We start from the raw sequence: 72,089 nt of genomic DNA, 5'->3' as shown, positions 1-72,089 counted from the left end.
TTTGGTCATTCCAACAATCTAAACTAAATGACAAGGTTGTAGCTTAGGTATATATATAAACTAGTGAAATAAATTGTCATATAATAATAAGCATTATATATGTACCAAATTACCTAACGCAGCTTAGGTCAGGGGATTTTGATTGAATTTGAAATTATACTTTTAAATTATGAAAATTGTTCATTTTTAAATATTTTTTATTAAGTAAGAAGTGCTGTATTTTGTTAATTAAACAAATTTTAGTTCTTCATCTATTATATTTTATATCAATAGCTCAAATTTAGTATTTAGGATTTATGTTTTAGAATTTATAGTTTAAGATTTAGATATTTATGATGTTATATTTTGTTTTTTTTTTATTTGCAATAGCAGGTTAATTTTCAGGAAACGATATACTCTCAATTTTTTTTTTGGAGCGTATTATATTAGTATTGGATTTTGAAAAGTAAATAAAAAAAGCGTTATATATACCAAATTATTATTTTAACATAAAAGAAAAGGGGAAAAAAACAATGACCAGCTCATGTTTGAACAACTCTCTCAGACAAATTATATGCTTTAATATGCTTTGTTGCTTTACTTATTCAGAAAAATTGTGTTGGCAAAGTAACTTATCCCAAAAGAAGTAAAAGTGCAAAAAAGCAATTGAGGTTGACATAATAGATAATGGGCACAAATAATTATAAAGCAGAATCCAATTTCAGTCTTGAAAGCTAAATTTTCCATTATTTGAGTGTTGCTAATGATAAAAGTTGCTTAACAATCTTATTAATCTAATGCAAATGTGTCAAGTCACTTCTATTATTTTACATGCATTTTCATGTTTTCCCTCAAGTTAAAGATTCTCTGTCCTTCCTACCTTTTACTTTTGAGTTAAAAAATTATTGACATAAAATTTTGTTCACTTAGGTAGCGTTTGTTTTGAGGTACTGAGACAGAGACTGAGAGATTGAGACTCAGTATTGTGTTTGTTAGTTCAGAGACTGGTACTAAAATTTCTGTCTCTGTCTCTAAAATTTCAGTATTTCAGTACCTCAAAAAAGTAGGGACATAGGGGACTGAAATTTTTAGAGATGAAGACTGAAACTTTAATAACATTTTATACCTAAAATACTTTCATTTCAATTAATTAATTCCAATTTTACCCTTTGTGAAAATTAAATTAGAGTTTCATTCTTGTTTCAATTCCTGTCTCCCATTTTGCACCAAATAGAATACTGAGATTTATTTCAATCCCTGTCTCTTAGTCTCCGTCTCTCAGTCTCAGTCTTTCCGTCTCTGTCTCTCCACCAAACGCTACCTTAGGTTTTTCCCCGAATGGCCAAGAGGTTGTGGTTGAGGACTTGAGGTTGAAGTTGATGTATACTTCACATTGGGAATTCGATTGCATTTATACTTTCAAAATTAGGGTAATGTTAGGTAGCCAATAAATAATGTATAATATAGATATAATACAGAATAAATGTCAATCTCATGATAAGCGAGTGAAGTATACTTAGTTATCAATAATATACTTATCACTCTACCTTTTTCTTCCTAATTAATTTCATTTCCAAAATTAATTTCAGTTTTCTCTCAATCAAATTTCTAAGATTAAGACTTTTCTCCCCATTTCATTCCATCCATACCCCTGAGAAAAACCAAAAGACGCAGGGAGGAGAAACCCAACAGCTTCGTCATCGGAGCATCCCATAGCCTTGTTTTCGACTCCTATTGGTATGTTATTTAGTTTCATGTTTCGATTAATTGGCGTATTGGGGCTCTATTATCTATTGTTGCATGTGGCTGGAGTCGATATTATTCATGAAAGTTTTGGTCTTTATCTCACGTTAATGTGTTTGGAAAAAGGAAAAGGGGAAAAAACTTGAAAAAGATGATATTTTGGGGTTGGAGATGAAGGGAAGGCATCCGAAAAAGACTCTTTTTTTTTTCGTTTTCATAAGTAGCCATGATTCTTCTGGTGTTACGGTTCCCTAATTTTTTAGCTGTTCAATCGTGGTTTGAATTTCTATTTTGCGTGCTTAGTGTTGTGCTTTCTTTTAAGTAGTTAATAATGTGATAAATATGAAACAGCCATTTCGTTAAGTTGCCTCCATATTTCGAAAGTTTTCACTGGAAAAGTCGAGCATCGCACCTTGTCTCCGAATCCTATAAGTATGTTATATAGTTTTATGTTTCGATTAATTGGCATATTGGGCTCCATTATCAGTTGTTGCATGCAGTTGGAGTCGATGTTAACGATGAAAATTTTGGTCTTTATCTAACATTGATGGGTTTGAAAAATGGAAAAAACTTGCAAATATGACATTTTGAACTGGAGATGAAGAGAATGCATCAAAAAAGGTTTTTTTTTATTTTGATAAGCATCCATGATTTTTCTAGAGTGTGACGGTTTCACTAATTTTTTATCTATTCAACCGTGGATTGATTTGCTATTTTGCGTGCTTGGTGTTTTGCTTTCTTTCAAGTTATTAATTGTGTGGCTAATGTAAAGTAGCCATTTCGTTCAAGTTACCTCCATACTTTGAAGGTCTCCACGAAAAAGCTGCAATTGTATCGCTAGATGATAAAGTTGAGACGAAGGAGTAGAGCAAAGACGAAATCGCTTTCATTCTAGCTGCTTCAGGTGCCTTTCATTTTTTTTTTCTCTTTGTCAATTCTACCATGAGACAGAAAAAAATATGAATAAAGTATTTTTGTCATGTCTATGACATAGATTATATATTTTTTAATAGTTGACTGATTATGGTAGTTAACTATAGTGAGAGTACATTAGAAGTACTTAAAGTTAGTGGCAAATTATTTTTTTTTTCAGATTTCTGTTTTTATTCATGTAAAAAAAAAAATCTTTCTAGATACAGATGCAATAGAGATGTTATGCCTTGATATTTTTGTAGTGTGAATTGCTTTATCTTTTTAATAGTATTATATTATAAAATTTTATCATGTATAGAGTAATTAACTATTTATCTAATTTTAGAAGTATGATATTGATGCTGTAACTAGTAAATCTATCTTTTAAAAACTGTTGGAGCTACTTATCTTGAACATGGCAATAGGTCTTACACATGTAAATACATCTTTTGTATTTTAGCATTCATTTCATAACATAATAAATTTAGTTACTTTAAATAGTATTTAAAATAACTAATTTTTGTCTTATTAGTTTAGATGTTATGTATATCTGACGCCTGATGCTATCCGTGTGGCCTTGTGGATGTTAACTTATTGGAATTAAGGATGCTATTGTTCATTCTGTATTATAATCGGCACGAAGCAGCCTTGGGTAAAATTTCGAATTAAACTCATTTATATATTTAGTGTACTAGATTTACTTGGTCGGATTAAATTTGTGCTAGGTGACCTTTTTTATTATCACTTATAGTTGTTCATCCTCTAATTTATTTAAACAGAAAATGTAGTCAAGATTCATAAAACGGATGCATTGGGAGGATAAAGTGTGTACGAACAAGACATGTACAAAAACGCGTACAGGGAGGAGACATTGGCCGACACGCCAATGGTAAATGCAACAGATGATAATGTTGATGATGGGTCTTCCAAAAAAAAGACAAGTTACTAAATTTTCAGTTATAGTATGAAATTTTAATGCTCTAACCTACCTCATTTTAATAGTATACTAGTATAATTTTTTTTATTTGGACATTTTGTTGAGTTAAGAAATTAACTAAATTAATTAGTGATGACAAACATTATTTTTGGCAAAATAAATAATTAGAGTTGTTAAATTAATAAGTATACATTGCTAATTATTTATGTTATGTTGCAGGCCATAATTCAATTTTGGCAGCCCAAGTTGAATGAATAAAACAAAGCTAATGGGCTGAATGGAAAGTGTGAATAAAGACAAGCCCAAGTCATTCTTATCAAACAAAGAAGCATAGCAAGGCACCACGGGCCAAAAGAGAAGAACCCGATCCAAGCTTGAAATTGTTTTTAATTTCCCACCATCTTGCTCCAACCAAAGCAACGTTCCTCTCCTATCTAATCAAGTCACATCAGGACTTCAGTAAAGTAAGGAAGAGAAAGAGAAGAAAAGCTTCCTCCATAAGCCAGTAACCAAAGAAGCAAGAAAGAGAAAATCTAAGCTTGAAGCACAGAAGCTAAAGCAGAAAATCTAATACAAATCAAGCTTAAGAAAGGTAATCCATCTCATCTTGCATGCATCAGATCTTCATCCTTTCTTCCCTACTCTCTGTTCTATCCGAAAATGGCATTCAAAGAAAAAGTTGATCTCTGTTCTTCACTGCTACAAATCCACGGTCACAAGAGATTCTTGGGGACCAAGTTGCATCTCTATGGTTCAGATTTGGTTGACCATTGGAAAACTATTTCGGTTACTCCTTCATGGCTTTCGGTCAAGTTGGAAAAGTCAAAAGGAAAGGTTCTACTTTGATGATTGAGAAGAAAAAGTGAGCTTGTGGGTTGGTGAAGCTCAAGGCTCAAGATGTTAACCTTGGAGGAAGAACCAAGGAACATGCAAGGAGATAAAAAGAAGCTTGTTGTTCATTCTGAAGCAAGGAGAGAAAATCAGAGTTTGAAAGTTTTGTTCTGAGAAGAGCTCTTTGAAGAAGTTCAACTAACTGGACAGTGTAACCTAATCAAAGGTGCATTCCGCCAGTATGAAGAACTGAATCAGAGGCTTGCTAATCTGGTTTTTCGCATAGCACAGAGGCTGTTGATGAAGTCAATCTCCTTCATGTTTTTTTGATTGTGATGTACTTTTCTAAGCTTATCTTTCTGTAATTTCTTGAGAGAAAAGGCATTGTGAGAAAGCTTGAGAAAAAGCCAAGAGTTGAAAAAGGCTGAGTGAAACACTTGAGAGAAAAGCCTAGAGTTATTTTCTGATTTCTTTAGGTTGGTTAAGTGTCTTGTATCTTGTACCTGTTTGGTATCCCTTTCTTAGTTGGGTTAGCACTAAGAGTAAATAGTTAGGTGTTAGCATAGCCAATGTCAAGTTAGGTTAGAACTTGAGTGTGAAATTGGTGTATGTAATACTGTTAACTATAGTGAAATTCTTCCATATTTGTGGAGGAGACTGGATGTAGGTTGCATAGCACAAAGCAACCGAACCAGGATATATGCTGGTGTTGGCTTTTTCTTCTCTGTCATGTTTTGTTTTCTGATATTCATGAGACAAAAATAAATTGTCTCATAAATTTCCGCTGCTGAGTTCAAACAGAATCAGATTTGTAACTTTGCTTAAAAAGGGTCAAAACAGCAACTTAAAAGGAAGGCATAGATTCAACCCCCCCTTCTCTAAGCCTACCACAACCTTCAATTGGTATCAGGAGCTAAGGTCTCAAGAATCAAGCTTAACAGCTTGGAGCAAAGATCCAATGGCAAACAACCTGGGCACAACCACAGTTGCCTACACCCTCACTGAAGGCCATTCAAACAACCGGCCACCTTTCTTTAATGGAAAGAACTACTCCTACTGGAAAGAAAGGATAAGGATGTTCATCCAATCCATTGACTACAACCTATGGAAGATCGTTGTGAGTGGTCCCAAGATCCCAACAAAAACAAGTGCTGATGGAGTGGTGACTCCGAAAGAAGAAGCTGAATGGAATGAAGATGACAAGAAAAAGATAGAACTGAACGCTAAAGCAATCAACCTTCTTCACTGTGCTATCAGCTTTGAAGAATACCGGAAGGTGTCTAGATGCAAGACAGCCAAAGAAATCTGGGAAAAACTCCAGGTTACACATGAAGGCACTAAACAAGTCAAAGAAACGAGGATTGATATGCTGCGAAAAGAGTACGAGATGTTTAGCATGAAGGATGGAGAAAGCATTGATGAAGCGTTTGAGAGATTCTCAATCATAATCAACAACCTTGATGCTATGGGTACAAACTATGCAGAACAAACCTTGGTGAGAAAACTCCTTAGAAGCCTCACAAAAGAGTGGAAAAACACTGCCACTGTCCTAACCGAGAGTAACAACATAAGTCCCATAACCTATGATGAGCTGAGAGGAAAACTCCTTGCCTATGAAGCCACACACACAAACACAGACTCAAAGAAAAAGGGAATAGCCCTTAAATCACAAATAGAATCGAAAGAGAGTGAGTCAAGTGATGGTATTTCAGATGACGAGCTTTTGTTTTTTGCTAGGAGATTTAGAAGGATGTTGAAGAGCAAAGGCAAATACAAGGGCTCAAGTTCAAAGGAGCACAAGATAAACTTGAGCAAGGTGACGTGTCATCATTGCAAGGAGGCTGGACACTTCAAGTCAAACTGTCCAAAGCTCAAAAAGGAAGACAAAGGAAAGAAGGAAAGGAAGAGAGTACTCATGGCAGCTTGGGAGGATCTTGAGAATGACTCAAATGAAGAAGAAGAATCAGAAGGAGATAACAAAGACTGCTTCATGGCTGGAAACAACAATCTTGATGAGGTAAATTATTATGATTTGACCATTGAGGACTTGCATGCTATTATTGATGATCTTACCTTAAACACCTCAAAATTGCTTGACAAATACAATGAATGCAGATCTGAAAGAGATGTGCTAAGAGCTGAAAATAATTTTTTAAAAGAAAAAATGAAGGAAACTGAATGTGCTTTGGACATCATTGAAGAAAACAGATTTCTAAAATCTGAACTTGAAAAATTAAAAGGAAAGCACATTGTGGATCCTTCTCATGAGTTGATTGCTGAAAATGAAAGATTAAATGACAAAATTAAAAGGCTGAATGGTGACTTAGCAAAATTTGCTCAAGGTTCTAGTAACTTGGACAAATTACTTGCAAATCAAAGACCATTGTTTGAAAAATCTGGTTTAGGCTACATAGCCAAGGAAGATGCAGTTTCTAATATTTCCACTATAAAGTTTGTGGCTTCTTCATCAAATACCAAAACTATACCAAACAAAGTTGGTGTTGAAAATGCTCCAACATTTGAAGAAAAATTTGATGAAGTATACACAAGTGAAACTGAGCATTCACCAAAAACTGAACCGAGTTCAAACCGGCCAGGTTTGGGTTACATTTCGAAAAATGAGGATGTTTTCAAGAAACCACCATTTTACAACAAAACCTCATTTTCGAAAGGTAAAAATATTCAAAAAAATTCTGGTGAAAATATTTTTACAAAGAGGAATAATTATAACAAAAACCAGGTTGTCAAAAGAAATGCATCTCCTCCAAAAACCAGAAAATTCCAACCATTTAATCATTTCAAGCAATATAACTCACCTCAATTTCAGCGGCACACATCAGAAAATCATTGTGTTAATTGCAAGAAATTTGGTCACTCATATGCACAATGCTTCATTGAAAAGAGAGTTGTAGGAAACAAAGTGTACAATGTTGTTTGTGATTTCAATGCACTTGGGCAACCAAGATGGATTAACTTCAAAGGATCCAAATTAGTTTGGATACCTAAAGCTACTTGAAACTCTTCATGTAGATTTGCCTAGCATCCAAGAACAAACAGGACAAGTGGTACATGGATAGTGGATGTTCAAGGCACATGACAGGAAGGTCAACCTACTTCATCAAACTAAATAAGTATGATGGAGGTTTTGTGACCTTTGGAGATGATGGTAAAGGTAAAATCATTGCTGTTGGAAAAGTAGGTAATGAGCAATCTACTTTCATTGATGATGTGCTTTTGGTATGTGGTTTAAAGCACAATCTTTTGAGCATAAGTCAGTTGTGTGATTTAGGATATTTAGTTGTTTTCAAAAAGCTTGAATGCTGTGTTGTAAATGAAAAGACAAATGAAGTAATTTTTGTTGCCAAGCGTTTCAATAATATGTATGGACTTACTCTTGATGAACTAAAAGATCAAAATGTAGCTTGTCTCCACTCTAAAGATTCTGAAAAGTGGTTATGGCACAAGAGATTGGGCCATGCAAGTATGTTTCAAATAAACAAACTTGTAAAGAAAGAATTAGTAAGAGGTCTTCCTTTGATAAAATTTGACAAAGACATCACTTGTGATGCTTGCCAAATGGGAAAACAAACAAAAAGTTCTTTTAAACCAAAAGAAGACATCTCTACTAAAAGACCACTTGAGTTGCTACACATTGATTTATTTGGTCCAACAAGAACTCAAAGCCTAGGTGGTAAACATTATGGTTTAGTAATTGTGGATGACTATACTAGGTTTGGTTGGGTTTTATTTCTTGCACACAAAAATGAAGTCTTTTCGGCCTTTGAACCTTTTTGCAAGAAAATTCAAAATGAAAAGGATTTGAAAAGCTCTTCTATAAGAAGCGATCATGGAACTGAATTTGAAAATAGTTTGTTTGAATCCTTTTGTGAGGAACTTAGAATATCTCACAACTTCTCTTGTCCAAGGACACCACAACAAAATGGTGTTGTGGAAAGAAGAAATAGAAGCATACAAGAGATGACAAGAGCTATGCTTTGTGAGAGTAATGTTCCAAAATTCCTTTGGGCTGAAGCGGTTAACACGGCTTGCCACATTTTGAATAGAACAATCATAAGAAAATTTTTGAAAAAACCCTTATGAACTTTGGAAAGGCTACCCACCAAACTTAGATTACTTGCACATCTTTGGATGCATATGTTTTGTTTTGAATAACAAAGAAAATTTGGGAAAATTTGATCCAAAGGCTTATGAGTGCTTGTTTGTAGGATATTCCACAACTAGTAAAGCATATAGAGTTTATCATCAAGATGCTAGAATTATTGAAGAATCCATACATGTTACATTTTGTGATACTAACTTGGTGCAAAGCATTTTGGAAGATGGTGATGCAGGAAATCAAGCTCAAAAGGAGGATGAAGCTGCTCAGAATCTTGGAAAAGAAAAATCTGGACAAGCTGAACCAGAAACAGCAAATGCTAAAAATTCAAGAGACAATTCCATTTTGTCTCATGAATCTGAAGGAAATTTTGCAGACAGTAGCACACAGAATCCCTCGGTGACTGAATCTGCCTCCAAGTCCACCAAGCCTCGTGAATGGAGATTCTTGAAGAATTATCTTGAAGAATTTGTAATTGGGGACGTCTCTCATGGAGTGCAAACTAGGTCTTCCACTAGAAAGGCAAATGAAGGTTCAAACATTGCCCTCCTCTCACAAATGGAGCCTCAAAACGTCAAGGAAGCCCTTAGTGACCCCTTGGTGGACGAAATTGTGACTTATACTTTCACACAACTCGAATAATCCCGGTAATGGCTCCAAAAACTTAGTGCACAATACTACGGCTTACATACATTCTTCACAACTCCGTTCAACTAACCAGCAAGTGTACTGGGTCGTCCAAGTAATAAACCTTACGTGAGTAAGGGTCGATCCCACAGAGATTGTTGGTATGAAGCAAGCTATGGTCACCTTGTAAATCTCAGTTAGGCAAATTGAATAGTTTTGGGTTTCAGAAATCAATAATAAAAAGAAAATAAAAGGGATAGAAATACTTATGTAAATGAATAGTGGGAATTTCAGATAGGTGTATGGAGATGCTGTGCTCCTCTTGAATCTCTACTTTCCTATTACATTCATCCAATCCTTCTTACTCCTTTCCATGGCAAGCTGTATGTAGGGCATCACCGTTGTTAGTGGCTACATCCCATCCTCTCAGTGAAAACGTTCCTATGCTCTGTCACAGCACGGCTAATCAGCTGTTGGTTCTCGATCATGTTGGAATAGGATCCATTGATCCTTTTGCGTTTGTCATCACGCCCAGCAATCGCGAGTTTGAAGCTCGTCACAGTCATTCAATCCCAGAATCCTACTCGGAATACCACAGACAAGGTTTAGACTTTCCGGATCCTCATGAATGCCGCCATCTATCTAACTTATACCACGAAGATTCTGTTGGGGAATCTGAGAGATATGCGCCCGGCCTAAGGTAGAACGGAAGTGGTTGTCAATCACGCGCGTTCATAGGTGAGAATGATGATTGTCACGGATCATCACATTCATCAAAGTGTTGTGCAACGTATATCTTGGAATAAGAATAAAAGAGAATTGAATAGAAAGTAATAGTAATTGTATTGAAACTTGAGGTACAGCAGAGCTCCACACCCTTAATCTATGGTGTGCAGAAACTCCATCGTTGAAAATACATAAGTGAAAGGTTCAGGCATGGCCGAATGGCCAGCCCCCAAAACGTGGTCACAGGATTCAAATTACAATCCAGGATCCAGGATGAGATTATGATAGTAAAAAGTTCTATTTATAATAAACTAGCTCCTAGGGTTTACATGAGTAAGTAATTGATGCATAAATCCATTTCCGGGGCCCACTTGGTGTATGTTTGGGCTGAGCTTGATCTATCCACGAGCTGAGACTTTTATTGGAGTTGAACTCCAAGTTATGACGTGTTTTGGGCGTTCAACTCCGGATCATGACGTGTTTCTGGCGTTTAACTCCAGACAGCAGCATGTACTTGGCGTTCAACGCCAGGTTACATCATCAATTTCAGAATAAAGTATGGACTATTATATATTGCTGGAAAGCTCTGGATGTCTACTTTCCAACGCCGTTGAGAGAGCGCCATTTGGAGTTCTGTAGCTCCATAAAATCCATTTTGAGTGCAGGAAGGTCAGATTCTAACAGCATCAGCAGTCCTTTTTGTCAGCCTTTTTCAGAGTTTTGCTCAAGTCCCTCAATTTCAGCCAGAAATTACCTGAAATCACAGAAAAACACACAAACTCATAGTAAAGTCCAGAAATGTGAATTTAACATAAAAACTAATGAAAACATCCCTAAAAGTAGCTTGAACTTACTAAAAACTACCTAAAAACAATACCAAAAAGCGTATAAATTATCCGCTCATTACCCCTCTTGGATTAAGGCTATGGAGGATGAGCTTCTTGAGTTTGAAAAGAACCAAGTGTGGACGTTGGTTCCAAGGCCAAGTGGAAAGAAAGTGACCGGCACCAAGTGGATATTCCGGAACAAGTTGGGAGAAGATGGTAGCATTGCAAGAAACAAGGCAAGGCTAGTGGCACAAGGATATGACCAAGAAGAAGGAATAGACTTTGATGAATTCTTTGCCCTGTTGCCCGAATGGAAGCCATAAGACTTCTCCTAGCCTATGCTGTATTTTGTGGTTTTAAATTATACCAAATGGATGTGAAATGTGCATTTTTAAATGGTGTGATAGATAGAGAAGTATATGTGGAGCAGCCTCCTGGTTTTGAAAATAAAAAGTTTTCCAATCATGTTTTTAAATTGTCTAAAGCTCTCTATGGTTTAAGACAAGCTCCTAGAGCTTGGTATGAGAGACTTAGCTCTTTTCTTTTAAAAAATGGTTTTCAAAGAGGCACCACTGATACAACTCTATTTATCAAAAATTCTAATGATTCTTTTATTTTAGTCCAAGTATATGTTGATGACATTATTTTTGGATCAGCAAATGAATCCCTTTGTACTGAATTTGAAAAGCTCATGACAAGTGAATTTGACATGAGTATGATGGGTGAGCTTAATTTTTTCCTTGGGCTACAAATTAAACAAACTGAAAATGGTATTTTCATTCATCAAGAAAAGTATGCCAAGGAATTAGTTAAGAAATTTGGCCTTGAAAATGCCAAACCCATGGGAACTCCCATGCACCCAAATTCTAAATTAGATAAGGGAGAAAATGAGAAAGATGTTGATGAGACGAGGTATAGAGGAATGATTGGTTCTCTTATGTACTTAACTTCCTCTAGACCCGATATTGTACAAAGTGTTGGATTGTGTTCTAGGTTCCAATTCAAACCAAAAGAGTCACATCTTTCGGCAGTTAAGAGGATCATTAGATATGTTCATGGCACATCCAATTTTGGTCTTTGGTATCCTAAGATTGATGATTTTTCTGCAGTTGGTTATTGTGATGCAGATTTTGCTGGTGATAGAGTTGATAGAAAGAGCACTTCTGGTTTATGCTGCTTCCTTGGAAAGTCCTTAAATGTTTGGTCAAGTAAGAAGCAACCAACAGTGGCCTTATCCACTGCAGAGGCTGAGTATATAGCTGCTTCTTCTTGTTGTTCTCAGCTTTTGTGGTTAAAAACACAGCTTGCTGATTACAAATTAAATGCTGAAAATATTCCCTTAATGTGTGATAATATGAGTGCCATCAATATTTCTAAAAATCCAGTTTTGCACTCTAGGACTAATCATATTGAAGTGAAATTTCACTCATTAAGAGAACATGTCCAAAAGGGGGATATTTGCATTCAATTTGTTAAATCAAAGGAGCAATTAGCAGATATTTTTACAAAACCATTAGCTGAGGATAGATTCTGCATGCTTAGGACGTGTCTAGGAATTTTGAGTTATGATTCCTTATTTGAAAAGTGCTGATGTATTTGCTGGAGCTTTTTGTCTCATGAACAGGTATGAGACAATTCTGGGGAGATGATGAATGCTTCCCTCAAGTCAGCGTGTTCTGGGCTTATTGCTAGCGAAAAATCATTCTGGGCTAACCTCTATTCAGATCTGGGTAGTCCTATGTGATTCATTAATTCAAACCACATCTGGGCCCAATATGAATGTTACATTCTTGCTTTCTTATTTTTGTGTGTTTAAATTTCTTCAATTTTTTGTGGCCCAAAAGTTTTCTTTGGCAAACTTAATTTTTTGACTTTGGTCCAAAAGGAGTTTCAATTTAATGCTGATTGCCTTTCAAAATTTAAAATTAATTTTTTAAAATCAAATAAAATCTTTTCCTTTATGATGTCATGTCTTATCAAGTCTTTTCAAATGGTGATGCAGTTGCATGGTTTTGGAAATTTGCTTTTGGGTACGGTTACCAACACTCCCTCTCTTCCCTCCATAACTTCTCCACACTCTCTTCGGTTTCTTCCCACTTACTTTACTGCTTCTCTTCCCTCAAAAGATTGAATCTAACCAAATGAGGAAGAAATTCATTGCAAAAAGGACTCCTCGTGAGAAGATTTACAAACTACCCACAAAACCTTCCACTCGGTCTCAAGACCAAACCTTTACCCCTTCTCCTTCTCCTCCTACCTCTCCTCCTCGCTGTGACCCCATGGCTCGTACCAAGAACACTCCAAGATATCCTGCCTCTGCCAAACCAACTCCACCATCAAAGGCGACGCCTTCCAAACCTGCCTCTTCAAAACCTGGCTCTTCAAAGGCATCCTCATCCAAAGGGAAGCATCCGGCGACGGAGGAACCTATTCCTGAGCCACAACAACCCAGGGCAAGGTCAGTTCCTGTGCGTTCACAGAGAGGTAACACTCGAGTCCCTCTCAAAAATGTTAAAGAACCAGAAATTGGACCATTTGATCACAAAGCCCATTTTATGACCACTCATTCAAACTATAATCCCTATAGATTCAAATCTGCCATGAATAATGATTTTTATGAGGGAGTCATCCAGTATCGTACCCTATGCTCTTCATTTCTCGCTGATCTGCCATCTTTGAAAAGAAAAGGTTTTCCTTTTGTTGACAACTTAATTTTTCTGGACTGGAATCACCTTTTTGACATCAAAAAACCTGTTTATCCTTTGTTGGTCAAAGAGTTTTATGCAAACATGACTTATCATGAAGGCACCGCTCATTCGTATGTCAAAGGCCGAGATATCATTTTAAACAATGAGACCATCAGTGAAGCTTTGAAGTATACTGATGTTGGGCCTTGTGCATACACGTCAGTTAAGTGGGATGAAGGAGTTGGTGTTTCTTACAATGATGCCCTGGCTAGCATTTGTGAACATGTTTCCTTAATAGATGGCATTACACCCACACACAAAGCCCTAGGATATGAACGTGCTCAGTTGCACCGAATGGTCAACCACATTATACTTCCTCAAAGTGGTTCATATCAAAGGGTTTCATACACTGACACTCTTGTTTTATATGCCATTCTCACCAAAACTGAAATTTCATTTGCATATTTGATGGTTAGATACATGTTTGACTCTGTTAGAAGTGAAAAAGGACAAAGCTCTTCCTTATGGCATGTTTCTAACTTGTATTTTTGAGTATTTTGGTGTTGACTTGACCAATGAGAAATATGAAAATACACATTCATATCTAAAGGGAGGTGGTTCAGTGAAACAGAACAAAGGACCCACTAGATCTGAAAGAGTTGTCCTAGATGATGAAGATGATGATTTTGTACCTGAGGATTCTCCTGCTCCTTCCACTGAGGGAACATCCATCTCCACTGGAAAGAAATTGGCTCTGCTGAATGTGGTTAAGGATGTTGCTCAAGAGTTTGTCTCCCAATCAAATCACTTTATTGCCATGAGCAAGGAGCAAAGAAAACTAACTAGCAAGCATGAGAACTTTCTGAAGAAATCGAGGGATAGGGTGGCTGTGCTCATGACCTTCATTGATAACCTTCAAAATGATGAAGACATTGCCACCAATGGTGAAGAGGAAGCTGCTTTGGAGGGGGATGGTTCTGATGCCTAAGATTTGTCTCATGAAAACTGCTGCTGCTGCTCTCTTTTTGTCTCATGATTTCTGTTTCCTTCGTTACTTTTGCACTGTTTCATTTTGGATGACTGTAATAACTTTTTACTATGCTGCACTTTTGACAGTTTATTTAGTGCTTTGTTATGTGCTCTAACTCTTTTCTGCAGGGTACAAGACTATCTTTTTGTTGGTTTTTTATCATCCGCCCTTGATGACAAAAGGGGGAGTAATAGGAGCAATAGCAATAGTTGATATGCCTTTCTGACTAAAGTTGCATTTGATTGTTTTTTGTGAACTTTGTTTGATATTGTGAACTGTTGTGAATGAGGTTGGAAACTTTCTTTATGATATGTTGCTATCTGACTCTGAGCCTGATGTATTAAAATTTTTTTGGCCATTTAAACTGTCACTGTTTGCTATACTTTTGGTTGGTACATAGCATCTGTTTAGTTCCATAGAAGCATATGTAAACAGGAAAGAAGAGAAGAGCATAAATCCAGGGGGAGCAACATAAAAGCAAATGACAAAAATCAAAGGGAGTTTCAAAACCTTACTCAAACTCATCTCTTCTGCTTATTGCTTAGATCATGTTTGTCATCAAGGGGGAGATTGTTGAGTTAAGAAATTAACTAAATTAATTAGTGATGACAAACATTATTTTTGGCAAAATAAATAATTAGAGTTGTTAAATTAATAAGTATACATTGCTAATTATTTATGTTATGTTGCAGGCCATAATTCAATTTTGGCAGCCCAAGTTGAATGAATAAAACAAAGCTAATGGGCTGAATGGAAAGTGTGAATAAAGACAAGCCCAAGTCATTCTTATCAAACAAAGAAGCATAGCAAGGCACCACGGGCCAAAAGACAAGAACCCGATCCAAGCTTGAAATTGTTTTCAATTTCCCACCATCTTGCTCCAACCAAAGCAATGTTCCTCTCCTATCTAATCAAGTCACATCAGGACTTCAGTAAAGTAAGGAAGAGAAAGAGAAGAAAAGCTTCCTCCATAAGCCAGTAACCAAAGAAGCAAGAAAGAGAAAATCTAAGCTTGAAGCACAGAAGCTAAAGCAGAAAATCTAATACAAATCAAGCTTAAGAAAGGTAATCCATCTCATCTTGCATGCATCAGATCTTCATCCTTTCTTCCCTACTCTCTGTTCTATCCGAAAATGGCATTCAAAGAAAAAGTTGATCTCTGTTCTTCACTGCTACAAATCCACGGTCACAAGAGATTCTTGGGGACCAAGTTGCATCTCTATGGTTCAGATTTGGTTGACCATTGGAAAACTATTTCGGTTACTCCTTCATGGCTTTCGGTCAAGTTGGAAAAGTCAGAAGGAAAGGTTCTACTTTGATGATTGAGAAGAAAAAGTGAGCTTGTGGGTTGGTGAAGCTCAAGGCTCAAGATGTTGACCTTGGAGGAAGAACCAAGGAACATGCAAGGAGATAAAAAGAAGCTTATTGTTCATTCTGAAGCAAGGAGAGAAAACCAGAGTTTGAAAGTTTTGTTCTGAGAAGAGCTCTTTGAAGAAGTTCAAATAACTAGACAGTGTAACCTAATCAAAGGTGCATTCCGCCAGTATGAAGAACTGAATCAGAGGCTTGCTAATCTGGTTTTTCGCATAGCACAGAGGCTGTTGATGAAGTCAATCTCCTTCATGTTTTTCTGATTGTGATGTACTTTTCTAAGCTTATCTTTCTGTAATTTCTTGAGAGAAAAGGCATTGTGAGAAAGCTTGAGAAAAAGCCAAGAGTTGAAAAAGGCTGAGTGAAACACTTGAGAGAAAAGCCTAGAGTTATTTTCTGATTTCTTTAGGTTGGTTAAGTGTCTTGTATCTTGTACCTGTTTGGTATCCCTTTCTTAGTTGGGTTAGCACTAAGAGTAAATAGTTAGGTGTTAGCATAGCCAATGTCAAGTTAGGTTAGAACTTGAGTGTGAAATTGGTGTATGTAATACTGTTAACTATAGTGAAATTCTTCCATATTTGTGGAGGAGACTGGATGTAGGTTGCATAGCACAAAGCAACCGAACCAGGATATATGCTGGTGTTGGCTTTTTCTTCTCTGTCATGTTCTGTTTTCTGATATTCATGAGACAAAAATAAATTGTCTCATAATTTTCCGCTGCTGAGTTCAAACAGAATCAGATTTGTAACTTTGCTTAAAAAGGGTCAAAACAGCAACTTAAAAGGAAGGCATAGATTCAACCCCCCCTTCTCTAAGTCTACCACAACCTTCACATTTGCGTTGACATAATTAATCATTAAATTTGTTTGTATATAAAATTTTATCATCTATAAAGTAATTTTAATATACGTTATCTACGTATAATATTGTGCTTAGTTGAGAAGGATAGCAACATTAGGGATTGTAACTTGTAGATTTATCTTGAATAGGAGTTCGAATAGCTAATATTTTATCATTTAAATTGGAATGTTATGCATGCCTCATACCCAATGTTATCTGTGTGGTATTATAATTGCTAACTAGTTGTCACTGCGAATGTTACTATCCATTCTTTACTTTATTCTGCACGAAGATGTTTTGGGTAAACTTTTGAATTAACATTATTTACGCATTTAAGCGTACTAGATTTACTTGATTAGATCAGATTTGTATCAGGTGTTTTTTGTTATTATCACTTATAACTGCTCAACTTCTAATTTATTTAAACAGAAACTATAGTCAAGAGTCCCAAAATAGGTCCATTAGGAAAAATACTATGAGTATGAGGAAGACATGCTGAAATGCCTAAAGGGGATGAGACAATACCTGACACACCTGTTGGAAACGGAACATATGATAATGTTGATGAAGGACCTTCAAAGAAAAGACAAGTTAGATGAATTTAACAGTAATACGAAGTATTGATAATTATTGTAGGTGTATGACTTTTTATCTCTGACTCTTTCCGGCTTTTGAGATGGAATGTTTAATCAATAGTAGATGTTATCCATATAATCTTATGCCGGTCACACAACTTTTTATATTTTAGTTCGCGTTCAATTAAGAGCGCTTAATTGTTAATGAATGTGCAAGAAATCTGGAGACTTGCAATGGTAGTGTATGTTGCACCAGAGGACCCAGCTCAAGTTGACTTTTCAATTCCGTCATTCTCGCTTGGCATCACTCAGATGCACACACCGAACTCAAGGCCCAGATCTCTAGTAACAAATGAACGAAATGCAACTTCGGAACCTGAAGCACCAGAAAATATAAGAAAAATAAAAGATGTGGTGGACACACTAAAATACGCTACTGTAATTTTAGGTGCTAATTTCGTTTTATTATGTATGTTAACGTGAATGTTAACATCATGTAATTATAGATGTTATTTATATAAATTTATTGATTGCATAAAGCATGAACTTTACACTAATGTTATGCATATAACTAAAGTGTCAAAATTGGCACTTCACTAATAATACAATATAAATATAACTGAGATAATAATTAGTATCATACTTGATATAGCGAACATTGTATGACTGTTGTAAAATCCGGTTAATTAACGGCTAATTAACTCATAAATGAGAATTTATTCTAGAAAGCCCTAAATGTAATTTTTATGGCTAAATGTGATAGAGGAGGTTGAGACGAGAATTTCAGTACCAATTTTATAGAATTCGGACCAAGATTGGACCGAACGGGCCAAACCGGGCCAACCGGACCCAAAGTGGGCCTTTGGCCCAACATAACTAAACCCTAGTTTTCAGCACTCTATCTTCTCACACAATACTCACACACGCTAAAAAAGAGAGGAAATGGGGGAGGAAGAACGCTCTCTCAAGTTCTTTCTCTCACTTGATCTTCAAACCACCATATCTTTTGATCTAGAGCTCCGATTGCCGCACCGTTTACGGTCACGCGTTCACCGCAGAGAGCTCTACAAAACCCATACAATTAATTTTGGGGTAAGCCACGTTTTGCTTTTCGAATTTCCAGCCTTGTTTTCGAGTTTCATGAGCAAAAATGTTGAGATTTTGGGCTCTTTGATATTATAGGACCCAACTCTCTTGAAGAAGAAGGTTAATCTTGTCTTCTTGGACCTTGGGTGTGGTAAGATTCTCAACCCTAGTGTAATTTGTGGTTCTATGATGTTTGGGTTTTGAGATGTTGTGTATGTGTATGATGATTGTGGCTTAGGTTGTGTATATGTGAATATTGGAGCTTGATTGGTGATATTGAAAAGCTTGAAAAGGGTTTGGTGGTGAAAAATCTGTTCTTGGAAATATTGAGGCCTTGAGAGTTTGAGGAAAAAGTGGTTTGGAAGTGCTCCGGTTGAGCTTGGGAAATCGGCTAAGGTATGGTCTCGGTTTCTCGTATCTAATATGTAATGTAGTAGGAAATACTTAGGCTAGAGGCCCTAAGATAGGCATTGAATTGTTGGTGTTGTTGAATGGTTGATATATATGATGTGTTCATATATGTGATGATGATTATTGATGCCTTGATGGTATGATATATGAGAAATATGCATGTTATGATATATGCTTGATGATTGGTTATGGTTGAATTGTGGGTTGAACCATGTTGATGGTGAGTATGATATTGATTGTGTACAATGATGATTTATTGGAATTAGTGTTGTTAAAAATTGGCATGAGGAATAGTATGTGATATGTCAATGTGTTTGGGTTTGAACCACTTGGGTGAAGTGGGTTAAAATGATGGGATATTGATTTTGGTGAATTGTGGTAAAGTGGCAATATGTGAGTTGAGGAGGCTTGATGTTGAATTTGATATATTTTGATTGATTTCAAAGAAAAGGGATGAAGTTGGCATGTTTTGATTGATTTTGAAAAGAGTTGAAAATGGCTTGTTTTGGAAAACGAAGTATTAGTTAGACTGAAGAATCTTTAGTCAGTCGCCACATATGGTTTAGCTTGTTTATAAGCTTTGATATTATCTGGAGGAAGTTCTAGGATTGCCTTCGGCTTTCCTCTATTATTATGTATTATATATGTGGAAGCTGTTACCATGCTGGGGACCTCTGGTTCTCACCCATGCAGATTTTGTGGTTTTCAGATGCAAGACGTGAGGTTTCTCGCTAAGGCCTGCTGGAGACTTCTGGATTAGCGAAGATCCTTTGTTCTCGGGACTATGTTTTGGTTTATATGTTTTGCTTAGATACTTTTATCTCCATTAAATAATACAAACTGTGATGACTCCTCTTATGGGAGATTTTGGAGAATAGGTTTTTTTGTATTTGTGTCCCTTTAGGTTTCCTTTGGGGTTTCCTTATTTTATCATATGTATATATATGCTATGCTCGGACCGGTTATCTTCGCAGCCGGATTTTGAGTCTTGATATTTCTGTTTTTGACACTCCTTGTATATATATAATCTCGCGTTGGTTATCCTTGTTCGTTACGTTATTGATCGGAGTGTTGCGCTTTCGAGTTGCGATTTTTGTTTACCCCTTTTTCTAAAAAGGCTCCTAGTCATAATCGTTCATTCATACTACTATACTTACTAAATTTTTATTTTAGAGGTCGTAATACCTTGCCATCTCTGAATTATGACTTAAGCATAAGACTCTGTATGGTAGGGTGTTACATTATGGTATCAGAGCAATTCGTTCCTGTAGAGGCTGAGGGACGGACTGACTATGCTTCTGTGCATTCTGTGTGTGTGTGTGTTATGTGCTATTAGTATATCTGCTTGATATAATTGGCATAAACATTCATGAGCATGCATTTGGGACTTTGAAGCACTAGACTTCTGATATTGAGACTGATCAACTTAATATCAATTGTTTGGTGTGTATAGGGACCAAATGGCGCCTCGTGGACGCGGTAGAGGCCGTGGTAGAGATCGTACTAATGTTCGTGCACCGGAGAATAACCCTAATGACCCGGTGAACTTTATGACTGCGTTGGAGAACATGGCTGCTGCTATGCAAGCCACTGCTGAGGCTCTTGGTCAACAGATGAACAACCATGGTAATGATGGAGGTGGAGTTCAGGGCCCGATGACACTGACAAACTTTTTGAAGGTTAATCCGCCTAAGTTCAAGGGAACTGCTAGCCCGACTGAGGCTGATACATGGTTTCAGGCTATAGAGTGAGCACTACAAGCACAAGTGGTACCTGAAGGACAGCGTGTCGAGTTTGCTACCTATATGCTCACCGGTGAAGCGTCGCATTGGTGGCAAGGAATTCGACGCCTCCTACAGCAGGGCGATGATTATTGGTGGACGAAATTGTGATCACATCAATGTAGTATTCTTTGTTGTTGTATGGAATCATTATTATGGCACTTATGTGTGGACACAACTCCGTTCAACTAACCAGCAAGTGTACTGGGTCGTCCAAGTAATACCTTACGTGAGTAAGGGTCGATCCCACAGAGATTGTTGGTATGAAGCAAGCTATGGTCATCTTGTAAATCTCAGTTAGGCATATTAAATGGTTATGGGTTTCGAAAATTAATAATAAATAGAAAATAAAAAGGGATAGAAATACTTATGTAAATCAATAGTGGGAATTTCAGATAGGTGTATGGAGATGCTGTGCTCCTCTTGAAACTCTACTTCACTACTCACTCTTTCTTCAATCCTTCTTACTCCTTTCCATGGCAAGCTGTATGTAGGGCATCACTGTTGTCAATGGCTACATCCCATCCTCTCAGTGAAAACGTTCCTATGCTCTGTCACAGCACGGCTAATCATCTGTCGGTTCTCAATCAGGTTGGAATAGAATCCCTTGATTCTTTTGCGTTTGTCATCACGCCCAGCCTTCAGGAGTTTGAAGCTCGTCACAGTCATTCAATCCCAGAATCCTACTCGGAATATCATAGACAAGGTTTAGACTTTCCGGATCCTCATGAATGCCGCCATCTATCTAGCTTATACCACGAAGATTCTGTTGGGGAATCTAAGAGATATGCGCCCGGCCTAGAGTAGAACGGAAGTGGTTGTCAGTCACGCGCGTTCATAGGTGAGAATGATGATGAGTGTCACGGATCATCACATTCATCAAAGTTAAGTGCAACGTATATCTTGGAATAAGAATAAAAGAGAATTGAATAGAAAGTAATAGTAATTGTATTGAAACTTGAGGTACAGCAGAGCTCCACACCCTTAATCTATGGTGTGCAGAAACTCCACTGTTGAAAATACATAAGTGAAAGGTTCAGGCATGGCCGAATGGCCAGCCCCCATGGTCTAAGGACTAGGCGTCCAGAGATGTCTAATACACTAGTAAAAAGTCATATTTATAATAAACTAGCTATTAGGGTTTACATGAGTAAGTAATTGATGCATAAATCCACTTCCGGGGCCCACTTGGTGTATGTTTGGGCTGAGCTTGATCTATCCACGAGTTGAGGCTTTTCTTGGAGATGAACTCCAAGTTATAACGTGTTTTGGGCGTTCAACTCCGGATCATGACGTGTTTCTGGCGTTTAACTCCAGACAACAGTATGTACTTGGCGTTCAACGCCATGTTACGTCGTCAATTTCCGAATAAAGTATGGACTATTATATATTGCTGGAAAGCTCTGGATGTATACTTTCCAACGCCGTTGAGAGCGCGCTATTTGGAGTTCTGTAGCTCCAGAAAATCCATTTCGAGTGCAGGGAGGTCAGATTCCAACAGCATCAGCAGTCCTTTTGTCAGTCTTTTTCAGAGTTTTGCTCAAGTCCCTCAATTTCAGCCAGAAATTACCTGAAATTACAAAAAAATACACAAACTCATAGTAAAGTCCAGAAATGTGAATTTAACATAAAAACTAATAAAACATCCCTAAAAGTAGCTTGAACTTACTAAAAACAATGCCAAAAAGCGTATAAATTATCCGCTCATCACAACACCAAACTTAAATTGTTGCTTGTCCCCAAGCAACTGAAAATCAAAATAGGATAAAAAGAAGAGAATATACTATAAATTCCAGAATATCAATGAATATTAATTATAATTAGATGAGCGGGACTTGTAGCTTTTTCCTTCTGAACAGTTTTGGCATCTCACTTTTTCCTTTGAAGTTTCTGAATGATTGGCTTCTCTAGGAACTTAGAATTTTGGATAGTGTTATTGACTTTCCTAGTTAAGCATGTTGATTCTTGAACACAGCTACTTATGAGTCTTGGCCGTGGCCCTAAGCACTTTGTTTTTCAGTATTACCACCGGATACATAAATGCCACAGACACATGACTGGGTGAACCTTTTCAGATTGTGACTCAGCTTTGCTAGAGTCCCCAGTTAGAGGTGTCCAGAGCTCTTAAGCACACTCTTTTTGCTTTGGATCACGACTTTAACCACTCAGTCTCAAGCTTTTTACTTTGGACCTTCATGACACAAGCACATGGTTAGGGACAGCTTGATTTAGCCGCTTAGGCCTGGATTTTATTTCCTTGGGCCCTCCTATCCATTGATGCTCAAAGCCTTGGATCCTTTCTACCCTTGCCTTTTGGTTTTAAGGGCTATTGGCTTTTGCTGCTTGCTTTTTCTTTTTCTTTCTATTTTTTTCGCCATTTTTTTTTCAAATTTTTTTTCGCAAGCTTTCTTTTTCACTGCTTTTTCTTGCTTCAAGAATCAATTTCATGATTTTTCAGATCCTCAATAACATTTCTCTTTGTTCATCATTCTTTCAAGAGCCAACAATTTTAACATTCATAAACAACAAGATCAAAAATATGCACTGTTTAAGCATTCATTCAGAAAACAAAAAGTATTGTCACCACATCAATATAATTAAACTAAATTCAAGGATAAATTTGAAATTCATGTACTTCTTGTTCTTTTGAATTAAAACATTTTTCTTTTAAGAGAGGTGAAGGATTAATGGAATTTATTCATAACTTTAAGACATAGTTACTACATACTAATGATCATGAAGTAGAGACACAAAACATAAATAGACATATAACATAAAAACCCGAAAAATAGAGAAATAAGAACAAGGAATGAGTCCACCTTAGTGGCGTCTTCTTCTTAAAGGACCAATGATGTTCTTAAGCTTTTCTATGTCCCTTCCTTGCCTTTGTTGCTCCTCCCTCATTGCTTTTTGATCTTTTCTTATTTCATGGAGAATGATGGAGTGCTTTTGTCCTTATTCCTGCTCATATGAAAGAGAAGAAAACAAGAAAAGAAAGAGGAATTCTCTATGTCACAGTATAGAGATTCCTTTATGTTAGTAGAAGAGGAAAGGGAAGGAGAGTGAAGAAGAATAGGTTCGGATATTTAGATGAAGAGAGGTGAAGAGAAGTGTTAGTAAATAATTAAATAAATAGAAGAGGAGAAGGGATAGTGAATTTCGAAAATAATTTAAAAAAAAAAGAAGTTAGTAATTTCGAAAATTGGATAAGAAATAAGATTAAATTTAAATTAAAAATAATTAAATTAATTAAAAAGAATTTTGAAAAAGGATGAGATATTTTCGAAATTGGAGAGGGAGAAGTAGTTAGTTGGTTTTGAAAAAGATAAGAAGCAAACAAAAAGTTAGTTAGTTGATTGAAAAAGTTTTGAAATTTTAATTTTAAAAAGATAAGAAGATAAGAAGATAGATAAGATATTTTTTTGAAATCAAATTTTTGAAAAAGATAAAATTTTGAAAAAGATAAGATAAAAAGATAAGATTTTTAAGAAAAAGATATTTTGAAAAAGATTTAATTTTTAAAATGACTTAACTAACAAGAAACTACAAGATAAGATTCTAGAATTTAAAGATTGAACCTTTCTTATCAAGAAAGTAACAAATTTCTAATTTTTGAACCAATCACATTAATTGTTAGCTAATTTTTGAAAATTAGATATAAAAGATAAGAAAAAGATTTTTGAAAAATAATTTTTAAAATTTTTGAAAATAAATAAAAAAAATAAAAAAGGTATGATTTTTGAAAAATATTTTGAAAAGATAAGATTTTTTTAAAAATTGAGAATTTGACTTGACTTGTAAGAAACAACTAATTTTTTAAAAATTTTTGACTAAGTCAACTCAAATTTTTGAAAATTTGGAGAGAAATAAGGAAAAGATATTTTTTTTATTTTTGAATTTTTAAAGATGAAAGAGAAAAACACAAAAGTGACCCAAAAACATGAAAATTTTGGATCAAAACACAAGATGCATGCAAGAACACTATGAATGTCAAGATGAACACCAAGAACACTTTGAAGATCATGATGAAACATCAAGAACATAATTTTGAAAAATTTTTTTATGCAAAGAGAACATGCAAGACACCAAACTTAGAAATCTTTAATGCATGGACTCTAACAAATGAAAAATGCATATGAAAAACAACAAACAACACAAAACAAGAAAACATCAAGATCAAGCAAGAGCACTTATCAAGAACAACTTGAAGATCATGAAGAACACTATGAATGCATGAAATTTTCGAAAAATGCAAGAAAAATTTTTAAAGCATGCAATTGACACCAAACTTAAAAATTGACTCAAGACTCAAACAAGAAACACAAAATATTTTTTATTTTTATGATTTTCTAATTTTTTTGGATTTTTATTAATTTTTTTTCGAAAATATAGTTTGGAAAAATGAAAATTAAAAGAAAAATTTTAAAAAAGTTTTTGAAAAGAAAATTACCTAATCTGAGCAACAAGATGAACCGTCAGTTGTCCATACTCGAACAATCCCCGGCAACGGCGCCAAAAACTTGGTGGACGAAATTGTGATCACATCAATGTAGTATTCTTTGTTGTTGTATGGAATCATTATTATGGCACTTATGTGTGGACACAACTCCGTTCAACTAACCAGCAAGTGTACTGGGTCGTCCAAGTAATACCTTACGTGAGTAAGGGTCGATCCCACAGAGATTGTTGGTATGAAGCAAGCTATGGTCATCTTGTAAATCTCAGTTAGGCAGATTAAATGGTTATGGGTTTCGAAAATTAATAATAAATAGAAAATAAAAAGGGATAGAAATACTTATGTAAATCAATAGTGGGAATTTCAGATAGGTGTATGGAGATGCTGTGCTCCTCTTGAAACTCTACTTCACTACTCACTCTTTCTTCAATCCTTCTTACTCCTTTCCATGGCAAGCTGTATGTAGGGCATCACCGTTGTCAATGGCTACATCCCATCCTCTCAGTGAAAACGTTCTTATGCTCTGTCACAGCACGGCTAATCATCTGTCGGTTCTCAATCAGGTTGGAATAGAATCCCTTGATTCTTTTGCGTTTGTCATCACGCCCAGCCTTCAGGAGTTTGAAGCTCGTCACAGTCATTCAATCCCAGAATCCTACTCGGAATACCATAGACAAGGTTTAGACTTTCCGGATCCTCATGAATGCCGCCATCTATCTAGCTTATACCACGAAGATTCTGTTGGGGAATCTAAGAGATATGCGCCCGGCCTAGAGTAGAACGGAAGTGGTTGTCAGTTACGCGCGTTCATAGGTGAGAATGATGATGAGTGTCACGGATCATCACATTCATCAAAGTTAAGTGCAACGTATATCTTGGAATAAGAATAAAAGAGAATTGAATAGAAAGTAATAGTAATTGTATTGAAACTTGAGGTACAGCAGAGCTCCACACCCTTAATCTATGGTGTGCAGAAACTCCACTGTTGAAAATACATAAGTGAAAGGTTCAGGCATGGCCGAATGGCCAGCCCCCATGGTCTAAGGACTAGGCGTCCAGAGATGTCTAATACACTAGTAAAAAGTCCTATTTATAATAAACTAGCTACTAGGGTTTACATGAGTAAGTAATTGATGCATAAATCCACTTCCGGGGCCCACTTGGTGTATGTTTGGGCTGAGCTTGATCTATCCACGAGCTGAGGCTTTTCTTGGAGTTGAACTCCAAGTTATAACGTGTTTTGGGCGTTCAACTCCGGATCATGACGTGTTTCTGGCGTTTAACTCCAGACAGCAGTATGTACTTGGCGTTCAACGCCATGTTACATCGTCAATTTCAGAATAAAGTATGGACTATTATATATTTCTTGAAAGCTCTGGATGTCTACTTTCCAACGCCGTTGAGAGCGCGCCATTTGGAGTTCTGTAGCTCCAGAAAATCCATTTCGAGTGCAGAGAGGTCAGATTCCAACAGCATCAGCAGTCCTTTTGTCAGCCTTTTTCAGAGTTTTGCTCAAGTCCCTCAATTTCAGCCAGAAATTACCTGAAATTACAGAAAAATACACAAACTCATAGTAAAGTCCAGAAATGTGAATTTAACATAAAAACTAATAAAAACATCCCTAAAAGTAGCTTGAACTTACTAAAAACAATGCCAAAAAGCGTATAAATTATCCGCTCATCACAACACCAAACTTAAATTGTTGCTTGTCCCCAAGCAACTGAAAATCAAAATAGGATAAAAAGAAGAGAATATACTATAAATTCCAGAATATCAATGAATATTAATTATAATTAGATGAGCGGGACTTGTAGCTTTTTGCTTCTGAACAGTTTTGGCATCTCACTTTTTCCTTTGAAGTTTCTGAATGATTGGCTTCTCTAGGAACTTAGAATTTTGGATAGTGTTATTGACTTTCCTAGTTAAGCATGTTGATTCTTGAACACAGCTACTTATGAGTCTTGGTCGTGGCCCTAAGCACTTTGTTTTCCAGTATTACCATCGGATACATAAATGCCACAGACACATGACTGGGTGAACCTTTTCAGATTGTGACTCAGCTTTGCTAGAGTCCCCAGTTAGAGGTGTCCAGAGCTCTTAAGCACACTCTTTTTGCTTTGGATCACGACTTTAACCACTCAGTCTCAAGCTTTTCACTTTGGACCTTCATGACACAAGCACATGGTTAGGGACAGCTTGATTTAGCCGCTTAGGCCTGGATTTTATTTCCTTGGCCCTACCTAAAAACAATGCTAAAAAGTGTATAAATTATCCGCTCATCAATTATATCACCTGGAATGTCTTCCAAGAGGAGTTCTATAAGAAGTACTTTCCGACTTCTGCTAGGACGGCCAAGGAGCTTGAATTATTACAGCTGAAGCAGGGTACTATGTCTGTATCTGAGTATACTGACAAGTTTGAGGAGCTGTTCAGGTTCTCTCGTATGTGCCAAGGGACTACGGTGGAATATGAGGAATGAAAGTGTGCTAAGTATGAAGGAGGACTCCGGAGCGATATCTTCAACTCAGTGGGACCAATGGAGATTAGGACTTTCTCCGAGTTGGTAAACAAGTATAGGGTTGCTGAAGAGTGTGTGAAAAGGGCAACCGCTGAGAAAGGGAGTCACAAAGGATCATTCCCACAGAACCGAGGGAAGAACTTTGCACCTAGAGGTCTGCCTTTCAAGAGGGGAAGCTCTTTCAGGAGGCCCAACAACAACAACTCCCAAGGAAAGAAGTTTGGGAAGCAGCCTCAGAATGATCAAGCTTGTACTAGATGTGGGAGTCACCATCCGGGAGCACCATGCAAGGCCGGATGAGGTTTGTGCTACAATTGTGGAAAGGCGGGGCATAAAGTCGCAAGTTGTCTAGAGAAGCAGAAACAAGGTGCTGGGAATGCACAACAGACTGGTCGGGTGTTCACCACCTCAGCTATAGGCGCTGAGGGATCTGAGGCACTTATTCGAGGTAACTGTGAAATGGCTGGTCAAACTTTAAATGCTTTATTTGATTCGGGAGCATCGCATTCATTCATTGCATTTGAGAGAGCCCATGAGTTAGGATTGAAGATCGTAACATTAGGTTATGACCTAAGAGTGTATAATGCTACCCATGAAGCCATGGTGACTAGGCTAGGATGCCCGAAAGTTTTGTTTAGGTTCAAGCAGCGTGATTTTGTCCATAATTTAATCTGCTTGCCAATGATCGGTCTTGATCTTATCTTGGGATTGGACTGGTTATCTAAGAACCATGTCCTGCTTGATTGTTCTTCAAAGTCGGTGTACTTTATGCCGGAAGATGCAGAAGGGCCGGTCGTGGTGAATAATTATTACTTGAATTCGATGATGGTGAACTGTTCTGGAATCGAATGTTAGGGTATCCTGTTGTTAACCGCGGGCATTTCGGGTGATCAAAGGTTGGAGCAGATTCTGGTTGTGTGTGAGTTTCCGGAAGTGTTTTCCGATGATATTGATGAGTTTCCACCTAACCGAGAGGTTGAGTTTGCTATTGAATTGGTGCCCGGGGCGGGACCAATCTCAAGTGCTCCTTATAGGATGTCACCGTTAGAGATGACTGAGTTGAAGTCTCAATTGGAGGATTTGTTGGGTAAGAATTTTATTCGACCAAGTGTCTCTCCGTGGGGTACTCCAGTGTTACTGGTAAAGAAGAAAGATGGGAGTATGCGGCTCTGTGTGGATTACAGACAGCTAAACAAGGTCACAATAAAGAATAAGTACCCATTGCCAAGAATTGATGATCTCATGGATCAGTTACAAGGAGCTGGAGTTTTCTCCAAGATCGATTTGTGCTCCGGTTATCACCAGATAAGGGTGAGGGGTGAGGATATCCCTAAGACCGCTTTCAGGACTCATTATGGTCATTACGAGTACAATGTAATGTCCTTTGGGTTGACGAATGCTCCTGCGGTATTTATGGATTACATGAACAGAGTTTTCCGTCCGTTTCTGGACAAATTTGTTGTTGTCTTCATTGACGACATACTGATTTACTCCAAGACTGAAGAAGAGCATGCGGGAACACTTGAGGACCGTGTTGCAGATTCTAAAGGAGAAGAAACTTTATGCAAAACTGTCTAAGTGTGAGTTTTGGAAGAGTGAGGTGAAGTTTTTGGGTCACGTGGTGAGTAAGAAGGGAATAGCCGTAGATCCAACTAAGGTGGAGGCTGTGATGGATTGGAAGCAACCAACCACCGTAACGGAGATAAGGAGTTTTCTGGGCTTAGCTGGCTATTACCGAAGGTTTATCAAGGGCTTTTCACAGATAGCTTTGCCAATGACAAAGTTAACCCGCAAAGACACTCCGTTTGTTTGGACTCCTGAGTGTGAGGGGAGCTTTCAGGCATTGAAGAAAAAGTTGACCACTACACCTGTGTTAGTGTTACCTGAGCCGAACGAGCCATTTGAGGTGTACTGTGATGCCTCATTAAAGGGTTTAGGGTGCGTGCTGATGCAGCATCATAATGTGGTGGCGTATGCCTCACGGAAGTTGAGGCCACATGAAGTTAATTACCCTACGCACGATTTGGAACTCGCTGCGGTTGTGTTTGCCTTTAAGGTGTGGAGGCATTATCTCTATGGGGTTAAGTTCCAAGTTTTCTCTGATCATAAGAGCTTGAAGTACCTCTTTGATCAAAAAGAGCTTAATATGAGGCAGAGGAGGTGGATGGAATTATTAAAGGACTACGACTTTGAGTTGCATTACCATCCGGGAAAGGCGAACGTAGTGGCGGATGCGTTAAGTCGGAAGTCGTTATATGCGGCTTGGATGATGCTCCAAGAGGAGAAGTTGCTCAAGGGATTCGAGAGTCTAAAAATTGGTGCTCGAGAAGTATCCGGAACCTTATGTTTGAGCCGATTAGAAATCTCAAGTGACTTTAAGTCCGAACTCCTAAAGGCTCATCAAAATGATGAAGCGTTATGGAAGGTGTTACCGGCTATTGAGCAAGGAAAACAGTGGAGAGTGTCGGAAGAAAAAGTTGGGTTATGGAGATTCAAGGGTAGGATTATTGTGCCGGATGTTGGCACCTTGAGGCATGATATCTTAAAGGAGGCACACAAAAGCGGATTCTCCATTCACCCGGGAAGTACTAAGATGTACCATGATTTAAAGGCGATGTTTTGGTGGCCGGGTATGAAGAATGATGTGGCAGAGGGATATTCACCAGTGAAGGTGATGGATATAGATCATGATTATGATCAAGTTTATGATGAGTATAACTCGAGTTGGGGATGCGTGACAGATGGATAGTCCAATGGTTAGCTACCAGGACTTGTTGGGTTGGTTCTATAACCGACAGATGATATCATCAGCCACTAGGGACAGGCATTCATCATATGCATACTATATGAATTGTTTGAGATTGCCTATTTGACTGCATATTACTTGCTAATTGTCTAAATGCCTTAATTGTTCCTATTTGTATATTTCTTGTTTGATATAACTGTGTTTGCTACATTATACTCCTGCTGGTGGTTGGGAGGTGTGAAGGAATTGGAAAGGGAAGTATTAGTTAGACTGAAGAATCTTTAGTCAGTCGCCACATATGGTTTAGCTTGTTTATAAGCTTTGATATTATCTGGAGGAAGTTCTAGGATTGCCTTCGGCTTTCCTCTATTATTATGTATTATATATGTGGAAGCTGCTACCATGCTGGGGACCTCTGGTTCTCACCCATGCGGATTTTGTGGTTTTCAGATGCAAGACGTGAGGTTTCTCGCTAAGGCCTACTGGAGACTTCTGGATTAGCGAAGATCCTTTGTTCTCGGGACTATGTTTTGGTTTATATGTTTTGCTTAGATACTTTTATCTCCATTAAATAATACAAACTGTGATGACTCCTCTTATGGGAGATTTTGGAGAATAGGTTTTTTTGTATTTGTGTCCCTTTGGGTTTTCTTTGGGGTTTCCTTATTTTATCATATGTATATATATGCTATGCTCGGACCGGTTATCTTCGCAGCCGAATTTTGAGTCTTGATATTTCTGTTTTTGACACTCCTTGTATATATATAATCTCGCGTTGGTTATCCTTGTTCGTTTCGTTATTGATTGGAGTGTTGCGCTTTCGAGTTGCGATTTTTGTTTACCCATTTTTCTAAAAAGGCTCCTAGTTATAATCGTTCATTCATACTACTATACTTACTAAATTTTTATTTTAGAGGTCGTAATACCTTGCCATCTCTGAATTATGACTTAAGCATAAGACTCTGTATGGTAGGGTGTTACAACTGTATTGGTGCTTAAAATAATAATAACAATAGAAATAATATTTTATATATAGATATAAAAATATGATATGTCTATTTTGATTTTTTTGTCTAATAAAAATTTGTCGATAAATAAAATAAAATGTTCCAATCTTTTAAAAAGACAATATAAAAATTTTATAGTTTTTTTTTATGAATTAATGGGTTGGTCATAATAAAATAATTTTATATATTTATTTATCTTAAATTTTTTAAAAAAATTATTGTTATTAAGCAAATTAAAATAAAAAAATTCATAATTTAATAACTAATTAATCATAAGAAAAAGAAATTAAAAGCATGATTAATTATATAAAAAATAACAAGTATTTATTTAAATAAATATTATTTCCTTCGTCCACATATGTCAAAAAAATATAAACAGCATAAACAAAAAGGCGATAATTGGCAGGATTTTAGACTAATAAGTTATAGTGCTTAGTCTTTTCTTTCTGTTGTCTTATTCGTTTCTTTTTTTTTATATAACCAAAAAAAATTAGTAAGCAAAATCAAAAGATTTAAATATTAAATACCAAAAAAATTTAAATACTAAAAAAATACTTCTTATTTTAGAGATCAATATCATAAAAATATTTTTTAAAATTAAAAAATATAACAAAAATAATAAAAAAATTTATTTTTGCTTACATAAATAGTAAATAAATAATGATCAAGAATATTATGCATATAACTAAAGTGCTAAAAAATACACAAAAATTAATCTGAATTATTACCATACCTCATCAGAGTTAGTGTAGTTTTTCATATTCTCAGAAATTGATTGACTGACAACAATTTTATCGGGTGAGTCCGTCTATTGTTCAAATTTTTCAGCACCTTCTGCCATAAGTACTGTATTAAGGTTGAAATCAATTGCAATATAAATTACAATAATAAAAACTATTTCTTATAAAATTTCTTGACTTATACACTATTGTACTTGCAATGGTATTATTCTTGTGATTTTTTAATGAATATTATTGAATTAATATAAAGTATAAATTAGGATAGGTTTCATGTTTCATATCTCTAATAATTGATGATAAATACCATAATGGACAAAGAATCAATTGCAATTATTTAATGTAATTGATATTATAATTACCGTTCTTAATTATAATTATTATTAATCTTTATTTTATTTTTATATATAAAAATTAAATTATAAAAAAAAATATTAAATATTAAATATTGATTATAAGAATGCCTAATAAAAAAGGATATGATTTTATCATTAATATCATTAATAAGTAGATTTGATAAGAATATAATAAGTAGAATGATAAGAGAGTGGGATAAAAAATAAAACTGTTATTAAGTGATATAAATGAAATAAATTATGAAAAATTTTAACTAATTATGACTGAAAATTTTTTGTTACCAAATTTTTTCTTAAAATTAGGTTTTATTTGTAGGATGCCTAACAGGATTTAAAGAATAAAAAAATGTAATATTATATATAGTAGTTAAAGATTATATTATTTCAAAATTTAAGAAGCATAGAGTGGTGTCAATACAAATTAACGTAACTTAGATCATACTACAAGAACAGTACTAAATATAGATGAAAAAAAAAGCGACAGCCATTGTCGGTGTCCATATTTTTGGACAAATATCGATTATTTTATTAAAAAGATAAAATTAAAATCGATAAATTTAAACGATGCACATCTCTTTCTTAAAAGTGAATGAATCGTTTAGATTTATATAATTTATTTTATAAAAATAGATGCTTTAGGCCAGTAGCAAAACTTTAAAAACATTTTTAAGAGACCAAAACTTTAACATAAAAAATACATAATAATATTTATATAAAAACAAAATTTATAAAAATAAATTTTTTTAGAATTTGTTATTAAGATGATAATAAATGAATAATTTTATAAAAAATATTTTAAAATAATATTCTTCAAATTTTGAATGATTTAAAATATTCAATAATTAAATTAGAGCTAAATTTTTTATAGTTAGAAAGATAGATATTAAAAATTATAATATTTATTGAATATTGAATATATTTTTTTGGAAAAAACTTAATTAAAAAGAACTAACAAAGCATAAAATAATACCCAATTAATTAGATAAAAAAATTATTTAATTTCTTAAAGATGATATGAAAAAATATAATTACTTAAATTTTAATTTAAAAAATTAAAACTTTAAAAGTTATAACTTATAAAAATTCTCTATTAGTCCATATCAATAAAATGACACACTAATACTTAACGAATATTTTAATATTTTTTTGTAAAAATTTAAAATAAAACCAATACGATATAAAATAGTATTTAAAAATAAACTAATTATTATAATTATTATGATTATGAGTTTTATTGTATCAATTACTTTATAAAAGTCTATTTTAATTAGTTTATTAGTTCAATTAATTTTAAAAAAATAATAAAATAATCTATTAATCTACCAATTTAAAAAAAATAGTAAAAATAGAAGAATTTAAGGCTTAAACACAAAACACTTAGTATAATATATAAAATTTTTACCAACCAAACTTTAATTATATTTTATATAATATTATTACTAAAGACTTTATAAAAATTTTTGGAGAGCCATGGTGCCATTATTTACACTAAGCTCTGCCATTAGCTTTAGCTATCGATATATACTCAATTGTCAATTTTATTGTCAAGCTGTCATATTAAAAACTGCTCAAAATTCTATTTCATTTCTCTGACTCCCTTTTCCAAAAAAAAAAAAAGTTTTTATATTAAATTCCACTATAGACACTTTATGATCCAATGTGCATATAAGGAAAGATGCACGATTAAAAAAATTAGATATGCCAAATAAAACATTGTTTCACATGTACAATAATCCTCGAAATTAAATAGAATATTGTTTGGTTGTTTTAATAGATTGCAGAAGTTCCAACAGCAACCATATATTCATAATATAGTATAGCAACTTGTTTTTCTAATTGAAATATCGAAGAAGGCCAATCAATATATATAAAGCCAAATAAAAAGGAGCAACTATAGTCATCATATATGAGAATCATTCACATATGATATATGTAGTCTCAATTATTTAACATCATTTGACAAAGGAGGACAATTATTTATATATGGCTAACTAAATCACAATTTTGGTTGAATAAGCATAGGAACAGTGGCGGAACAGGGGGCTATGGCTTCTTCAAACTTTTTATAAAAAAATTAGTAATATTTTTTTAAAAGATAAAAAATAATTTAATTGTTTTAAATATTTTATTATGATTTAAAGTATCCAATAAATTTAATAAGCAACATTTTTTCTATCTTTAAGTTTAAATATAAAAAATTAGATATTTTTTATTTATTTAATTTAATATTATTTTATATTTTATTATTTATTTAATTTAATTTTTTATATGATAAAAAATAATAGAATATTCAATAAGTATTAATATTATTGTATTTGTATAAATTGATAAAAAAATTCAATAAATATTATAAATTTTAATATTTGTCTTGCTAACTTCTTTTTTACATATTCTACAGGATATATATTCAAATTTTTATATAAAATAATAATAAAAAATCAAAGAATTGATGCATTTTTTAAGAAGAAGGCTAATATTTAAGAAGGAGAACATATAATTTTTACAATATCAACACCTGTAGATAGTTCTTCTACTTTAATAAATCACGAAAAAAGTGAGATACAACCTTCAAAAGTTCAAAAAGTTACATCTGATGAGTTTGACTTTAATTTTTGGAACGAGACCCTGAAAAACGACTTTAAATTTGACAATATCACCCAAATCGAGAGATGAGATTAAACGAGATTATCTTAAATGGAGTCCATATCAAAAACATTTTAACAATTATCTTCTATATGACTCCTCCAAATTTTTGTTTCAAGTTTCGCCACTACATAGAAATATGTTAGTATTGGTTTACTTGAGGAAAAAGTACATTAAGAGTTCCAAAAAAATTCATAAATATGACAATTGTAATGAGAAGTGTTTGGTAAAAGATATCATCACTATGCCTAAAGCTTCTTGAATATGACAATTGTAATGATAAGTGTTTGATAGAAGATATCATCACTATGCCTAAAACCTTCAACTAAATTTTCAAGGTTCAAAACAAGACATTATTAGACAGCATGTATTATGATAAGAAAATCATTAACATCAAAATAGCAATGCTAGGAATGATAAGGACTTCAGGATATAGCATTCTCGGTCGTAGAAAGGTGCAGTGAGCCACCACGAGGTGTCGTAACAATTCTAACGTTAATTTTAGTATTCAATATAAATGCAGACGATACATATAGTTTAAGGTTATGGGTATCAAATTTTTCTTAGGCTTTGTTTGTTTGAGTGAAAAATAAAAAGAAAGAAAGAAGAGAGAAAAAAGTTGAAAAAAAATTATTTTTTATTGTTTGATTGAAAAAAAAATTTTTAAAAATTAAATAGTATAAAAAAATTGATGGAATTTACCAAAATTTTTTTTTCTAATATAAGATGAAAAATAATAGAAAATTTGTTATGTTATTTTATTCTAATATTGTCCTTTTTTTAATATACTTTATAATATATGAGTAAAATTGTTTTATCATAACATTTCTTTTCTTTTCATTTTTCTTTCATCTAAACATATCTCAAAAAATAAAAAATTACACAACTTCTTTTCTTTCATTTGTTTCCTTTCTACTTTCTTTTTTTTTTATTTCTTTCCTTCCAACTAAAAGTCTTAAAATATAATATATTTAATTCTTTGTGCATATTGTTATAGAATAGCCCCATTCACTTGTGGTGGATCTGGGCTTAGTCCAAGATTGTACATCCACATCCAGGTCCACACAAGTTGAGTCTCAAAGGGAGGGACACACCCTCACCAAGCGAAGGATCTCACTAAATACGGAAAGATTCGATTATCATAAATAGCAATACACTCTTTTGATACACCGCCTCTACTGGTATCATATAATAGGGAGTTCATGGCTTCCCTAGATATGATATATTTAATCTTAATCCTTATATGTTTTCGACTATTCTAATTTTGACGTCGGAGTGTCTTTGTATATACCATCTTCATTTTTTTGCCAAAAATTTTATCGTTCGGACACACCAGCTACTCGTTTCTCACATCTCATCCACTAAGATACTTCTAGTATACATATAAAACTTACTAATTGAACTTCTAAATCCTAGTAGAAATTAACTATAAAACTGAAAAAAATTCTATGGTAACGATGAAAAAATTCTTCCTTGCATGCTGATACTGTATGTCACTGATAAACCTCAATTTTGTGGTTTATCTTGCGTTGAATTTAGTGAATTTTATCAACTTTTTTCACATTTATTCAATGAGATAACATGGTTTTGTAAATTTCTCCTAAACTGTGCTTAAGAGTGAAAATATACTTTTTAGACCTCTAAATTTTCTAAATTTAATTCACTTTAATCCCATTTGATATCTTGATATGTTTGTTAAGTTATTTCAGGCTTAGAAGGCGAGGATTGGATCAAAGAAGTGAAGAAAAAACATGTAAAATGGAGAATTTATGAAGAAATGAAGTTTTGAAAATTTGCCACTGAAAATCACAATATAATGCATACGCGTGACAAACAGCACGTGACCAGCTTAAAGGCAACACCTTGGAGGCGATTTCTGGGGCTACAGAAGTCCACTTCAACTCATTTCTGAAGCTATTTGAGGCCAAATTTAAGAAGAAATAAGAGGAGAGCAATTAGGGTAGAGTAGTAACATGCTTTATGTTAGGTTTCTTGAGAGAGAAGCTCTATCTTCTCTCTAGAATTATGGTAGATTAGGTTAGATTTCTCTTAAATTTAGGTTTAATTCTTGTTTTGAATTAGTTTTCCTTACAATCTCTTGTTGCTACATCTTTGCTCTCTTAGTTTTACTTGTCATTTTTTTGTCACTTTTATGTTTATGAACTCTTGTTAATTTTAATTTTCATTTAATACAATTTATGTTTTCAAGTTCTTATTATTTAATTGAGTTATTATTATTGTTTTCTTGCATTTGGTATTTTTAGATTTTATTATTTCTTGTTATTTTGTCATACTTTTCTTTTATGCCTTCCAAGTGTTTGATAAAATACTTGGTTGGATTTTAGAGTAGATTTTTATACTCTTGGCTTGTGATTGAGTAATTGGAGACTTTTAAGTTATCAAATTCTAATGTGGATTGGTAATTGAAGATTGATAGTTAGCTTGAATTTCACTAAATCCAATCTTTCACTATGAGTTGACTAGAACTTGTGAACTCAAGTTAATTGTGCTCACTTGACTTCCCTTCAATTATTAGAGGTTAACTAAGTGAGAGTAATTTTCACTTACCATCACAATTGAGGATGATAATGAGGATAGAAATTTCAATTCTCATTCCTTGCCAAGACTTTTCTTAGTTGTTAGCTTATTTTTTTGTCATTTACATTTCTTGTTCATCAAACTCAAAAACCCCAAAATATACCCCCCATAACCAATAATATGCACACTTCCTTGCAATTCCTTGAGAGACGACCCGAAATTTAAATACTCTCGGTTTTTATTGGGTTTGTACTTGTGACAAACAAATTAAATTTTGATTGAGGGTTAATTGTTAGTTTAGATCTATACTTCGACGAGATTATTTTGTGAAAATTCTAACGGACGATTTTTCTTACATCAGTCACGTCCTAAAAGATAACGTGTCCTTATATATTAGTTTCTCTTTGTAGCTATTATAGATAGGGTCAGTAGTTTGCTGAACTGAGTCTGATACATTAGATAATTTATCTTGTGAATGAGCCTGACAAGATAATATTAGAAGAATATTAAGGATTGGTAAAAAATAATATAAATATTAATTAAGATAGGAATTTATTATTTTAATTTAAAGTTAATGGACTGTCTATAATTTTAGGATAGACCTAGAAGGGCGCTTGATACGAAATAAAAAATAAACAAGATAAGGATAGGTTGAATTAAAAACAAAGAGAATCACTTTATTTTTTATTTAATTTTTTGATGCAACAAGAAAAAGACTGCTCAACCTAACTTGTCCATACCGTAGTTTGAGAATTGAATCGAAGGGACTCACTCAATCTTCTACCCAATTTCCCAATAATGTAACAAGAGAGGGACTCATTCAACTTCATTTGTCTACACCATAGTTTCATCACGAAACCTAAAAAGATTTTCAAGCATCTACTCACTGAATAACTACTACAATAATTTATGAGGTATTTATAACCTCTTTATGTTAAAATAAATAAAAAACCCTAAAAGCATAAATAAAAAGCACATTTTGGTAACCAAATAAACAAAACTAAAATACATCAAACTAAATTTAACATTCTAAAAGGATAAACTAATAACTTCTAAATAATATTTAAACTCTTGATATCATGAATATTTAAAGCACTTATCATTCTCCTTCTTTTTAAAAAAGATTCATCCTTAAATTTTGTAGTTGAAAAAATAGTATATGAAAAGGACAAATATAAGAAAGATAATTTTTTTCTCTTTTTGTTTGTATTTTTTTTTTTTGCTTAATACTAAATGCTTTTGTTGTTGTTTTTAATCAATAAAAAAAGTAATAATAAAAACAACCAGAACTAAAAGTAACGACTCACTGAACAAGAAGAAGAACAACATCGACTAGAAACAAATAGTAAGAGGACTAGAGGAGAGAGAATGAATTAAAAAAAAGGGAACAAGATAATCAAGAATAAACAAAAAAAAATAGATCAAAGGAGAAAGAAAAATACAATAAGGGAAAAAGATAAAGTGGAACAAACTGGACGAACAAGTTTTTTTTTAGGTATAAAAAGAACAAATATAGATTAATAAAAATTAATTTAATACCTAAACTCTGATACTAAATGATACGAAATAAAAGATAAACAAAAAGATAAGGATTCAAACTGAATAAAAAGATACATTGAAATTAGAAGGGATATAAAAAAGATAGGTTGGAATTGAATATAAAGAGAATCACTCTATTTTCTATCCAATTATATATTTCTTGATGTAATAAAAAAGGGACTCTTCAACCTAATTTGTCTACACCATAATTTGGAAATTGAATCAAAGGGATTCACTCAATCTTCTATCTAATTTTCCGATTTAACGAAAGAGATACTCACTCAATCTCACTTGTTCACACCATAGTTTCATCACTAAAGGATTTTTCAAACTTTTAATCACTAAACGACGACTATAATAATTTATTATGTATTTATAACTTCTTATTAGGTTAAAATAAAAAAAAAAATCCTTAAATTTATAAAGATAAAGTCCATTTTAGTAACTAAAAAAATAAAATTAAAATACATCAAACTAATTCAATATTCTAAAAGGATAAACTAATAACTTCTAAATAATTCTTGAACTTTTCATATCATAAACATTTAAAGCACGTATCAGCAGTAGTAAGGTGGGTCGTGTGAAATTGGTGAATGTGGTGATGGATTCGGACTGGCAATAGTTTTAATTTGTGGGATGAAATAACGAAATTTTTACGATATAAAAAAGGCTTGGGTCGTAGTTTTTTGTTTTCAACTTGTTAGGCCATTTTGTATTCGTCTAAAAAATTGGATTTATAAAATATCAAAGATTCGTATCCATATTAGCCGATTGAAGGATTACCATGTGTTCATAACACGCAGCGGAAGAAAATAAAAGTAATCATAAAGATCTATTTTGTGCTTAAACTTTATTCCAATAATAATATATAAATTAGATCTAAATACCTGTGTACGCCAGTAAAAATCACTTTCTCCTTCGATGGTACGAAGGCGCTATGCGTATCCACACCGAGACCAATCTTTGCTGTCAACTCCTTGACCAATGGATATCTGATCTAAATTGAGAAACCTCTTGCAACTCTTTGTACGCCATAAAATTCTTTTTCAAGAATTAGGCTCATATACATTTATGTGTGTAGAGTAAAAGAATAAAACTCTTGCTATTCTCTCTGTGACTTTCTTGTACTCTTGACGTACACATATATAGGATGAGATTTGTTACTGATTTTAAATTTGATTCTCAATTCAAATTTAAATCATATCTTGAAATTTCAAATCTTGAATCATTTAAATTTTATGAATCATATCATAACAATTTAAAACATAATCGATTTGGATCTCATCCAAATTTATAATTCAAATTTAGAAATAGAATAATTAATTATTCTCAAATCTCATTTAATATTCTCAATTATCATATTATTATTATATTCTTGGTGCTAGCAAAGAATATAATAATATTCTATTTGAATTAATATAATTATTTATTTGATCAAATCAAAATAATAATTAAATAATTCTACAGCAAAGATTAGAACACTCGTTAGTGTGTGACCCCATATGTTCAATACTAAGCGGGTAGTAAATTAGTCATACTAAATTTACTAATCAAGGTTGGCGTCTAGCAACGCTCCTCAACGACCCGATAATATGAAGTAATATATTTTTACTAAGAACCTTAGAAGAATAAAGTATAATTCCTTCCATCTTTCCAGCTCTTGGTTAACCCTTAGAGTATGGTTTAATTGTCAAACTCTAACATGTTACCATTATTATAATGAACTGTGAATGACTTAAGAAACTCATTTCTTCATTCATTCAATTTCATTGGCCAAGGTTTCATTCATCTCAGTCATTATAATCATAGAGCTCAAACTCTTTACCGAAAGTTGACGGATTCCTTATTGACTAATCATTAATTCTACAAGTATTTAAATCATACCCAATGTCCATTCAACTAGCACTCTAGGATATTAGGTGTCCGGAATCAAAGTATAATAAATACATTGTTAATTACTATGACAGTCGCAGGTCAAAGGAAACTCTATTACTATGTTCATCTTGAGAATATCCTATTAACAAATATGCGATAATTGTAACCATTAGGAATTCTCAAAGTGAATCAGTTCAATGGTCATATCCCTATATGCACCATCTATATATATATAATTTAATAAATGAGATCTATTAATCTTCATCCAATGAAGACCATTATATATATATATATATATATATATATATATATATATTAATCTTTTCGGATTATTAATGTCTTTTTTAATAATCCTATGACCAAGAACAATTTAGATTAAATTATAAAAGATTTATCTCTCAATATTGTGATCACTATCACAATGATAAATCTCTAAATTTAATCAAGAACGTTATTATATTAACATTTTAATATAATAACAATAACAAATTATTTAACACATGATTGATTGAATTGTGATCATACTATTTATTCCCAACACTAATATCCAACATTTTACGATACGTACATTGACAATGTGAATCTATAAAATATTTGTTCATGACTAATATAAAAATTCAAGCAATTCACGACATCATCTACCTCTCAATCCTTGCCTTATATAATCATTTGAAGTTATTGTAATCACTACAACTACATAATCTAATCCTCCAAGAATATATAATTATACCTCAAAAACTAAACTTCCATAAAATCTTGATTAAAATTTTATTCTTGATTAACCACAAAAGCAACGTAACTGAAGAAACAATAAAACCATTATAACCACATCAAAAATATTGTAAGATTTTTTTCATTATCAAGCCTATGAAATTGGCTTCAGTTCTTATTTGCATAAATTCTATAAATCCAACAACCATGCCAACAAGTGTATTAAATATTCATATAATGATCCACATCAAATTCACCTTTCAAAACCCGTTGCACAAGTAACATAGATCCAACAATAATATAATAAATTTTTTTTAAATAATTTAATATTCCAAACTCCTTTAATTAACATTCTATTAACATTTCATCATGATTCACTTAACACATATTACGATGCTTGTTCAGAAATAAATTTTGAAAAAAAAATTAGACCCACAACTACAAATATTATTACCAACAGCAGCAGCTATACACAAAAAATAATAATGAAAAAATACATATTCCAAATTTAATATGACACAGAATCATTCTATAGGAGAAGATGGATCTTACTTCAGTATCATAAAATTATGCTAAAATTATATCAGAATTCATTTTAAGTGGATTAGAACTAATTATAAAATATGTTACATACACGTTGTCTCTAAAGATCAAAGTCAGAATATAACACTTAAACAACCAAAACAACTACTACTTGTAAATCTCAAGATTTACATAAATATGTTTAATTTATATATCCTACCATACTTTGCGAACAGAAATTAAAAAATAAAATAAAATAAATTTTAGAATGATTTTTTATTTATTTATTTTTTTACAGTATTTTTTAGTCTGATAAATTAAGAATTATTTTATCGTGTATCTGAGTTTCATTTAAAGATTTGTCGTTAGTCAATAAATTATTATATGTACAAAATAAAATTCAAAATCTCTATTTATTTAAACAAATTAGTGAAATAATCATTAGACTGAGCCAAATTAGTTAAATCTAGCCCGACTTATTAGTTTTTACTATCATCCATCAAAGTTTGTATCCTAGGCCTCCACATAAACCGTTTTTTCTTTCCACATAAAACTTTAAAACTAGTATTTAAATTCTCTCAGACTATTTTTTGCGAGAAAAAGAAAAAAACAAATCCAAAAACTTCCAGTTCTGATCCACTATTCAATTCAAGCCCATATTCTAAATACCCAAATTCAATGTCCAACAAATGCTTAAGCCATCAACATTACAATTAACCATAACGATTAACAATGTTCTTAATCTAAAGCAGGTTTTGTTCTAATGAAATGTTTAACACAAAAAGTTTAGGACATCGAATATTTAAGTTATTCTCATAAATTAAGTTGCTATATTCACAATTTTTTTTCTCATAAATTTAAAATATGTTGAACTTATTTTTTTTCTGTCTTTTTTCTTAACTAGATCTTTTACTTTTTCCAAAGTTAGTAACCATCTACTTAAAATCTTAATGGTTAATTTTGGTAATTTATATATTATATATCTGCATTAATAAATTATTGTGACATTATTCTTTTCTCAATAAGCTCAATATTATATCCAAATCTGAAGAATCTCATCACAGTATTAAAAAAAAAATATATTTGCTGAAAAGCTCTCATCTATGCTATATATTCTATATCCACTTGAATTGGCTTCCTTTAACGTATCAAGATTCTAGGACCATATATATATATAACTCATTTTTAATTATAATAATATGAAAGAATAAAATTTCTAAGAAAAAATTAATATCTAATATCCGTGATGGTGACTCGGATAAAATGTGCACTGTCTCCATTTGTGAATTAAAAATTTCATTGAATACACTGGAAATTAAAGAACGACTTGATAGATTAGAACATATTTTTAAACTAATATGCAGCATTTGATTTAATTCTAAATATTATTTTAGGATTGCTACGTATACAAGTTGAACGTGGTCAAGTTTTCAATTGCAACGTACATTCATTTATTATTATTTTTCTGCGATTCTCAATTTAATTTTTTATATTCCATCTTCTTTTATTTATTTATGTATTTATTTTTCTTATTTATAAATACTATTCTAATAGAGATATTCATGTATTTTTTTCCATTCGTTTAAATTTAAAAATAAATTTAATAACATGATATATCAAAGTTTCTATAATCTAAATATTTGAAATTTAATTTTTATTGATTGATCTACATATATAAAAAGAGAAAGAAAATAAAACAAAAATTTACATAAACCAAAAAAAAATTTATATAAAAAAGTATTAAAGATATAATTTTTTATATTTTTTTTTCTTCATTTTAAATTTTAAAAAAAGTTGTCTGTTTAAATATCTTGTTCGAATAATTTATAAATCTATGTTATTATTGAAGCGTAAAATTATGTATTTTAATGTCGAGTACGAGATTACTTAACTGAAATTTAATTAGAAAAAATTCATATATCAAAATTTTCTGATATCGGTAATTTATGTTCAATTAGAGAAAAACGATTGAACAAATTAAATTATGTATTCATTTCTTGAATCGATGTGCCACTCACTGCATTGGATTCCTTTCTTTGAATTATTAAAAAATTTATGCGTCCACATGGTGGCTATAGGCTATAGCTATGGACCACTGTATGTCTTTTGACACGCACTATAATATTCTTATAATAGTGATTTAATTAAGCAAGTTTTGTAGAGATAGAAAATGTTTCTGATTAATAAGAAAGATTCCAAGTTTGTTCTCATATATAAGTAGTTACGTACGGTCTAAATCAAAATCAGATGTGTCCAACAACTTGTGAATTGTGATAGCTGGTATTCCATATATATATGTGGTTGCAATTTTACATACATAAAATTTCTCATCATTTCTTATTTTATGTTTATATAACATTTTTTAATTTGACCATTTAATTTTAACTGTAGGTAGAATAACATATATGGTAAAAGAAAAATAGAATGAAACAATTTCATTTTTGTAATTGATTAGCCTATCTTATCTTATTTCTATGAATTATTATATTTGTTTTTTTCATGATATTTTTTATAAACCAATAATTAATTTGTTGTGAATCAAAATTTTATTTAAAAATTTATTATTGACTAAAAAATAACTGCATATACGAAGACAAAATTCAAATATAAATATTATATTATTGTTATTATTATTATTTATAAATATTATTGACAACAAGTATAACAAAATTATCCGATTTCTTGTTGAAGAAAAATTATAATTACAAAGTTCTCATACGTTCAAATAATAATTATAACAGCTAGTAATAATTAATATAATTATTTGGGATTAAATATTTTTTTATTTTTAAGATTATGGGTTAAAATTATTTTTTTATTAAAATTATTAAGATTAAATATTTTATTTTTTTTACAAAAAATAATAATGCTTTAATGATTTTACCCTTAAAACAAAAATATAAAACCAGTTGGAGTATCCAAATTAATTGCTCCTATAATTTTTTGTAACAACTTAAGTGTTGTCATGCTCGCTGTTAATCCAGTCCTTTACAATCGAAGCAAACATTTTAAAATTAACCTCCATTCATAGAGTCTTCAAAGGACAGCTTCATATTGTGCATATACCAGCAAACTCACAAGTTGTTGATATTTAAACCAAATTCCTGTGTACTCTACCTTTTGAAAGTTTAAAATCAAACTAAGAGTGGTTCTTAACACCACTATTTAAGGGGGATATTGGTCAACACACATATATTATGCAATTTGGTGTAGTATTTTTTGTTTTTGTCTATTTGTTCTTTCTGTGAGGATCGACATAAAATACACTAATTTAATGCCTCTGAACATAATATTTCTCTTTATGTCTCACCTGCCAAATACAATTTTGTGTTTCTATATCTCTGTCTCAGTGTCATGTATTTGTAAACAACGCAACCTTAAAGATAAAGACTGAAACATTTATAACATTTTTTTAAAATATTCTCATTTAAATTTTTAAATTCTAAATCTACACCTAAATTTCTATAATTATTTTAAACTAAATATGATATTAAGACACATTTTATATTAAATACAATATAAAAACTTAATTAAATCTCTATTTCTCACTCTCAATTTCACTTCCAAATATAACCTAAGTCATCAAGATATTTAGTATAAAAAGACTTTATTCATAGTCTTCTAATATATAGAAAACTCATGTATAAGTTCACTAATACACTACTGAAATTTTCACTCTTACAGTTTCTTGCATAACAAGATATTGTCTTCCCTTCTCTTTAGATTCATCTTACGCAGGATTCCACTTCTGCAATATACTGCACAGTCCAGCTAAACTATTCTAATCTGACTGAATTAAGTTTCTTAGCTTGATGAAATATAATAATAAGAGCAATGCTAGGGACCAGCAATTTTTGTGATTGTTAGCCATCAACTAACCATCAATGATGATTTGATGGTGTGAGATTGGTGTGAAATTTCATCCAATGGCTCACCTTCCTCTGCTGGTTACATGCTGGCCAAAATTCAATAAAACTGCTGGCCTCTAGACTTTTCCTAATAATAAATATATTGAGAAAAATTTGAGGATTTCTCATTTTTTTGTCATTTTCGTTATTTGTTTCTCTCGGGCATCAATAATTCTCTTTCATTTTCTAATTTTTTGTGGGGTTGCTATAATGAGCCAATGAATCTCCATGTGACAATGTAGTACGTATCTGATAATTCATGACACTTATATATCAAGATTTTTGTTACTACGTCCTAATATAAATCAAAGTCCTATATAATTATTGTAACGTGTAACCACATGACACATCCATCCAAACATATACTGTACCAGCTGGATTATTATTGCTTCCGATCCTTTTTATTAATAATTCTCTACCCCATTATGTTCTCCTTTTATTTGCTTCATCATTATTACAAGCAATTCATCCATTTTTTTTTTCTAAAGTTAAGACTTAAAAGAGTGAGATTCGAATTTAAAATCTTTAAATAAAGATATAAAAATTTATACTATTTAAATTATAATTTATTAGTAATTTATCAATTTATTTGTATTTATTATGTATAGTAATTAAATTAAAAAACAGATAATAATTCAAAAACTTTGGGAGGGACAATGTTAATTATAAATTAGGAACCTTTTTAATTATATACAGCAGTATTCGAAGTACTATTATCCTAGATATTGAAACTGTACACTAATATAAGAACTCGAATTTAGCTAATTAAAAGATCTGTTTTTAACAGTTTACCCTAGAATTAAATTTTGTACTGTGAATCCCATTTGATATATGTTTGGGTAAAAATATTAATGGTACGGTGGAAACAAATATTATTGTAATTACTTTTTATAAAATTAAAAAAATATATATTATTGTAATTTTTTTTATAAAATAATATCTCCTAAAAATTTAAATTAATAGATAAGATAAAGTATATAAATACTTGTATCTTTAAATATATCACCAAAGTATTCGCGATCCTGACTTCTACTCCTTTCATGATTTGCCTTTAATCCACCCGAACTAGAACAATGGAGAAGAAAAATACCAAAGAAGTCAATATTTTTAATAGAAAAAAATTAATAATTATTGGATGATAACTCAAATATAAAATAAATATAAAAAAATATTGATCATTTAACATTTTTTAATAAAAAATTATAAAAGTTTGATCAACCAATTTAATTGGAATCAATTATAATTTTGTTAAAAAGTTATTATAATACTTATCATTTTTGTTTTTGAATTTTTACTGTATCACCTCATCTGATACGTCAAGAATTAATTCGTGACTGACTAATAAATAAGACACGATTCGAACTCTCAACACTTATATAAATAAACTAGTTAATAACCTAATCTAACTATTAGACCACACACATGATGAATCCTGTGGGATGTTTCTTGCTGATAAGTTGAATCTATATCCATATCCTAATTATTGGACCTGAGTCTGGTATAGAGAGAAAGGCAATATAAGATTGCACTTGCATGACTTCTCCTATCTTCACCATAGGTTCAGTTTAGGCGTTTAGTCCCTCCTATGTCCTCTCTCACTCAGACACAAACTCTGACCCTACACGTTCCCCTCTTTACATCGTTCCATGTTTTTCACGGCACACAATGCATGGCCCAATGTATAACAACATTAATTAGAATCTGGCTTATGTATGTCTGAACAAATTAAAATTCCAAATGATTCAAATGAAAGCCATGTCAACAATAATCTTCAATTGATATTAATTGGCAAATCTAATCGAATAATCACCAATTTAAGATATTTAAGCCGTGTACGCCTGCCATTTCGAAAATCCTCCGTACATACAATGCTATATTGACTTACGGTAAAAGAAATATATATAATTCAAACAAGGACGATGTTTTTATAATTCTTGTTCTTACTAGAATCTTCCTCATAAATATAGTTTACCATGCCCTTATCACTTTCACTACATGCAGGACCACTCACGTGTTCCCTTCTCATTATTTTTCCAATTAAAAATTAATCATTCAGATAAAAAAAATTATAGGTAAATAATATATAGCTAACAATATGAACAATGGTAAAAAAAATAAAATTAAAATTTAAAATTTAGATTTTTAATTGATTAAATAATTATTAATAAATTTTAAAATTTTAAAATCAATAACAGCGGTAGATAGTTAAAATTTAAAAAAGTAAGATAAAAGATTTTTTTGTTATTTAATTTGAATTAACTTTTTTTTTATCGGTGGGCCAAAAAATCGGTTCATGATTCACGTTATTCAGATTTTTTGTTGTGTATCTAATAGAGCTGTCATATAAATTATGACATCAGCAGTATCACCAATTCATTCGTACATATATACCATGCACCCACACACCACTCTACCGTCAAATTCTTCACCAAACAGTTCATGGCTTCTTGCTTCTCTCCCTTAATTTCTCACCATCACTTAAGCATTAGTAACAATAATAATACTTGTAACCAAAGAAACCTTAGCTTTGCTTCACACATAACCCAACATTCACTTCCACGATTATCAATCTCTAAATTCTCATCAACCCTATTATTATTTTTCTCATCTTAATTTCATCTTCTCTTCTTTAAAAATAAACATGCCGGGGACACAAAATGACACGTTCATGGAGGCATCTGCGTCAAACGGCGTCGTTTTGTTCGGCAAATATGAGATTCTGGAATTGGCTGGAGTAGGCGCGTCAGCAAAGGTGTACCACGCTCGGCGCGTCGATACTGGTGAGAGCGTGGCGGTTAAGGCCGTTAGCAAGCGCCAGCTCAGCACTAGAGACGGTTACGCGGAGCAAATCGAGCGCGAAATTTCTATCATGCGCCGGATGCACCACCCGCACACCGTGAGGCTCTTTGAGGTACTTGCCACGAAGGCGAAGATTTACTACGTCATGGAGTACGCCGCCGGTGGCGAGCTTCTGCGCCGTGTCTCCTCCGCCGGAAGGATGACGGAGAATCTCGCCAGAAGATACTTCCAGCAGCTGATCTCCGCCGTCGCGTACTGCCACTCTCACGGCGTCTTCCACCGCGACCTCAAGCTTGAGAACCTCCTCGTCGACGAGAATATGGACCTGAAGGTGACGGATTTCGGGCTGAGTGCGGGTCGGAGTCAGTTCGGGCCAGACGGTTTGTTACACACAATTTGCGGTACTCCTGCTTACGTGGCACCTGAGATTCTCGCGAAAAAAGGCTACCGCGGAGGAAGTGTTGATATTTGGTCATGTGGTGTTATTTTATTCACTATTGTTGCGGGGTATTTACCCTTCAATGATTACAATATTACCCTTTTGTACCGAAAGATTTATCGAGGGCAGTTTCGGTATCCTAAGTGGGTCTCTTGTGATTTTAAACACTTGGTCTCCAGGTTGTTAGATAGGGATCCAGAGACGAGAATTACTATCGACGAGATTTTGAAGGATCCGTGGTTTTGTCGGGGCGGATACAAGTATCCGACCCGAGTGGTGCCCGAGTTGGATGAAGATCATGTGATGCTGAAGGATTTGAACGCATTTGATTTGATTTCTTTCTCATCCGGATTTGACATTTCGGGTTTGCTGACCCACTCGGAGTATTTGAATTGCGTGGAGCGGTTTGTTTCTAAAGAGGAACCCGAAAGTATATTGGAGAGGGTGAAAATAATGGGGGCTAAGACGGAAACGGTGAGAGTGGAAAAAGACGAAAATGCTTGTGCAGGTGTGAGGTTAGAGGGGTTAGATGGTAATTATGTTATTGCTGTTAGGATTTATAGATTAATGAATGAATTGGTGGTTATTGAGGTCAAAAGAAAAGAGAAAAAAGTGGGAGGTGGAAATTTTTGGAGGACTAGGTTGAAACCTTTACTTCTTGAATTGGCTCTCCGTTGATGATCCCAAATAATAATATTTGATAACATTCAAGTTTAATATATATTAGCTCTTGGTTAATTTTAATTTACTATGGTGATTACACTATTAATTAGTTTAGTTAATTGTTGTATAACATTCAATTTTAATATAGATTTCACAATATTGAATTAATAACATACTAAAAGATAATATGTTTAATCTTGTAAGTTTTTTTTTAAATTGAACACGTTTTTTATTTAGGTCATTAATAAATTAAAAAAAATTGAAAATCTTAGACTATTTTCCTATTTTCCTTCTAATAAATAAAGAATATTTATTTTTTTATATTTTTAAAAATAAAATATATATATTTAAATTCTTACCCATGTATATTCTTTCTTCTTCTAATAAAATATATATTTTTAAAATATATATATTCTTTCTTCTTTTAAGTCACCAAAGATTTTTATTCATGTAACTATGAAATAGGTGGACACTTTTTTAAATTGCCCTATATGAAATATATTTTAGACATAATACTTATTTAATAAACATGTCTTTGTATAATAAAAAATATAGGATAAAGTATATTATTTGTCTCTAAAATTTAGCAAAAATTTAAAAAATATATTTAAATTTTATTTTGTTTTAATTTTGTCCTACAAGTTTTCGATTTATATCAAATATACTCCTTACAATTAATTTTTAAAAAAATTAGGATAAATTCAACAACAATTTCATAAGAATACCTTCAACACAAGCAAATTAAATATAATTATCATGCATTGTTGTTGAATTAGTCTTAAATTTTTTGAAAATTTAGTTGTCGGTATATATTTGATACAAATCGAAAAACTTTTATTAGGACAACATTCAAATAAAATAAAATTTAGGAGTAGTTTTGAAATTTTTATCAAATTTCAGAGACAAAAAATATATTTTATCTAAAAATAAAAATATTTTTCTAAACATGTTTGAACACATCTTAATACTGTCATGTGTCAACTGTATTCAAACTTATTCTTAACCTATATTTTTAAAATAAATTTAAAAATAATATATATTATCATTTATTAACGTAAAAAATTATTTTAAATATTTTATATAATTAAAAAGATATTAAAATAGTTAAAATATATAATTTATATTTTAATATAATTAAAATATTAAAATATTATTATAATTTATCTAAAAAATATTTTATATTTTATATATATATCATATTTCTGTGTCTTATAAAAAATTAAAATTCATATATCTATGTTTTTCGTATTTTATATCAATCAGTATTCATATTTTGTAGATTATAATTTATAAGAATAGTTTGAGAATGAATTAAAAATTTTAATTAAAAATTTATTTATAAATTTGATAAAATAATAGCCCTCTCAAATTAATTAGACTTTTGCACATGATTAGGAGCACCAATAAACTAAAAGATTCAAATAGTCCGACGTAATAAATTAAGAAGAACTCTATCATATATAAGAGAGCAAAATCGCAAAACGATGTGATATATAAAATTGAAAGCGACGACTTATCTTAAACTTTATGGTTTACCAAATTTATTTTGAAGTCTTTTTTTTTTTTGGTGACATTTTGAAGTCTTTATGCTCTACAAGAACTACATCTACATGTTTGATTAAAATGTCTTTCGATATTTCTTTTTTCTCTTATGTTGAGTCTGTTTAAAGTTCACGAATAAAATATACAAAATCGTATTTGATAAATAAAAATATTATATTTTCAAATATTAAATTAATATATTTATATTTTTTAATAAGAAAAAATAAAAATAATGAATAAAAATATAATTTATTTTTTAATTTTTATAATTATATTTTTTATTATTTTATTTTTTTAAATTGTGCGAAAGGAAAAATTAAGATAAATTAAATTTTTTATTATTTATTTTATTTTATATTCAATTTATTATCAAATAAAAATATTAATTTTTATATTTTTATTTTTTAAATTATGTTTTTAATATTATATTTTATTCTATTTTTAAAATTAAATACAGCCTTAGAAATAAAGAATTAGGTGCATTATTAATGTTATAATATTTTAATTTTTATTAACCATGTAGTCAGTGGTGGAGCTTAATTCAGACAAAGGGGATCATGGCCCCCCCAAACTTTTTATAAAAAAATTAGTAGTACTTTTTCAAAAGATAAAAAATAATTCAATTGGTTTAAATACTTTACTATGACTTAAAGTACCCAATAAGTTTAATAAGCAACACTCTCTCTATCTTTAAGTTTAAAGATAAAAAATTAGATATTTTTTATTTATTTAATTTAATATTATTTTATATTTTATTATTTATTTAATTTAATTTTTTATATGATAAAAAATAATAGAATATTCAATAAGTATTAATATTATTGTATTTATATAAATTGATAAAAAAATTCAATAAATATTATAAATTTTAATATTTGTCCTTCTAACTTCTTCTTTATATATTCTACAGGATATATATTCAAATTTTTATATAAAATAGTAATGAAAAATAAAAGAATTGATGCATTTTTTAAGAGGAAGACTAATATTTAAGAAGGAGAACATATAATTTTTACAATATCAACACATGTAGATAGTTTTTCTACTTTAATGAATCGCAAAAAAAGTGAGATACAACTTTCAAAAATTCAAAAAGTTACATCTGATGAGTTTGACCTTAATTTTTTGGAACGAGATCCTGAAAAACGGCTTTAAAATTGGCAATATCACCAAAACCAGAGAGATAAGATTAGATGAGCTTATCTTAAATGGGTCCATATTAAAAGCATTTTGACAATTATCTTCTATATGACCCCCCAAAATTTTATTTCAAGTTTCGCTACTGCATGTAGTAGTATCTTTATTAAAATAGTTGACTTAAACATTTACTATATATATATATATATATATATATATATATATAACATTATCACATTCTTTTAATATACAATTGCTTTATGGTGACGCCTTACTTGATATCAAATTATCAACAGCAAAGCAATTCATCACAATTATTTAGTGTTCTAATTATTTATGCTATCCCGAAATACAACTAAGTAATTGTTCGTACCCTGCCCCAATGATAAGGGCCCAGGTCCAACTGAAAGGCCTAATCCAATAGGATAAGCCTTACGAAATACCGACTTTCACATAAGAAGTCGGTGTCAACCACGACTTGGTATGAAGAGGTCGGATGTGAGATTAGCTGGCAGATAAATACTCATTCAAATGAGTAACCGCCCCTAAAATCTCTCTAACCGCCTCATAAAGCCATATCTTAACCTCCCCAAGATAATAGGGACGGTTATCACCCTAAAGATACGGCACTACACCAACGGTGGTTATTGGCTCACCACTATAAGTACACTGACACCAATCAGGTATTCCTAAGTCCAATACTCTCTAAGACTTGCTTACACCCTTGCTAACTTAGGCATCGGAGTGTCTTTGCAGGTACCACCCCCCATTCCCACGCGAGCACAAGTCGGACGGAGCCTCCCGAGTTGCGGACCTACCTGGAGTCCTCCTCCATCACTCACTTGGGCCGCCAGACGCCATCCATTGGACTAATCTCCGGTTACCTACCGTAACATTGGCGCCGTTGCCGGGGACCCGAGAGATCATCCCTCGATGGCAGAAAGATCCCATGAAGAAGGCCATGTCGAAACAGACTCTGAGCAAGAGAATCTAGACATGGGCAATGACAATGAAGACACAGCCCAACATCAAGACAATGATCAACACAGAGAGGGTACCTCCGGAGTAAAGAATCCGAAGGTAAATTCCTCAGATGGGCGTGAATCAGAAAAAGGCGGACCAGCTCACGTAGCTGAACTAATAGGATTGGTTCATAGCCGCCTGGAGCAATTGGAACAAGAGCGGGAGAGGCAAAAGGAAACCGAAAGGTACCTTAAAGAAGAGATGGAACGGCGAAAAGAGTTAGAAAGAAAACTCTTGCAGCTAGAATCCTCTCTCAAGAACTCCCGCGACGAAGGAGAAGATCAACTCCCAGGCGGAGAAGATCCTTTCAGCGAGGACATAATGAGGGCAAAAGTTCCAACGAACTTCAAAAGCCCTGATATGGACCTCTATGATGGAACTACGGATCCAAAGCATCATCTTAGCAACTTCAAAAGTCGGATGTATCTAGCTGACGCCTCCGACGCTACGAGATGCAAGGCTTTCCCGACCACTTTATCGAAAGCAGCGATGAAGTGGTTCGATAGCCTTCCCCCAAGATCCATCACCAGTTTTGAAGACCTCTCAAGAAAATTCTTGATGAGGTTCTCAATCCAAAAAGATAAGGTAAAACATGCACCGAGCCTCCTGGGGATAAAACAGGAGGTCGGAGAGTCTCTACGAGCCTATATGGAAAGGTTCAATAAAGCATGTTTAGAAATCCAAGACCTGCCCACGGAGGCAGTAATAATGGGGTTAGTCAATGGACTTAGAGAAGGTCCCTTCTCACAGTCCATATCCAAAAGACACCCGTTTCTCTAAGTGATGTACAAGAAAGGGCCGAGAAGTACATCAACATGGAAGAGAATGCCAGATTAAGAGACCTGAGTTCACGACCTGGACCTACTTCCTCCTCTAGGGAGAGGGAAAGGGAAGTCAGGAAGAAGGAAGAACCCGGTCTCGAAAGGCCCAGAAAGTATCACTCTTATACTCCTCTAAAGACTTCTATAGTAGATGTATACAGAGAGATATGCAACACTGAAAGGCTGCCACCCCCAAGACCTATTAAAAACAAAAAAGGGGGAAGTCGCAGCGAGTATTGTGAGTACCATAAAATATATGGTCACTCCACCAACGACTGTTACGACCTCAAAAATGTGATAGAAAAGCTGGCTAGAGAAGGCCGGCTTGACAGATATCTCATGGAGAGGTCGGACATCCATGGAAAGAGAAAGCGGGATGATATGGACAGGAGAGATCCACCACCACAAACCCCAGAGAGACATATCCATATGATCTCGGGAGGATTTGCGGGAGGCGGGATCACCAAATCTTCTCGCAAAAGACATCTCAAAAGAGTCTACCAAGTCGAGGAAGAGACACCCGACTTCCCCACCATCTCATTCACGAAAGAAGATGGGCAAGGGATAATCCCCGGGCATGATGATCCCGTGGTGATAACTATGATTCTGGCCAACGCCCATCTCCACAGAACCCTAGTGGACCAAGGAAGCTCGGCGGACATCCTTTTCAAGCCCGCCTTCAACAAGCTGGGGTTAGATGAAAAAGAGTTGAGAGCTTACCCCGACACCCTATATGGGTTAGGGGATACACCAATAAAACCACTGGGATTTTTGCCCCTTCACACAACTTTCGGAAAAGGGGAAAAATCGAGGACTTTGAACATAGATTTCATAGTCATCGATGAAGGGTCAGCCTACAATGCCTTAATTGGCAGGACTACCCTTAATCGACTCGGAGCAGTGGTATCAACTCCTCACCTCTGCATGAAATTCCCGACTCCAGGAGGAATAGCAACGGTGAGAGGAGATCAAAAATTGGCAAGGAAGTGCTATAACGAAAGCCTAAATCTGAGAGGAAAGGGCAAAGAAGTCCACACCATAGAGCTGGGCGGCACAAGGACAAGAGAAGAGCTACGACCCCAGCCGGGTGGAAAAACCGAGGAGATACAAGTCGGTAAAGAGGAAGGAAAAACGACTTACATAGGAGCCAACCTAGGGGAAACCCTGAAACAAAGGTTGGGTGAACTCCTAAGAGCTAATTCCGACCTCTTCGCCTGGAAGGCTTCCGACATGCCCGGGATTGATCCCGAGCTCATGTCTCACAGGCTCTCGGTTTACCCAGGGTCCCGACCTGTACAGCAAAGAAGACGCAAGCTCGGCCCAGAGAGGGCCTCCATAGTAGAAGAGCAAGTACAGGCGCTCCTGGAAGCCGGCTTCATCAGAGAGGTCAAATACCCAACATGGCTAGCCAACGTAGTGCTAGTCAAAAAACAAAATGGTAAATGGAGGATGTGCGTCGACTATACCGACCTGAATAAAGCCTGTCCTAAGGACCCTTATCCCTTACCAAGTATTGATACCCTGGTAGACTCCAGCTCAGGGTACCAATACCTATCATTCATGGACGCCTACTCGGGATATAACCAAATCCCGATGCATGAACCCGACCAAGAGAAAACATCGTTCATCACACCAAAAGCCAACTACTGCTACGTGGTCATGCCATTCGGATTAAAGAATGCAGGAGCTACGTACCAAAGGCTGATGAACAAAGTGTTTTCCCCCCATCTAGGGAGCCTAATGGAGGTATACGTCGACGACATGTTAGTAAAAACCAAGCAAGAAGTCGACCTCTTAACCGACCTCTCACAAGTCTTCGACACTATAAGGTTGCATGGGATGAGATTAAATCCCGCAAAATGCGCCTTCGCAGTAGAAGCAGGGAAATTTCTAGGCTTCATGCTAACACAAAGAGGGATTGAGGCCAATCCCGACAAGTGCAGAGCCATCCTAGAAATGAAGAGCCCGACTTGCTTAAGAGAGGTTCAACAGCTCAATGGCCGACTTGCAGCCCTCTCCAGATTTATGGCAGGATCGGCACTAAAATCCCTTCCATTATTCTCCCTGTTAAGGAAGGGATGCCAGTTTGAATGGACTCCGGAATGTGAGGAGGCGTTCCAAGAGTTTAAAAAATTCTTAAGCCAACCTCCTATCTTGACCCGACCAATACCGGGAAAAGACCTCGTCCTATACCTATCCGTCGCAAACAGGGCTGTCTCATCAGCCCTGATCACAGAAGACGAGGTCGGTCAACACCCGGTCTACTTTACCAGTAAGGTTCTACAAGGCCCTGAGCTAAGGTACCACAAACTAGAGAAGTTTGCTTACTCCTTAGTGATAGCCTCACGAAGGCTACGACCTTACTTTCAGGCTCATACAATAAGAGTCCGTACAAACCAACCCATGAAGCAAATCCTCCAAAAGACGGATGTTGCAGGGAGAATGGTTCAATGGGCGATAGAACTCTCCGAGTTCGATTTGAGATACGAAACTCGGACTGCAATTAAAGCCCAATGCCTCGCCGACTTCATCGCGGAATACGCAGGTGAACAAGAGGAAAAACCGACCACATGGGAACTCTATGTAGACGGATCCTCCAACAAGACAGGGAGCGGCGCAGGCATAATATTGGTAGATGGAAAAGGGACCCAGATAGAGGTCTCCTTAAAATTTGAATTTCCGGCTTCAAACAATCAGGCAGAATATGAAGCCTTGATTGCCGGATTAAAGTTAGCAGAAGAAGTTGGCGCTACAAAGGTGATGATCTACAGCGACTCACAAGTGGTGACCTCCCAAATAAGTGGAGAGTATCAGGCAAAGGACCCCAATATGAAGAAATATTTGGAAAAAACCTTGGAACACCTCGGGTGCTTTGCGGAAACCGAGGTTAAGCATATAACTCGGGATCTAAATAGCAGAGCTGACGCCCTATCCAAGTTAGCAAGTACCAAACCCGGAGGAAACAATAGAAGCCTGATCCAGGAAACCCTCCAAGAGCCCTCGGTATCAAAAACAGAGGATCAACAAAAGGTACTTGAGGTAGTCGGCCTAAATCTCGGATGGATGAATCCCTTAGTCGAATACCTAAAATTCGACATCCTCCCCAAAGAGGAGAAAGAGGCTAAAAAGATCCGAAGGGAAGCACAACATTATACATTGGTGAGAAATGTCCTTTACAGAAGAGGGATATCAACACCATTGCTGAAGTGTGTACCGACCTCAAGAACCACCGAGGTGTTGGAGGAAGTACATAGTGGAATCTGCGGAAATCACCTCGGCGCAAGGTCGCTGGCCAGAAAAGTGATCCGAGCAGGATTCTATTGGCCGACCTTGCAGAAAGATGCAACCGACTTTGTGAAAAAATGCCAACCATGTCAGATGCATGCAAATTTCCACGTGGCTCCCCCAGAAGAGCTTATCAGTATAACTTCCCCTTGGCCTTTCGCAAAATGGGGAATGGATTTGTTAGGTCCTTTTCCCCAAGCACCAGGGCAAGTCAAATACTTGATCGTGGGAATAGATTACTTCACAAAGTGGATAGAAGCAGAACCACTAGCTACTATCACCGCTCAAAGAAGTCGCAGGTTCCTCTACAAAAGCATTATCACAAGGTATGGAATACCTTATTCCATCACCACAGATAATGGGACCCAGTTCACCGACGCCTCCTTCAGAAGTTTTGTAGCCAGTATAAAAATCAAGCATCAATTCACCTCGGTAGAACACCCACAAGCCAACGGACAAGCCGAGGCAGCCAACAAAGTCATACTGGCAGGACTGAAGAAGAGATTACAGGAAGCAAAGGGAGCTTGGGCTGACGAGCTCCCCCAAGTGCTATGGGCTTATAGGACGACCCCCCAATCCGCCACAGGAGAAACACCCTTTCGACTAGTCTACGGCGTAGAAGCCATGATTCCTATAGAAATCAGTGAGCAAAGCCCAAGGGTAATCCTCCATGATGAGGTCGGAAATGTACAGGGGCACAAAGAGGAGCTCGACTTGCTCCCCGAAGTCCGAGAGAACGCCCAGATAAGAGAAGCGGCATTAAAACAAAGGATGACTACTAGATACAACAAGAAAGTCATTCGAAGAACATTCGCCGTAGATGACCTGGTCCTAATTAGAAACGACATTGGGATCAACAAATCGGGAGACGGAAAGCTCGCCGCAAATTGGAAAGGGCCATACAAAATCAAGGAAGTGTTAGGGAAAGGTTATTATAAAGTAACCGACCTGGATGGCACTGAGTTACCAAGGTCGTGGCATGCTTGTAATATGAAAAGGTACTACAGTTAGAAGCGAACTCTACTCCCTGATGTACTCTTTTCCCAGCTTCATGATTTTTTCCCAAAAAAAGGGTTTTTTCTGGAGAGGGGTTTTTAACGAGGCATCATAGTAGAGGCTAAGGGAAACATGCTGTCAAAAACCCTTAGCAGCAAAAAGGTACCTTCCCAATTAATAAAGATCTTTTTCACTACTATGTCTCTATTAAATATCCTCCTTTATTTTTTAAGTCTTTCTATGAAACGCGCTGACTTAAGCTCGACAAAGCGTAAAAATCCCATGAACCGACCTAGATGGTCGTCAGGATAAAACGACGAGGTACAAGTCGGTGTAAAGAGGTTATACAAGTCGGTCGTAAAAGCTCGGGAACTAACCCGACTCATAAGTCGGAAAGAGATCCCGAGTAGGAAAACTTGGAAAACTTCGATCCACAGATCGGAGTATAACACCGAGTAGAAGAAAAACGCATCGCAAAAATAACCTAAGTCATAAAAACTCACTAAAGCAAAGTCGAGTATAAAGGATAACAAAAGAGATATGACAACCTGAAAAAAGCTTGCATACAAGCCTTTCCACGAAAAAGGCTCGAAAAAATAATGCAAGCTAGCAGAAAGTTTTTCGAAAAGATCAAACATATTTCAAAATAGAAAAGCATGTGCACGCGCAAAGTAACTTAAAACCTTATCCAAAAAAAGGGCACCTAATTCGATTAGAAAACCCTTATCCAAAAAGGGCATTTATTTTGTTTAAAACCCTTATCCAAAAAAGGGCAACAAACAGAATATTTTGTTTACGGCCTTAAAAGGCCAGAAGCAAATTGTTCACAACCACAAGCAAATAATTAGAAGTTTAAAAAAGGGGGGACCCACAGGCCGGGCCCCCATATAGCCACAAAAATAAAAAAGTCACTTCTTGGACGGAGTAGAGGAATCACCACCACCAGGAGGAACATCACCAGGACCGGGAGGAGGAGCCAAAGAGGAAGTCGGAGCAGGGGTTGAAGAACTCGGGGGATCTGCGGAATGAGGAGGAGACTCTATAATCCTCTGCCCCCGAGTCTTTAGGTCTGACTCGGAAAGGACCTCGGGAGCAGGAGGATCAACGATGGCGCCATCAATCACCACTTTGTCAGGATGTAATGGAGAAAGATCCAAGTCGGGGGCTATAACCCTGACCTGCTCCAGGAAAATTCTCCAAGACTCCTCGGCGGCATCGGCGATAGAGTCCTCCAAGTCAGCATAGGCATTCCGAGAGTTCAACAAATCCTTCTTCACCTCCACCATATCTTTAAATAGGCTTTGGTAACTCTCCTGGGCTGCCTTCCTTAGGTTTACCTCCATAGTGCATTGGGCTCGCAGCTGGCTCTCCTTCCCCCGGAGGTCATCTCTCTCCTTCCTCAACTTATCCATCTCCTCCTTCAACTCCTTTTGATGTTTTTCAAATAAAAGAAGCCTCTCCTCTAGCTCCTCAACCTTTGAGGAAGTCCCCAAGGAGCTGAGAGGAGTCTTCTCAAACATGTCCAAAAGTTTGCCACAAACTCCCGCCGTCCTAAAACTTTCTTCGGCCAGAGTGGCAAGGTGTTTCCGAACAGAAACATCATCCATGTTTATGAGAGGATAGATGTTCTTTCGGACGAATGCAAAAGCATCCGCCTTAACCCCACCTTCCCAAGAAGGGCCAGACTCTGAAGTCTTGCGCTTCTTCTTCTCTGGCTCGGAAAGTAGTGGGACGGAAGGGAGTGGTCGAGCCAAACTTGAGGAGGAAGAGATGATAAGAGGTTGAGGGGGAGTACCCACATTTCTAGGAGGAGGAGGAGGAGGAGAGACGACCGCCTTGGAACCCCCGGACCTGGCCCGGGACTTTGCCTTGGCTTCCTGCACCCGCTGGTAGGACTCTTGAGCATTTTTCTTTGCCATATCTACAAAAGGAACAACCAAGTTACAAGCCGGTAAAACACAAGTCGGTAAAATACAAGTCGGTAAAATGCAACTCGGAAACAAGAAATGCATGCACTACCTATGCAAGATTGAACAAAGACCGACGTCCCCTGGAGGATTTTTCTCGTATCCAAGTATGGGGCCCTCCCCCACGCTTTTCGGAAAAACCCCACAATGGCCGCCTCCACCTCGTCTAGGTCATCTAGACCGATCTTTTCACAAGGGGTGGCCGGCAGCCAATAAAGGGGAAAGCGAGGGGAGGAATGCTCGTCCAGAAAAAAGGGGTGGTGACCCTCTACGGCTTGAACCTTGAAGAAGAAATTTTTGAAGTCATGGAAAGATTCGTCAAAAAGGGTGAAAATCCTCCGACCTTGAATGGCTCGGAAGGATACCCATTGTTGTTTGTTGTTTAGCCCACTAAAGGGCTTAGTCATATGGAAAAGATAAAAGAAGATTCTCAAGGAAGTTGGAAAGTCCAGAGCGTGGCTTATAAACTGGTAAATCTTCAAAAAATCCCATGAATTGGGGTGGAGTTGAGTTGGGGCAACCTTACAGTGGTGCAAAACGGATATCTCGAAATCAGAGAAAGAAAGAAAAACACCCAAACGGGTGATCATACATTCATACATGAAGAAAAAATGAGGGGCCGCCTCATTAGCTCTCCCAAAACAGACCCGGTCTTCAGGACCCGGGATTATCAGTTCATATTTGGGCTCGTCCTCGTCCGAAGTACAGAGCCTATGATGAGTACGAAGGTGGGTGATGAACTCAGCGTCAACCAACGGTTCCTCCCCAAGGACCGTATCGTCAACCCACTGAGAAAGAATGTCTACAGAAGCCATTTTTTATATAAAGAAGAAAGTGGCAGAAAACCTACAAAAAGGAAAAAGAAAAAGAAAATCAAAAAATACGGCCACTAAAGAAGAGAGATTCGAAACTAGAATCTACAGGTCAACCTATCTACTCGCAAAACATGCAAACATAAAGCATGGCATGAATAAAACAAAACTAACCTTTATCCGAAAATGGAGGTTGGAGAAGAACAGAAGTCTTCGAACGCAAGGATGCAGTACGAACAAGATAAGGGAAAAAAGTTTGAAAGATTGCAGAAACGGAAAATGGACAGAGAGGGAAAGAATTTATAAAAAAGGCTAAGGGGCATAATGGTAAAAAGCGAGGCAGTCATTAATGAGACTGCACCGTTACCAAAGCCCTCAATCCCTAAATGATCCCTCAACGGACACGACGCTTGAATTGACGTAACTGTCAGAAATCAAAGGTCGCGAAAATCACGTCAGTTTCCAAGATCCGTATTCTCTCAAACAAGTCGACTACGAACCCGAGTTGAATACTTGAACCCAAACTTTAAAGAAAATTTGGGCTCAAGTAGGGGCACTGTTCGTACCCTGGCCCAATGATAAGGGCCCAGGTCCAACCGAAAGGCCTAATCCAATAGGATAAGCCTTACGAAATACCGACTTTCACATAAGAAGTCGGTGTCAACCACGACTTGGTATGAAGAGGTCGGATGTGAGATTAGCTGGCAGATAAATACTCATTCAAATGAGTAACCGCCCCTAAAATCTCTCTAACCGCCTCATAAAGCCATATCTTAACCTCCCCAAGATAATAGGGACGGTTATCACCCTAAAGATACGGCACTACACCAACGGTGGTTATTGGCTCACCACTATAAGTACACTGACACCAATCAGGTATTCCTAAGTCCAATACTCTCTAAGACTTGCTTACACCCTTGCTAACTTAGGCATCGGAGTGTCTTTGCAGGTACCACCCCCCATTCCCACGCGAGCACAAGTCGGACGGAGCCTCCCGAGTTGCGGACCTACCTGGAGTCCTCCTCCATCACTCACTTGGGCCGCCAGACGCCATCCATTGGACTAATCTCCGGTTACCTACCGTAACAGTAATAATCTTTTATTAAAACAATTTCAACTAACCATAATAATAAAATCGAAAAAATAAAATACAAAAGAATTTCAAACAAAACACAAATTGTACATATAATTATTTTTGTTAGTGTTTGTCTATTTAGTGTTCAAAAAGACCCAAACCAACAACACTCATATTTCAACTCGACCTAAATTTGATCTCCCTTCTTTCCCAAATCTACAGGCCGCAGTTCCGTTCCATTTTTATGGTTAAAGCTTCCAATAAATTAACACTGCAATGTTCCCTCCCCATGCAAAGAAGACGTAGCTTCTATACCTCGTCATCACCGTGTTTATTGCCTCTGTGCGTTGCTGCAATGTGAACCGCCATTGTCGTTGAAAAACATCACCATATTTTTTTCACTGCCATTTGCTACGATTTCATCCTGGCCATGGCATAGAATTCTTGACTTATCTCTAATCAGATTTGCTGAGTTTGCTTCAATTTCTGCTATACTTTTTGGTATGCAAAATTGACCATTGTTTTTCTGATGTTGCCGATGAGTACTCTTGTTGTATGCGCCAGTGTTTTTCATCCACAACTGCCTTTCCTTGTTGCCGATGCTTATGATTCTCCAATCTATTCCGTCTTGCAGAATTACCTCTCCTCCATTTCTGTTAAGCTTGCCCACTATTGACGATTCTTGAGGTTGATATTGCTGCATGTTGTTTTGAGTCTAAGCATAAGATTTGACATTATACCATTGTAAATTTTGATTGTTGTTCTTTCCTCTCCTAATTGGGTCATGAATTCCTTCTTCGTTATCACCCCTTCTGTCAGCTTCAATGTTCAAATTGTTTGCATTTATGCTTGTGATATGCTCTTCATAACTTCGAATTTGTCTTATTGCCTTTCTGTTCAAAATCATTCTATCGAGACCCTAGATTATTCGTTGCAGCTATTTTGCTATAGAATGGACTAAGACATTATCTTTTCTGGGTACCCACGTCATACCACATTTATTAGAATTCTCCATCAGCATTTTAATGTCCTGGAGTATAGGTTGTATTCCACCTGTATTACCTCTGGATTTAACAGCTTGTGTTATGGTAAGTGAATCAGTTTCAAGGATTACATTCTCTATTTGCAAAGTTTTTGATATTATCAGAGCATTTCTAACTACCATTGCCTCTGCTACTAGTGTGGAACTAGCCTTGACCTTTATTGCAGAACCTGTAATCATCTTTTTGCTATGATCTTTAACTACTGCTGATATCACTCCACTTTCAATAGGGGTGTTCGCGGTGCGGTTTGGTTCGGTTATTTAAGGAAAAGCCATCCGATCCGATCGTTGATTAAAACTGCGGTTCGGTTTGGTTCGGTTTTTTTGCTAAGACCATCTAAACCAAACCAAACCAATTAAAATCGGTTTGGTTTGGTTCGAATTGTTCGGTTTTTTAAATTCAGACAAACACAATGAACAATATGAGCACATAGCTTCTATGTAAAGAGATTGAAATATGATATAGCTTTAAAACTATAAGAAATGGGATTCAGAGCAGTATAGCAGTGTGCATAAATTAACTAACCTCAGAAATGGAGTGGCTTTTTTGATGGATTTTATATCTGCTACTATGCAATATTGGTAGACCCTTTGTAAACAAAACTTCTGACCTGCATCTCACAATTAAAGCATTAGTAAAGTAGATTTCTCCAATTACTCTGTTAATCAACCAAGTTTCAATAGCATCAATCTTCCTCAGCCATAATATTCTAAAACTAGCACAAACTGTAACCATTGAAAATCTCCAAAATTGGTAAATTCAAAATTCCTTCTCGTTAACATAACTATTTTCAGCTAGGTATTCATTTTTTTTAATCACAATCATTTTTCCTTACTTCACAATTTAAAAAGAAGCATTAAACAAATTCATTGGTTTAACCCGCCACTTACCCTGGCTCCTGTAGCAAGAACCAGTATTCATGATTTGCTTCATATCAATTTCAAACTAGTGAACAAATATGAACCTACAATAAACCATAACAGTTAACAGTAGCAGTAGAAATAATAATGATTAATTAACAAATTAAAATTAATAATTAACAAATTAAAAAAAAAAAGATAATAGTAGCAGCAGCCAACAAAAATTAGAAGAAGAGAGAACAGTAAATCAAGAAGTAAAAAATCAATAGAACACAGAAAATCAACAATAAAAGTTTAAATCATTAAGCAGCAGCCAGTAATAAACAAGCAATAAATTGAACAAAACCAGATAATCTTAACAATAAATCAATCACAGAAACAAGCAGCTGAAGTTTAGATCATTAAGCAGCAATAAACAAGCAATAAACTCAACAAATCCAGATAATCTGAACAATAAATCAAGCACAGAACCAGCAATAAACAAGCACTTTTACCAGCAATAAACAAGCACAGAACCAGCAATAATTCAAGCACAGAACCAGCAAGAAACAAGCACTTTTACCAGCAATAAACAAGCACAGAACCAGCAATAAATCAAGCACAGAACCAGCAATAAACAAGCACAGAACCAGCAATAAACAAGCAGCTGAATTTTAAATCATTAAGTTATAACCCTAGGCCTAAAGTGAACAACAAATCAGCAAAGTTATAACCCTAGGCCTAAACTGAACAACAAATCAGCAAAGTTTACCTGAATAGATGGCTCGGGCTCCATATGCACTTGAATCGGACAATCGGTGGCTGGCTGGGTGGGCTCCAGAAACGCTGCTGGGTGGACTGGAGGCGGCGAGGTCGGACGTGGCGAGGTCGGAGGTGGCTCCAGAAATGCTGCAGGGTGGACTGGAGGCGGCGAGGTCGGAGGTGGCGTGGTCAGAGGTGGCTCCAGAAACGCTGCTGGGTGGAGGCTGGGTCGTGCACCGGCGGTGGGGGTTCTTCTCTGTGCGGCGGTGGAATTTGGAGGAACTGAGGAAGGCTTCGATCTGGGATTTGGAGAGGGAAGCTGTCGCGTACGGGTTTGGCCGTCTGGGGAAGGAGAAGGATCAAGGACGCGTTTGGGGGACATGGGGAGTGGGGGTGTGGCCGTCTCACACTCTCACGTCTGGGTCTGGGTCTGGGCCTGGGGGTGGGGTAGGTAGTTTTAAATTTTTAGGGTTTTGGGAAGAAGCAGTTCGGTTCGGTTCGGTTAGGGTTTTGGTGGTGAGAACCAAAAACCGAACCGAACTGCAAAAAAATAGCAACACATCATTTTTTCGGTTTTTTCGGTTTTCGGTTAATTCGGTTTTCGGTTTTTTCGGTTCGGTCCGTCGGTTTAGTTCGGTCCGGATCGGTTTTGAACACCCCTAACTTTCAAAACTCTTTTTGTATGCCGTATCAATATTAATCTTGATTCAATTCAACGGTGGTGGTCTCCAGATAATCCTCATAACCCTGTCTCTTTTAGTCTTATGTGATTTTACTTTGCTACTCTTCCTTATATGTGAAGTCCTATTCCATAAATCTGACTCTCTTTATAGTTGTCTTCGGATTGATGTTGACATTTTGATGAATTACTTAATTCCTTGATTTTCATATTTTCCATGTTAGGAAAGATAGTTTATTGATGAGCCTATTTTGACTTTTTTTCCCTCTTTTCTAATTCTTCTTATCTGTTTAAGCATTTATGCACCAAAACTTATAATTGTTTGTGGCGTTGGACTACATTGAATTTGGGATCCAAACTATGGTGCCATAATCCATGGACATAATAGCATTGCGTGTTCTATTGTCTCTGGTTCTTACAAACAAATGAGACACATAGGATTGTTAGTAATTTTTTTTATGCAAATTAGCATACACCGACACTATGTTGTGGGCAACTTTCCATTAAAACATCTTATTTTTTTTACTATCTGATATCCTCATATTTTCTAAAATAAATTCTTAATATCCTCACTTGTCGAAGGGCTCCCTACTCCAACCCTTAAATTCTCTTTTCTCGCCACCTTATACCCTAACCTAACAGAATAACAACCTTTAAATGTATGAGACCAGATAAATCTATCTTCCCTGTCGATAATATTCATTAGAGTTCTCATAATTTTTTCTATATCTTCTTGCCTGAACCAAATAGTGAGCTTACCTAAATTTCACCCTTCTCCCTCCTTTAACAAATCTTTAACATACTCAACTTCAAGCCTTCTATATCTCTATAATTTATTCATTTTTAATATCCAATTGCCTTCCCAAATTTTTACCTTAGAGTTGACTCTAAGCCCTTTAATTTTTTTCAGCCAATGGCCCTAATACATATATATATATATATATATATATATATATATAATCTGATAAGCTCTAACCCTAAACAAACTCCAAAAATAAGAGTTGGGTCAGGGCAAATCCTAAAGCTCCAAATCACCCCAAATCAATCAAAAGCTCCAACTACAAAAAACAAAGAGCCCTAATCATAAACACGATCGCTCTTCTCAGAGCTTCTATCATTGCCACACTCTTCTCTCTACCACCGTTGTCGCAGACTTATCTCTCAGCCGCTACCGTCGCGACGCCTCGAATGTCACCAGACGCTGTTGTTGCCAAAGGCTTCTTCTTCTCTTCGCAAAGCCGCTATCATCTTCTCCTCTTCCTCCCAACATCGCATTTTTCTCTTCTGTCCTGGTATTGCGTCTTTATCTTCTCCTCTTTTTCCATCGCATCTTTGTCGTCCTCTACTCGCAGTATGTCTTTTTCTTCTCCTCCTTATCTTTGTCTTTGTTATTCACCATGTTTAATCTTATTAGCTTTGAGTGTTCATGATTCATCACGATCTTTATCTTATGGTTTCAATCTGGGAAGCTTATTGTACATTTGGAGTTCTTGGATATTTTATTAAACCGAGAAAATTTTGTTTTTGAGTAAAAAATGATGTTCTTGAAAATTAGTTGATTTGTTTATCTTATTTACAATATTTGTTTTAATAATTTTGTTATTGTTAATTTTTTTATTTATTTTCTAAGTTGATAATAGTTCTATTATAATGTTATTTTTTTTCAATTTTTTATATTTTTTTACATGTCCAACGTCGACACACTTTAGAATACTTTGATGATCTATTTTCACATTAAGCAAAAATTACTGGAGTATATGACGTAAACAAATCTCTCCTAGATGTAACATGAATAGAAGCATCGCTGTCAATCACCCAACTAGTGCTATTATCAACAAAGTTAACAGATTCAAACTCCTCAACAAGAAAAAAATCATCATGAGTTACATTGACCTTGTCTTCATTACTACTATCATCTTTATTTGTGTTCTTATCTTTACTTGCCTTGACTTTCTTCTTCTTTAACTGCCAACAAAATTTTTTCACATGCCCCTTATGACCATAATGATAACATTCAATATTTTTATACCTTCCTCAAAATTTGCTTTTACTTTGATCTCTACTTTTAGGACCTCGACTTTTGTTTCTCTTTCTAGACTCAGAAACCAAAACATCTAAATGTGTAGTTGATGTATCTTGTGACTTTCTTCTCATTCTTTATTCAAAACACTGCTCTTGATAAGATCCATAGAGATTACACCATCAGGAGTAGAATTAGACAATGAAATGCTAAGAATGTCCCACAAATCTGGTAAAGAGTCAAGAAGTAACAATTTTTGAACCACTTTCTCAAACTTGATACGCATGAAAAATAACTGATTCATGATTCCTTAGAAGTTATTTAAGTAATATGACATTGATGTCTCATTTGTATTTTTCAAATCCAACAACTGCTTAATTAATAACATCTTGTTATTCCCAATTTTTTGAGGATACAACTATTCAAGTTTAATCCAAAGGGTCTGAGCATGTGTCTCTCCAATAATATGGTTCAACACATTATCGTCAACTCACTGCCTAATATATCCACAAACTTGTCTACGTATCAAAATCCAATCATCATCAAATTTATCATTAGGCTTCTTTGTACTAAAAATTGGTTGATAAAAATTCTTAACATAAAGCAAATCTTCCATTTTTGACTTTCACAAATCATAATTAAGGCCATTAAAAGTGATAATCCTACTAATATTAGTATTAGTCTCTATTGTTCACAGAATTAAACCCAAAAAAATACCAACAAACTCTGATGCCAATATAAAAGAGCCAAACAGCAAAACAATACAAATATCCAATACAAGAATAATATAAAAGCGCTCACAACATAATATGGTAGCAACTATAAGCAATCAAATATATCAACTAAAGCAACAACAAGAACACACAGATATTTTAATGTGAAAAACTCCCTCAATATGAAAGGTAAAAATTACGAGTCCCCAAAACCAGGAAAATGGCTCCACTATAATCAAATATGAGGTACAAGAGAGTCTCAAATAAAGTATAAATCGTGCATACAATCAGCCAAAATACCAAAGCACCAAAACTTGACAATGAGTAACAAGAAGATGAAAAAATACCCAATAACAGAGCTGCTATTCAAAATAGATTTCTCCCTCTGTAGATATCCAATAAAAATCTCTACCATTCAGAATGAAGAACAAGATGAAATGAAGTTGCAGTTCAAATTTCAGGCCGAATGAATGAGAAACTATTGTTTGAAATCTGTTGCTTTGCACAAAAACAAAAATTCTATTTTTTCTTCTTCTCTCTCACTTTGTGGCTACTCTCTCTCACTCTTAATAACTGCTAAAAATCTAATTAGAATAGTGACACAAGGGTGTAAGGAGACATCCCAAAAAATTGGGCCTAAACCTTACAAAGAAAAAAAAAAGTCCAACTTGTTGGGGTGCCGTGGAAAACTCTTAATCACCGGAAAGACTTTGGAGATGAACTAAATGAAAAAACATAAAATGAGAATACATTACATCCAACGTAAAACCTTAAGGTGTCAAGTTAATAAATCTCTCATTTTATAAACTCTCAATCTTTTTTGTTAGAGAACAATGAAAAGATATCACATCCAACTTAAAACTTTAAGGTGTCAAGTTAGTGAGTTTCTCATCTTATAAACTTCTCACTCTTCTTTATTTTCTTTAATATAAATCTACCTTCATGTACTCTCACACTTGCAACATTAACAAAAATTTATCTATATAATTTTACTTCGATCTTTGTCTTATCTTTATCTAAAAACATATTTTGATTAAGGTTTAGCTTATAATTCACAAGATTTCACTTTTAATGAGTCAAATTTTAAGAGTAAATTTTTACAAATTTAAGAGTTAAGATTTGCTATTAAAATTAAATTAGTATGAGTGGGAGCGTTTTTATAATTCAATAGTAATAGATTAACAAGACAATTTTTTTTTCTCTTTTTCTCTTATGTTTTATGTTTTTTTTTTCCTTTTTTCCTCCTCTTTATTCTGTTGCTGATTTGTTTATATAATTTTTTTTTCTGCTCTTTATGTTCTATTATTTAAACAAAATTTATGTAATTTTGTTCAAAAAAATTTGTATGCTTTTTAAAATAAATTGATTTTTTCGTAAAACTTTTTATGTACTTATTCAACATTATTTTTCGTTATCTATATATTCCTCGTATCCATCCATATATAAGTTATTTATATCCATACCCACGGTATGTGGTGATCTCAACCATTAGCATTCTGCCATTTTTTTACTCCACAATCACAATTCCAAAGCTTGTCAAACATGGCCTAACAACATTAATTTGAATCTTAATTATTCCGAACACAACTGATATCACCATACTCCAACTAATATTGGTCAATTGCCACTCTAATTATCACTTGTTTAGGTCATAAGCCATGTACGGCCGTCATCTAAAAAAATATTCATAAAAATGAAAGGAATTATTTTTTTCAACAGTTATTAATTATATCCAACATAAATTAAATATAATTTATAGGAATCAATTTTAGGGTAGATAATAGTAGTTGATGTTGAACTGTCCAAACTTACAAAAAAAAAAAGTTAATAATTTTTTTTTTAAAATGTACGGCAATATCAAAAACAAAATTCGACACTACAACTTATTTCGTTCATGTTTGTTGTCACTTGTCACCGAAATAAAATTTTAGAACATATATTTTTAATAATAACGGTTGGTGAAATATTACAAATAGCAGCAGTCCTAGATATATACAAACAGAAGAATTTGATAGGAATAGATCATATGAGATTGTGAATCCATATGACATGACAAAACTTATCAATTTATATGAATCATCTTATGAAAGTGAATTATATTGCACATGGACAACAAATTTTGATGTGGTTGCTGAATCCATTGAATCAATGATAAGGGTAATCTGAATCCATTGAATCAATGAAAAGGGTAAATATTTTACTACTAGTTTTGTTTTTTTAATCATTAGTGTCAAGTTTAAGTTAGGAGCATGGTTGATCTCTTATAAATTAAACATCTTGGATCTTAGCCGAAAGGTTAGACTAGAAGAAATGTAGAAGAAAATATGAAATTGGACTCTAACATACTTATTACCTGATCTATTTGTAGAAAGTTACAACAAATTGTGAAAATATTTTATTTGTATATTAACATTAGCAATTATATATTTTTTGTATAGATATAAGTATTGTTTAATTTATTTTTAATGTATATTTTATAATTTAATGTATATTATATATTAATGACTAATTTTAATATACATCTAACATAATTATTTATAATAAGATACTAGATATAATTTGACTACTCTATAATTAATTATATAAAAAAGAATCACCTATTGTTGAATAATTTATTATCTATCTTATAAGAATGATAAGATTTTATGTGTTCTGATATATGATATGAATGGACGCTCATTTAATGATTTATCACTTTCTTCATAAAATGGGCACTCAATTTTTCTATAATGAATGATTCAAATTTTCAATATAAATTGAACTTAATAAAGTTTGAAAAAATAAACATTATACCTATATAAATAGAAAATCATAGTCTAAAATATATACACAACATAATAACAATATATAAGACACTCCTCTCTCTCTCTTTCTATATATATGAACCATCTCTATTATATTGAGATAATAATATTAATAAATAAGAATACTAAAGTTTTTTATTTTATATTTATTCCGTCTTTTTTATTTATTTATTTTACAATACTATATTTTTTTTTTGACTTTTTGTTTTTCTTTGCCCTATTTATTTATTTATTTATTTTTTGGGTCATGCTTTGCCCTATTCATCTTCCTACATCTTAGGCTTGATTAGACTAGTGGGTTCTACAATAATTTCAAAAAGGTGAATCCATTGCTCATTTTCGTCAATACCCATGGTGATGTCTGTATATATTTTCCGTTTCAGATTATAGGCCCGTAAGATTGAACTTTGGACCCTAGGTAATTCAAATCCAGAGGATTTTATCCATCTCCAAACCACCACAAAACGTTAGAAACAAAAAGTTTCCGACCTGCCGGATTCGAACCAGCGACCTAAGGATTTCTATTAGGGTATTCCTACTACAGTCCTCCGCTCTACCAACTGAGCTAAGGTCGGTTTGTGTTCATGGTTAGATATCTTTCATTTTAATCTTAACTTTGTCAACTATCAGCTTT

General features: G+C 34.3%; 1 protein-coding gene and 1 non-coding gene across 2 annotated transcripts; one reads left to right on the top strand and one right to left on the bottom strand.

Moving 5' to 3' along the window:
- The first annotated feature begins 48,470 nt into the window (after positions 1-48,470).
- Positions 48,471-50,214, top strand: LOC130960622 (CBL-interacting serine/threonine-protein kinase 11-like). The gene has a single exon (XM_057886069.1). It carries the CDS (start codon positions 48,678-48,680, stop codon positions 49,950-49,952), a length of 1,275 nt encoding a protein of 424 aa, XP_057742052.1. The 5' UTR covers positions 48,471-48,677; the 3' UTR covers positions 49,953-50,214.
- A 21,724-nt stretch (positions 50,215-71,938) lies between these two features.
- TRNAY-GUA (transfer RNA tyrosine (anticodon GUA)) lies at positions 71,939-72,030 on the bottom strand. The gene is given in 2 exon segments: positions 71,939-71,974; positions 71,994-72,030. It is a non-coding gene; the product is annotated as a tRNA-Tyr (tRNA).
- Positions 72,031-72,089: the final 59 nt, after the last annotated feature.

The sequence above is a fragment of the Arachis stenosperma genome, chromosome 2, assembly GCF_014773155.1.
Source record: "Arachis stenosperma cultivar V10309 chromosome 2, arast.V10309.gnm1.PFL2, whole genome shotgun sequence".
Taxonomy (NCBI): domain Eukaryota; kingdom Viridiplantae; phylum Streptophyta; class Magnoliopsida; order Fabales; family Fabaceae; genus Arachis; species Arachis stenosperma.
This window is presented reverse-complemented; position numbering and strand designations above follow the sequence as displayed.

Bases quoted from the DNA above. Each gene is read 5' to 3' on its own strand.
- LOC130960622 (XM_057886069.1), top strand. From the start codon at position 48,678: ATGCCGGGGACACAAAATGACACGTTCATGGAGGCATCTGCGTCAAAC.